Raw genomic sequence first — 72089 nt, forward strand, 5'->3', positions numbered from 1 at the left:
TAATGATACCTAGTTTGGTAGCACACACCCTCTGTATTTCTCTTGTGCAGTTCAATATTCATGCTTTTGTTTTTGCCATAATAATTTTCAACACTTAATTATTAATTTTTTGTCACAGATACCGATACACTATTTTACATTTCGGTTCACTTTCACCGAACCTGAAAAAAGTAATTTATCATGTCTGACTATATAACTTCAAAGCCACGATTCATTAAACTCACTTCTTGAGTTTCCTTGTCAGTCAAATAACTTTTTCAGCCCCCAGCAAGTTAAAAAAAGTACTTCAAGTAAGTTGTCTCAAATTAATTTAAGTTTGGTATTACTTTTATTGCCTATTTTATTTTTTTACAACGTATTAACTTTCTCATTGCTGAAAAGGCATTTTATAGATGAGGTAAGAATGCATTCTCTGTGAGAAATCTCAGGAAAAAATACTAATGAATCACTGCCTAAGTAGGCTGATCATATTTAACTTAATACTTACCTTTATCTATACGTTTTAATGCCAACCTAACTTATTTACCTAACAATAACATCCACCCAACTCCTTTGCCTAACTTAACCCTCTCTTTAACCACTGGCTGTGTTTGCAGCAGTACTGTATATCAACGCCCTGTGGAAAGACTGTTCCCATTCCAGAGATGTAGATATTCTTCTATTGATTTTGAAGTGCTGGTGCTTAATGACCACTGGCATATCAATGAGGTGCTATGGTCATTGATAAAACGAAAGTAATATTTACACGCACTACTTTCTGTTTGCGTACTAACAGTGCACACAGGAAGATATAGTGGGGGGACATTTTGTGGCCAAACAGTAAAAATTACACCTACATACACTTTTTAAATAAAAATCCATACATATACCATATTAAAATGAACCCCTTACCTCCCCCACTTTCCCATAGTTACGAAAGTTACCAAAAAAAAAACATCTGCATTTATAAAAAACATAAAAATGACATTTAAAAATAAATACATAAACAGTCACCTTACCTTTATGCAAATAGGGGCTTGTAATTAGTGACGGACTCAAAACGGAAAAAATACACCTTTATTTCCAAATAAAATATTGTCGCCATTTATTGTACTAGGGAAATATTTTAAAGGTTGTAATAACTGGGACAAATGGGCAAATAAAATAGGTGGGTTTTAATTACAGTAGCATGTATTAATTTAAAACCATAATGGCTGAAAACTGAGAAATAATGAATTTTTTCCCATGTTTTTCTTATTATTTCTATTAAAATGCATTTAGCATCAAATAATTCTTAGCGAAACGTACCACCTAAAGAAAGCCTAATTGGTGGCAAAAAAACCCCAAGGTATAGATCTTTTAGTTGGGATTAGTAGTGATAAAGTTATTGGTGAATGAAAGGGAGGTGCACCAAAAGGTGAAAATTGCTCTGGTCCACAAGGGGAAAAACTTCTCAGTGGTGACCTGGTTAAATCTTACCCTTCCAATATATATTCTCAATTACCAGCCATGTCATGAGGTGTCACCCGTTTGAGCCCACAGGTGAAAGCTGACAGGTTGGCAGAGTACAAAATCTGGATAGTTAAGTGCCGGAACTGCTGCAGGCAGGGTAAGAGTGGGCCGGGGTGCTCACACATTTTTGGCACAGCTCAAATTAACTGATGGGACTGATCCAGGAAGGGTGCGGCTCATCAAGTAGAACATATTTCTCCATTTCTCATTCCATTCTAAACACTGGAATGAGAAATGGTCCTCGAGGACCGGAATTCAACACCCCTGACGTAGATGGAACATTGGTCTATATTTGGTTGTAGGCAATAAGCTTGGGAAACACCTGCACATATGATCAGCCCTCAGCCGAGATGGCCAAATTCGGCCAAGTTCGGCCAACTTGGCCAAATTCGGCCAAGTGTGTGTACGCATCTTAAAGTGAACCTGAACTGAGTAAAATTATTTAAAATAAACACATGATGTGCCTGCAAATGAATATTATATACTGTACTTACCTCACCATCAATTCCTCTCAGAAGATTTTCGTTTCAAGGGTGTTTATTAAGAAAAGAAGGTCACAAGGAAAACAATAAAGAATAAGCATATGAATCCCCATGCAGGGGGTGTTGGTGCTATAACATCATAACAGCAAAATCAGCCTTCATAACAAGAGAGATGGCGTAATGGAGTAATTTTTATATAGATATTTGTGGGGTAAGGGAAATCAAGGAAACAAGGAAGGGAGAGAAATAAAGGCATGAAGGGAGGGAGGGAACTGGGTTACAAGGGAGATTCATGGATGGGGATACCACATCATGCCAATGGAATCTTCCAGGGGAAAAGGGAAGGAAAATTTGGGAATGGAATAGGTGGGAAAGGGGAAATAAGGGGAGGGAAGGGGAAGTGGTGAGACAACTAGTGATTTACATAATGTTAATGATAACAAAAGCGTAAGCACATCTTCCATGAAAAATATGATATCATTAATATACTACAAGTGGGTCATTCCATAGAGACACAACAATAGTGATTAATTATCGATTGTAATTGATTGTAAAGTAATGCCACGGGGCATCAAAAAGCATGAAGAGTATAGGAAAGGCCTTCATTTTCTTGCCAGTCTATCCATGGGGACCATGTCTTGAAGAAAAATTCTACATAGTCAGAAATGTTTCACAAGAATATGCTCTGAGAGCATTACATTGTTCAAGCTTTTAAATGCCGTATCTGAGGACAAGAAGTGCCTCTTAGCTAGGGCCATTACATGTTGTATTAAACTACTGGTGGAGAAAGGTGACGTTGTAGGTCTATTTCCTAGAAGAGCCAATGTTGGATCTAGTGGAGTGTTTATATTCAATTTAAGAGTGAGTCTTATCCATATGTTGTCCCTAAAAATTTAAGCCTTGGAGCAGGACCATTATATGTGCCAAATATCGTCTTTTGATTAACAGCCTCAAAAGTATAAATCAGAGTGTGGTGGATAAAAAATATGCATCTTAGATGGGGTATAATAAGCTCTGTGTAGTAGCTTGAGTGAGGTTTCGATTGATGAAAAGAAAAGGCAATTTTTTATAAAAAAAAATTATAGTGCATAATAATTCCTCATTAGACATACCTCCTGATAATATGGCTGGTGGGTGAGGAGATGATTGTGGTGGAGTGAGAGGAGGGTTCTTGTTGTCTCTGGCATTGTCTTTCCATGGAGAACCTCTGCTGGAGGAGGCCTCAGCAGCCACCTTGGATAACCTTCTATTGATGCTACAAAAGGACAACATTTTGAAGAACTGATCAGTTTTGCATCAGTTTTTAGAAAAACTAATCAGTTTGAAATGGAACTGCAACTGGACAAGTGTGGACCGAGCCTAACACCAACAGATAACCTCACACTCACCTTTTGTCTTTTTCAACCCTACACTAAATCAAACCATCGATGGCCTATATCTTAACATAGGCAATTATATTGCAGAGCACTGGCACTCAAACCAAACACCCTAATTGCTTTCACAGAAGCTCCTCACTAAACCCTATGCATCTGGCTGTACTCTATGTATCTGACCACTCATCACCGGTATCGGCTATGCAGCACCAGTGCACAAGCAAACAGCAGCACAACAAGCGTGATCCCTCTAAGCACTTTTCTGTAAAGGAAAAAATGGTTGCTTACTATCTGAAAGAGAACTTCAATTACCAAACAGCAGCATTATCATACAACCTAGCAAGAAAACACACAAGATCCTATCAGCTCAGCCAGATGTACAAGCTGATTTTAGAAGGCAGAGGAAGATGCATTTGCTGTATAATGAGGCAAGAAATGGTTCCAGGAAGGATAAACATTTATTTCCTGTTAATGACAACTCCAAAGATTGTGGCTGGGAGGACCTCTGTGGATTGTGAATTGTCCTTAGAAATTGGGATACCATGTCATCTCATTTGTTTCCCCAATAACCTGTATGAAGAGAAAAGAGTAACACGTCACGCTTCTCGGGGGAGGTTTCCGGGGAGCCAGTGCTGGAATCCCCGAAACTACAGGGGAGGTGGAAGCCTCATTGGGACCCTGAGGCTTCCCCCTCACAAGGTAAGTATCCCCCAGAGGGCTTTTTTTTAAATACAGAGTCTCTTTAAGAGCTATGATATTCAGTAACACATGGCAAGTTGGTTGATCTCTCTTCAGCTATGGTGGTGCTGGCCTAAAAGGAGAATGGATCAGTAAGCATAACGTTTACATACCAAGAACATCCAGTGAAGATGAGTCTGGAATCAATTGAGTTCAAACAATGGAATGGGGAAAAATAAATATAACTCCGTAAGAGTTCACGGAGCATCCCGTGAGACAGACCTGGGCTGCCTAGGTTAAAAGTCTAACATGCACCCAAAACCACCCATAGTGCAGCTAATACAGAGTTCATGCACAAAAAATGATGTGTGCTTGTTAACAGTGCAGTACAACAGAGTTTCAACGAAGGATCGGCACCACACCAAAGTATTATAAGCTCTGATACTTTATTATGTCATAAAATGACAGGCAACGACAACCCGCTGTTTCGCCCACTTCTGGCCTTTCTCAAGTTGCCATGAAAGTCAAATGCAACACACAAACTGAAACATCACAATAATATACATAAGAGCCCACCCCTTGGGGCGGGACATCCATACCATAGGAACTGAGAAGGGAGGGAAGACGGACCTGATGGGGAACATAAGACCAAAAATGGACCAATGCACAAAGAGCATTTCAAATTCACACTCACCAATCAGCCTCCAGCATCACGCTCTCCAGCCCGTGCCGCTCATCTAGCGGCAAGAAGCACTGTTGGTCACGTGACAAGTCACGTGAACGGCGTTGAGCCAATCATCTGCCTCTATCCCTCACCCAATAAGAAAACAGCCTGCCCCGGCATCTAGAGCAGAGGGGATGTGCAGGTAACAAAGCACTTCCCCATACTCACACGCTCCACCGGGTTAAAGGAATCTGCATATCACCCAGGAGACAGCTTCCACCTCTCTACTCAGTCATCTGTAATGAAACAAACAAAATAATTAATAATTATTAAGTGCACATCCCCTCCGCTCTAGATTCCGGGGCAGGCTGTTTTCCTATTGGGTGAGGGATGGAGGCAGATGATTGGCTCAACGCCGTTCACGTGACTTGTCACGTGACCAACAGTGCTTCTCGCCGCTAGATGAGCGGCGCAGGCTGGAGAGCGTGATGCTGCATTCACTTGGAGGCTGATTGGTGAGTGTGAATTTGAAATGCTCTTTGTGCATTGGTCCATTTTTGGTCTTAAGTTCCCCATCAGGTCCGTCTTCCCTCCCTCCTCAGTTCCTATGGTATGGGTGTCCCGCCCCAAGGGGTGGGCTCTTATGTATATAATTGTGATGTTTCAGTTTGTGTGTTGACTTTTATGGCAACTTGAGAAAGGCCAGAAGTGGCTGAAACAGCGGGCTGTCGTTGCCTGTCATTTTATGACATAATAAAATATCAGAGCTTATAATACTTTGGTGTGGTGCTGATCCTTCATTGAAACTCTGGATTGTGACCCCTTGGTACAGGGGTGAGGGTCGTGGCACACACTTAAAAACATGGTCGGCGCCCTTTGACCCAGTCGTGCTGTATGCTGGGTCAGCTCCGTGACCCCGCTCCCCTCTCGTCATAATCAATGTGTGCACAAGTGTGTTGATGCATCCCCAGCGCACATTGATTATGAGGAGAGGTGAGTGAACATATTTCACTAATTTTAGCAAAAATATTTTTTTTTGTAATGGAAATAAAACTCTACTTATAAATGAAACAAAGATTGCATCCACCATATTTATCTCAGGGTTCCTCTAATTGTATTCCTGTTGAAATGATTTGTAATCAGAAGCATGTAAGTATTGGCGTCTCCCCAGCCTATCATTCAATAAATCATCTTGCTTAATAGTTGCGCACATCTTTTCACTAATTTTTAAATAGAAACCTATTATTAAACTTTGAATTACTTCTGGGAAAGGTCATGCATAGAGCAAAAGACATTCTACCATTATGTGAAAATGCTGCCCCCTAGACTTAACGGAGGGAATTTTATACAGTATTTTATTGGCTTTAAAATAGAAATATGTTGCTGTGCTATTTAGAGAAAAATCTGGATTTTCTTTTCTAGGGTCGTAAAAGATAATGATACTTAATAGCATTTTTCTTCAAAGAAAGATGTACATATAGACCCACCCAGTATTGCAAATATATCTATGTATGTACAGTATCTATCTATACAGATGAAACTTGAAAATTTGGAATATCTTGCAAAAGTCCATTTATTTCAGTAATTCAACTTAAAAGATGAAACTAATATATGAAATAGGAACCCTTTGCAGATGTTTTGGATAAATTAGCTGATTAGAGTCTGACACTTTGGGCTTGCTTCATAACGCACACTATGCACTACTACCGCTACATAGCATGCGCTTAGCTTGCTCGCCTCTCATTAAGCTGCGCTGCTTTAGCAGTGTTGCTTGATAAATCAAGCCCTTTAAGCCTAAAATATTCAACGTTTTCACAATATTCTAATGGTCTGAGATTTTAATTTGGGGGTTCTCATAAGCTGTAAGCCATAATCATCAAAATTATAACAAATAAAGGCTTGAAATATCTTCCATTGCATGTAATGAGTCTATTTCATATAGTAGTTTCACCTTTTTAAGTTGAATGACTGAAATAAATGGACTTTTGCACGATATTCTAATTTTTCCAGTTTCACCTGTATATACTGTAGATATCGTAAAGTTTACTTATCACCCGGAAAATGTTGTGGTATATTGATGAAATGTTATCAGTGTCATCATTGGTCCCCAAGTTATGATGTTGAGAAAATCAGCTCGGTGCATCCTTTATTTCTTTTACAGAGTGTGCCTATAGTAACTAGAATGTGAGATGGAAAAGTTTGAGGCTCACAGCATGATAAAGTTCCTGCATTTGAAGGCTAAAGGTGGCCATACACTTATAGATTTGCAGCAGATTCAACCATCAGATAGATTTATGTCAGATGCTTGTCAAGTCGCATCTGACAGATATCTATCAGATGTGTGCCACACACTAGGCACAGATTTACAATAGATTTCAGAATGCAATCTATTGGAAATCAATCTAAATGCATTATTGGACCATTAGATCCCAAATGCAACTCTATGGGCCCTCGATCCGCTGCTAGCAGCAGATCAACCTCGATTTTCCACCCAGTCAGATAGATCAAATTGGCCGCAAATCGGTCAAAATGGCCAAAAATCCATCGATCGGCTAATTTGATAGAATCGATTTCCAATCCATGGCTGAAATCGACCAGTGCATGGGCCCCTTAATAGTGCCCAACCAAATAAATCTTCTTCATCCTGTTCCAACTGCGTCAACATCTGCCTTGAAAGGTCACGCCATGTTTGTTTCTGGAAAGGGGTTAGCAAATGTGGAGCCCAACGTGCTGACACTTTGAGACAACATTCCAAGTTGCACAAGGGAATTAGTATACAGTCTGTATGGCCGATCTAAGTATTATGTTTTTGAGTTCTTTTACAGTACATTGTGCTCATATGACTCACAAAATCTGCCTCCAAGCTCTGCTATAGCAGTCCACATCTTGATTTCACAGTAAAATTGTGTCCCCATCAACAAAGCAGCTTATTCTGAGTTCCTGGTGTAAAGACAGAACATGAAAGATGAACAGCAGTATTTCCCAAACCTGTCCTTACAATCTAACAACATCTCAGTGTTTTCACCTCGCATATGTACAGAGGGAATAATTATTGTCTCAGTTGTGTGGATTTCTACTAGACATGAACTGTTGCTGGGTCACAAGGACAGATCAGTACGTAAGCTTAGCATATAGTCACTCTCCCATTAGCTCTAGCAGAGTGATTCAAGCCTGACCTCTGGTGTAAAGTAAAAAATAAATACAGTACATACCTATCGGTATCAAGTTAAAATGTCTGGGCAAATTCTGTTAGGTAGAAGTCTTACCCAAGCCCTGAATCACCCAGGTTCCAGCACATAACTCCAGCCTATAGGACAGGCAAAGTGGCGTAAGACATGGCACCCCGACCCCCAGAAAACCAAATTATCCCAGGCCCTCCTGCACATGGCCAGAAACAGAGAGGCCCCCTGAGTGTTATCGCAGCAGAGCTATGTGACTACATTTGCCTGATACTGACGCTTTGCATCTACTCTTCATCCCAGCAGCCACTCACTCCCTTCTGCATACATGGCTCCCGGTGTCACATGATCAGGAGTCGTGTATGCAGCGCACAGCAAGTGGCTTCCCGCGAGGAAGAGGAGATGTGGGGCAGGGGGATCAGGTAAATGCTGTGCCAATACTCTGCAAGGAGCATGAATGGAGGAAAGAGCCTCCATAGCCCCGCCCCCTGCTGTGGCAGGTGTCTAAGGGGCTATTGTTATGCCCCTGGGCCAAGGCCTTTTTTAAAGGGGCGGAGCCACACAGACATTATAACTTTAAAATACTCCAAATATATAGGTATGTATTTGGTTTTTTTTTACATTACACCAGAGGTTGCGCTTTAAAAAGTTATGAGGAGAACAAGCAGGACTGGCAAGGCTCACTCAGGAAATAGATTTGCAATACCAATCAGAACATTACCTTTAAAGATTTTGTAAAAATGAATTAAAATTACAATATTTTTAGTGATGCATAAAACAGATGCCTGGTAAGTCAAAAAGCAAAGCAAAAAAAGACAAGACCCGAAAAAGATAGTTAAGTGTAGTAATTTAAATGTAAGTCCCGTTGAACGGTTAATGTAGGCCGGTGCTGTGAGCGGATTATTTGCGCCTGCTCCGCTGGGAATCTTTCTCAATAGAGGCACACTGTAGATCTCTCGCGTTTTCATAAAAGAATCATGTTGTAGTGAATTATACAGCTTTTTATCCAGCACTTTATTCTCCAGAGCCTTCTCAATTACAGACCTGTGCGCATTCATCCTGTTTTGCTTGTTTGGCAGAATTACCTCGACTGAAGGTAAACAGCAGATCAGTGTATGGCACAGCCCACCGCGCACATCTCACAGGTTTTCAGGTCGCTTTTCACATCTCAATAGGGAATCCTTTGTCTTCTATTTCAGCAAACATAATGTTTATTTCATCCCTCATGGAAATGAAAGTGCACCTGTTATGATAACAATACAAACTACTACTAGTTCCAGAGCAGTTATGCTCATCCTGTGGCTTCTCTATTCAGTAGGCTTGATTTACTGCGTGAGGCATCTCCAGAGGGAGACAGTTGGATCCAGTGCTAAGATGTTTGGCTCTGGGTTTTTATACATTAAAGCTCCAGCAAAAGCCTCTTTGTAACTCCCACCGGGGCTCCCCATTATCCACTAGGTGGAATCTTCCTATTGTTATTGGTCCACCTAGTGGATGAATGTTGAGCCCGAGCGCCAGCTTCAAAGATGTATATTCTGGGAATCTAGGAAAGGCGGAAAAGGAAGCAGCGGTGCCAATCCGTGGGGATGGGGATCCGCAGGCAGTGAGTGACTGGGAGCAACGTGAAGAGTTTTCCCCTCCTAATAAAGTTTAATCTTCTATTAAATTACATTAAATAGGTATAGGGTCAAATTGACAATCTATACCTATTGATCTGGAGGAGGTAGGACATCTGGGATATCCTTATTAAAGGGGGCCTTCAAGGTTCCACATAAGCCTCCCAGGATATATGCACTCCCACCTCCTGGACAAGGGCTCTGTGGGAGAGGAGGGGGGGGGGGGGCCTTTGTTGCTCTTCTATTACAAAGCCCCCCCCCCCCCCATATCATGTACCATATGGGCTGGTATGGCTAGTATGGCAGGGATCCATGCAGGTTGACTCAGCCATCCTGGCTATACCAACCTGCGGGGGTGACAAGGGGTGTATAAAAAATGTTTGCCTGACACACGCTGTACCTTCTTCTGCTAAACTGTTTGTGGGGCCACAGAAACTCCTGCCAGGGCTCTGCATTAGTCTTAAATTTTGACTAATGAGAAGCGGATTTCCCATGAGAAATCTTTACCTTTTCTCAAATAGATCATCAGAGGGCTCTGTATGGCTGATATTGTGGTGAAATCCCTCCCACAGTGTGATGTCAGGACCAGGATTCTGACATCACACTGTGGGAGCCTTGTTGCATTGTGGGAAATAAAGGCTATTTACAGCTCCAAAAATACATCATCTCTTCCACATCACCTAGCAGCAGTAAAAGTGTCACCATCAGAATGTAAATCAGGCAGATGCAAGATTTCACAATGGGCAAACACTGGGTTAATCATTTACACATAATTATTGTAAAAATGAAGCCCTTTTTTTTCATTACGTTATTTTCATTGCAGTTCCCCTTTAAATAAGCGGCTGCAATCAAAAGCTGTGGAAATATACGGAAAGGTATAATTAGGTGTTTAGTCGTCCACACCTGCACATGGAATAGTTTCTCCACCCTAAAGAGATATATAACTGCATGACATCATGTAATAACATAGGATAGGGTATATGGATAGCTAGCACAGCTTAAGGAACAGTATCTTGGTAGGAGTCATGCTGAGATCTCTGTGCTCAGCACCCTTTGCACGGGCAGTATTTGCTGAATTTTTAGGCACGCTTTTATTTGTATTCTTTGGCTTAGGCAGTGCCTTACCATGGCCCTCAGCGCTGCCCAGTGTCCTGCAGATCGCACTGACCTTTGGTCTAGCCATAGCAACTCTTGTGCAAACAATTGGGCACATCAGTGGGGCTCACATCAACCCCGCAGTAACATTAGCCATGCTAGTGGGATCACAAATCTCCGTCCTCAAGTGCTTTTTCTACATCCTAGCTCAGATGCTGGGAGCTGTGGCTGGAGCTGGCTTGCTCCATGAGTTTACCCCATCCCAAGTGCGAGGAAGCTTCGGTGTCAACTCGGTGAGTGCATAGTGAGAGGAGCTTTAAATGTTCAATAATTGTATGGACCTGGCGAGTTAGCCATCTTCCTGCCTACAGCAATATAAATGTGCAGTAAATAGTTTTGAGGAGTGCAGTTGATATTAAAGTAAGTCTACCATTGTTTAAACCTAGCTAAACTAGTGTCATGGGGCTACAATGACAAAGGGATGGTAAACTTTGCATGAGCAAACAGCATACGTTAAAGTGTACCCAAGGCGACATGTGACATGATGAGCTAAACATGTGTTTGTGCAGTGCAAAACATATTCATAACCAAGCTCTTTTATGTGTTTTATTTTGCTGCCTGTAAGAGTTAATTTTTAGGCATGGAAGTGACAGCTTCTGTCTTGTCGGTAGCTTGTCGGGAACATAGTAAGCCCAACTGATACGCAAACTACAGCCATAAAAGTTTTCCTGGCAGAATACAACTTCTGAGAGCAGAAGGAGATAAAATACATGAACTATTGATCTTTGTCTAATTCAGGGACACTTATTACGCTGGCACTAAACAGGCAACAAAACATTCAATCTAGTTTGTAAATGTTTTAATACAAAATAAAACCATGAGATATCTAAAAAAAAAGTCACATTTAGGAGTTGGAGCATAGATACAATTGTTTATCTCATCAGTTTATTTTCACCTCGGGTTCACTTTATGTTTACCAGGATTTATGTCATTGCATAACGTACTCGTATATGAATGCATCACTTGCACAAGCACCGGAAGTGTTGCATATAGAAACTATGTAACCTGCTATGTAAATTGCATAAAACCTTATATACTTTATGTGCACTGACTGCAATCATAGAATGTTTTGGTCTTTTGTGAATAGAGCCCATGGCCTTTTACAGGGGCACTATGATGAAAAACTGTAAGGCACCTTTTTACACTAGCAGGATAAACCTGCGTTGCGTTACCCTATTTTGCCACAAGGGGCCGCAAAAGCAATGAAAGTCTATGGAGACTTTAACACTTATTGCGGTCCCTTGCGTTGTGCAGGAAGTCTCTGAGCTGATACAAGATCAACAGCGCGTTACCGCAAGCACTGCGCTTAACGCACGGTGTTTGGTGTAATGTAAGTCTATGGGCGATGAAAGTAGTGTAAACCAGTGTTCCCCAACCCTGTCCTCAAATACCACCAACAGTGCATGTTTTGTGGTTTCTTGCACTGTTGGTGGGCCTTGAGGACAGGGTTGGGGAGCACTGGTGTAAACGATGGAGGAGGGTGGATTACAGCATACTCCCTGCTGGGCAGGAAGTACTTCCTGGAATCCCAGGAACGTACTTCCTGCCCGGCAGGAAGTATGTCACTGTGCGGGGACCGGCACTATGCATATGACCCTATTGGTGCACTGTGCCGCAGTGTCATATGTTTGTCATTTTTTGCGTTGCAGTAGGATGCGGTAGAAGCATCGCATCCCCACTGCACCATTAAAAATAGGTGTAAAATTTCAGTTTCAACAAACAGAGAAAAATGACCTTTAGAACTTTCCATTTACTATTTTGTTATAGCAAGTATTTGTTCAGTCAGATAGTCTTTTGGCTTTCAATTACCTTTCAGGAGATCCGTGTGGCTATTGGTCTGCAATACAACTTTTCTGCCTGCATAAATAAAGCACTGGTTTATTGAGCCTTGCAGTGAAAAAATAGAAAATTAGAAAGGGAGCACAGACAAGTTCTTAGTGGGAGTAGTATGTACCGGTACTCACGATCTTGTCATGCAACATGTCATTTCAGGTGCTTTTTAAATCCTGTTGGTGTCCCTTGAATACTAATTTTACAACACTCCATAGATGTCAGTACATTTCAGCTTTCAAAAAACTGAAATCTTGTTTTATCTTAACAGAATTTTATTGAGTTTCTGGAAACAGTAATCAAAACCAAATTAACCAATCATCTTTAGCATGAGATAGTGTAATCATTTTATAAGTGCTTTGAGTCTCTTCCTGCAAAGCAACTTCGGGTAAGAACAGCAGGGGTTACTCTAACATCTCATAGCTGTAGCAAAAAAAGAATCAACTTCCAGATATCATGTATATATCATTCTTTAAAACTTGCCACTCTTCCTAATTATCCTGTAAAGTATAAAAGCAACACTTATCCACTGCTGAGGCAGCTCTGCAACAAGCGACATGCTTCATGAGATACAGAAAAAGGACTGTGTGCCTCTTCAGTATTATCATTGCTCTTGCAGCAGAAGAAAAAAGTACAGATTTTTTCGGACTATTAAGACCCACGTTTTCTCCCCCAAAGGTGGAGAAAAAAAGTCACTGGCCCATATGCAATTCACTTTTTCACCTGAGTTTTCTCCTATGTAAAAATTTTAAAATGCCTTTTAGGCCACCAGAAAGCAAGAACATACTGAAAATAATTTTAATAGTACTTTTTACCTACTTTTTGGTACTTTTTAAATTGAAAAGTGCTGGAAAGTTATTTTAAGTCGAAGATGAAAAATGATCTCCTAGGAGAAAAGTCAGGTAAAAAAAGTGAATTGCATATGGCCCAGTGGTTTCTCCAAGGTGGTATTTTCACAACTTCTCATAAAATGCCTTTTAAGCTACCAGCAAGCAAGAAAATACTCAATATGAATTTGATAGTACTATTTCACCAACATTTGGGTACTTTTTCAATTGTAAAATGCTGAAAAGTTAGTTTAAAGAGAAAATGAAAATTATCTCCTAGGAATAAGTGAATTGCATATGGGCCACTGTGTCTTATAGTCCAAATGCAGGGAGTTCCCGACTTGTGACCGCCTGCCGATACCAACCTACAACCCGCCGCAATGTCCCTGTAATGTGCCCATGAAGAGGAGGACACAGGGGGCAAACGGAGAACACGGGGACACAAATGGGCATAGAGGACACAAGGGCACACATAGGGGTACAGAGGAGGACACAAGGACAGAAGCAGACACAAGGGGGACACAGGGAGACACAAGAGGTACAAGGGGGACACAAGGGGTCCAAAGGGGGCATAATCCAGAAGATGCCCCTTCACCATGGATGCACCAGGTTTAGTATATATTTATTTTCCTCTGGTTTTTGTCCTCTAAACCTAGGTGCATCTTATCCACTTAAGCCTAACTGGATGAATATATTTGTCCAGTGTATTTGTGGAGAGCGCACCACCAGTTTGTTATTAAATGATGCATATGTAGTATCATTTTAACCATGAAGAGTTGTAGAATACATTTAAGGCCCCATTCACACTAGAGCGCTTTTCAGTTGATTTCAGCATCGCTGGAAATCACTAGCAATTTGAAAAGCCCTTGGTCAATGTTAAGTATATGTGGCTGTTCTCACTTAAGTGTTTTGTGTTTTTCAGCGATCAGCTGAAACGCAAACTCGTAACCTGCACCATTTCAGAGCGATTTTGAGCAATTAGCGCTTCAATGTTAAAGATAGGGGCGCTTCAAAATCGCCCAAAAGCGCTGGGCTGTTCACAATAATCAGCATTTTTCCATCGCTTTTACTCAGTAAATATAGCAGATTAGCCACAAGACAGAGCAGATTACCCATAAAACACCTCTGTTTCCTGGCTAGTGGCCATTTCCTGGCTAGCAGCCATCTCCTGTAAAACGCTGGAAAACGCTGAAAACAGCTATCCCATATAGTGAAAAAACGCTAAAAATCCTATTGAGAAAAACGTCAGAAAACGCTCAGCGTTTGCTTTTGCGTTTAGCGATTTGTAGTGTGAACAAAGCCTTAGTGTGTCTTAAAGATTGGGTAGGGACAAACTCAAACTCAATCCAACATAAAAAAAAGTAATTTTCAAAAATATGATCAAACTTGGGAAAGTCTTAGAAAAACTACAAGAGACATATGTGGTAACATTTTAACCCTGATAAGTTGTAGAATGGAGTTTAGAGAGTTGTAGGGTTGAGGCCCATGTCTTGTGTATTCTTTTTAGTCACAAACTGAATCAAAAGCAATTACATTTTCGCATAATCTGTTTCAAAATAAAAGACCTATAAAATGAAAAAAAAGTGACAGAATATAAGAGAAAATACATGTATTTTTACCTTAGGAACTTGGCTTTTTAAATATGTATGCCATGAGGGCATATTACTATTATTTTTGCAAATAAGCTCTCATAATCATCGATAGTGTACAATGAGAAAGCAAAAGACACAAAACAGAAAAATGATGCCTTTTTTCCAAATACAATAATGTCACCATACTTTGTGCTAGGGACATAATCTAAATGTTGTAATAACCAGGATGGATGAGCAAATAAAATGTGTGGGTTAAACTTATACTAAGCACTGTTTATTGCAAAGCTATATTGGATGTACATGGAGAAATAGTGTGTTTTTTCTATTTTTTACCTTCATTTCCCTTTAAAATGCACTATCATCGATAGTGTACAATGTGAAAGCGAAAGACACAAAACAGAAAAATGACGCCTTTTTTCCAAATACAATAATGTCACCATACTTTGTGTCAACCTTTTCCTATACTCCTGAAGAGACCTTTAGAATCATGTCACAAGTATCTACTGAAGTGTCATTTCTGACAGTAGCGGATGAGAGGAATATTCGTAAGAACATTATAAAAGTGGCTAAACTATATACTACTTTGGAGTTACACGCTAAAACTCTGGCAGAGTACCATCGTGTGAAGCGCATACCGAGGGGGATGCGATCGAATATAGCACCAATCATGTTTCCATCTGACAAACCGTTCTGTCATAAATGGTCATTAATCTGGAATAAAGCGTCATTTGATGCTATGACGCTGACTATCGAGAAAATCCAAGAGGAACTCCTCAAATTAACATCACAACGCATAGCGCTGAAGGAGAGATTGAAATCTTTAACCTCTGTTGAGGTATATGAACAATTTTCCTCTGAACTGATGACGGTTATAGATGCACATGAAAAACAGATTGAGTCTATCAAACGAGACAAGTTTCTACGCGATGAAAATGATTATAATCTGGGATACGTGTACTCATGGCAGAGACCTTCATACAGACCAAGACCCCCACGGAGACCAAAACAAGGGGGGCCATTGGAAAAAAAGCCACGGGGTGATCGATCGTTAGAGTCTTCGGATGTTTATACAAGCTCATCCCAGGAGGGTTTTTCGGACCCCGGCACAGGTCTGGGAGGACAAGGAGGGGCGGTAGGAAGAGGCGAGGAAGGAGGAGGCATCAGAGATCGATTGAGATCTCGACAGCCGAGACAGTCCAAAAACTGACTGTAATTAATATTTCCTCTGTGGTCCTGACTCCACCTCAACTATCAGCACTTAATTATGGCCTGTCGTTTTCTCCAACCAACTTTCCAGATCCACTTGAATTAGATATTGAATTACAACGTTTTTTTCGTGCAATTAAGTTAAAATATTTTTTTGCAATTCCTCCTCCATCCTCATTTGCACATCCTATGGACTCTGACACGGATATGCTGGCATTGAAAGATACAGGCTTACGTATTAAGAGCAAATTCCAACCGACATCATGTCAGATAATAGATATATTCATTAAAAAAGTCCAAGATGAAATTGATGCACTGATCAGAAAATCTAACCTGACGGGATGGAAAGTTCGATCTAATATAAACAGAGCTGAAAGGGATGCAATTAAGGAACTGTCATCAAATCCAGCTATCACCATAAAACCCGCCGATAAAGGCGGAGCGGTGGTAGTAATGGACACAATTATGTATTGCAATGAAATTCGACGGCAACTGGCGGATAACACAACGTACTTACCAATACCATCTGACCCATTGGTGGACATACAGGCTAAGATCAATCAAGTCATAATACAAGCTAGAACTGAGAATCTCATTGATGAGAAACTTGCTCAATTTTTGGTTTAGTCTCATCCTATGACACCAGTTATCTATGTGTGTCCTAAAATACACAAGGACTTAAATAATCCTCCAGGTCGGCCGATAGTGGCGGGGATAGATTCTGTCCTCGCCCCTATAGCCAAATATCTTGATCAAATCTTGAGACCATACGTAATATCACTTAAATCTTATTTGAAAGATACACAGATGTTTTTGAACATTGTGCATAATATGCCTCGGATCACTGCTGACTGCATTTTGGTCACAATGGACGTTGAAAGTTTGTACACCTCCATCCCGCATGAGGGCGGGATGGAGGCTGTACGGTATATGTTGGAAACTGCTTCAGATATGTCCTTACAGCAGATTGGTTTTATCTGTAGATTGTTAGAGATAGTACTCAAATGCAATTATTTCAGATTTGAGGATCGATACTATATGCAGATTCGGGGCACAGCTATGGGGTCGAATGTGGCCCCTTCCTACGCAAATATTTATATGGGAGTGTACGAGGAGATGTTTATTTATTCTAATTCCACCTTTCAAAGACATGCACTCCAGTGGTTCCGGTATATTGACGATATATTTTGCGTGTGGGAGGGGCCACATTCGACTCTGCTTGAATTTACGGAAGAGGTTATGTCTAGATGTACTGATATTAGGCTGACACTACATACTTCTACGGAGCAAGTTAATTTTTTAGACACCATGGTCAAAAATCAGGATGGTAGGCTGGTAACGGATCTTTATGTTAAGCCCATGGATGTGAACTCCCCATTACATTTTGGGAGTTTCCATCCGTGGGCTACTAGAAGGTCCGTCCCAGTGGGACAATTTCAGAGGGTGCAGAGGATAGTTGAGGATGAGGTAGTCAGGACTCAGAGACTTGATGAAATGCACACTAAATTTATTGATAGGGGTTATCCAGAGGAAATAGTGGAGGTGGCTAGGAATAGAGCACAGAGAGACAATCATGGAGGTAAAACTAGAAGGGATAATAGTCAGAGAATTCCGTTTGTTACTAGGTACAATACACAAAGTGAAAATGTAGCAAAAATATTTAGGAGACATTGGCATCTATTATCGGACAGTTTTCCCAATATTAAGCAATTTAAACAACCACCAATTATAGCATATAAAAGAGCGCCTAACTTGAGAGACCGTTTGGTCCGCGCTGATATGGGAAGTGGCAACCTGAATCGATCAAGGTCCAGTCGCATTGGTACTTTTCCCTGTATGAACTGTGTACATTGCAGTTCAGTTATTAAGGGTGACACTATCACCCACCCACACAGAGGTATTAAATTCAAGTTACAAGGTTGTTTTACATGTGATTCTACATATGTTGTTTATGCGCTTAAATGCCCATGTGGTTTATTATATATTGGTCAAACGACCCAGAAGATCAAAAAAAGATTATCTTAACATAAGCATGCGATTAGGGAATCCTTGGTCGATCAGGCTGTTGCTTTCCATTTTAAAGAAGCTAACCATCAAGTTAGTCAGTTAAGATATATGATAATTGAGCAGGTGGGTGTGCTTAATAGAGGAGGAGATAGAATAAAAAGATTACTCTATAGAGAGGCCTATTGGATCAAAAAATTAGATACAATGGAACCCCGGGGTTTAAACCGGGAGTTAGATCTATTACCATTCATATAAATGTATTTTTGTCCAGTATGCCTCTCTAGTGAGAGAAGATTGTGTGCTTGTAGACTGATTATTATAGTGCTCATTAATGCTTTTCATGTAGTCACTATCCCCTTAAGAGGCTTTAAACCACTGGGCATAAGGTAATTCCCCCGTAAGATCACAACAATTAAACTATCATCTGAGTGATATTTCAGTGATAAATATCTGGCGATATTGTATGATGTATAGCCTTTTCCTAACCTGACTTTCCTCCTAGGTCTTGTGACCAAGTGGTCCATGTATAGATGCATTGTATAGTTACTGTTTACCATTTCTGGGTCTCCCATTGGCCAGGCGGATCATGACGGGTCTGCTGTCATCTGCAGCGCAGAGCGGCGGTGTTCGCCGCATGCGTCTGCTGTTGCCTGGGAAACGTGGGCGGGGACGGCGGCCGCCGCCTCCGCACACGTCACGCGTGCAGGTTCCCCATCAGGTCCGCCGGTTCGGCGGCCTGGTGGGAGTAACAGCAAAGCGTCCCCGGCAACCTGACCTGCCGTTTTCCTTCTGACTGATGGTGAGTGTGGGAGGGAGGTGGGAACATGTTCAAACGGACCTATTGGAGCCGATTAATTTAGTTCCCCATCAGGTCCGCTATGAGGATGGACCACATGATTGGTGTAAACAGTGTTTGAATTTGATTGGCTGATGTATAACATGTTGTGTATATAAGGCGTATCTGTATTGGTAAAATTTGTTCTACTGCAAGACAGCTTAGCTTGATAAAGGGGCGGCTGCCCTGAAACGTCGCTATAATGGCTGTCATTGAATAAAAGAGCAAATACTTACCTGATGGTGCCAGTCCTATCTGTTGGAACTACTACAACGCTGGTTTATGGCGGGCTGGACTGTGGCACATCGCATTGAAATTATAGAGGAGTGCTACACCATAACTACTAACATACTTTGTGCTAGGGACATAATCTAAATGTTGTAATAACCAGGATGGATGAGCAAATAAAATGTATGGGTTTAACTTATACTTAGCACTGTTTATTGCAAAGCTATATTGGATGTACATGGAGAAATAGTGTGATTTTTTCTATTTTTTTACCTTAATTTCCCTTTAAAATGCATAGAAAATAAGGTAATAACTAAACAAAAATATAACTCACTAAAAGCCTAATTTGTCCTGAAAAAAACAATGTGTGATTAGTAGTAATTAAGTTATTGACGAATGAAAGGGAGCAGTGCTGATAAGTGAAAATTGCTCTAGTCCTGAAGTGGTTATGGTCAGGAGCGTCTTACAGTCCCAAAAATACGGTAACCTATAGTATGATTAGTTACTATATGGACAAGTGAAATGGGAATTCTGTATCTTCATCACAGGAAATATTCTCCTGATAGACTTTTGTAAGGTGTATAGTAAAATTGAGAATGCTGTGAAATAATAATAAGGTGCATGTAATGATATCGTTTACGAAGTACGTCCCAGTTGAAAGCACTGTAATTAGGTTAGGTGTGAACACTTGTTATCAAGCAATGTAACCTAATGCTATAGTATTTTAATTAGAGTCAGGATGGTGGCCACACACGTATCCTGTTTTTTCTAATCAGTTCAATCACATTATTTATTATTATAATTTAGTATTTATATAGCGCTGACATCTTCCACAGCGCTGTACACAGTATACCGTCTTGTCACTTAACTGCCCCTCTACCACAGTCACATGTCTATGTATGTATTGTGTAGTGCATGTATCGTAGTCTAGGGACAATTTGGGGGAAGCAGATTATCACATCTGTATGTTTTTGTAATGTGGGAGGAAACCGGAGTGCCCAGAGAAAACTCAAACAGACACGGGGAGAACATACAAACTCTGTGCAGATAGTCCCCTTGCTGGAATACAAAACGGGGACCCAGTGCTGAAAAGCGAGAACAGCAATCTATTGCCCCAATTATGCCTGGCCATTCAACTTTCAATAAAGTTTCAGTAGTTAATCAATTGAAAGGGTGATTGGGCGTGTTGGAAGTCTCCATCAGAGGAGCAGGTTGAGGAGCAGCAGTGGGCTGACCATTACAATGTTCCACTGCATCAAGCTATACAACCCTAGTGGTGTCATTAATTCTCAATTGTGGAAGTGGTAGAATAAACCACTATTGCCAAATCAAATTGAGATTATGAAGTTATTGATTGCTTGTCATATCAGGTCATAAACAACCTGTGTATGTGTCTAGCTTAATAAAGACCAAAAATGACCAGACTAAACCTAACATTGACCTGACACTTAACACCAAGGATCCCTAACTCTGACCATCCTCACTCCCATTACTATGGATACTTAATGGGATGGAGGATCCTGATATTTGGGTATAGCTCTGTCCAGATGAAAGATAAGATACCCATTTACAGTACCATTTTTTTTCATCAGATGCGATCTTTAGACACAATTTTTATGATCGAATCGTACAGAAAATTGTGCAGTGTGTAGCGAAATGTAAAACAATTCTATGGTCGATTGGAACAGAACATTTAGTCGATCCAAATTTTGTATCTTACGATCAAATCAACACGTTTATTGGAACAATCAGTAATTACCTTCCGAATGTAAATATCGCGTCTTAAGATTACATCTGATGAAAAAATTGTATCTTTAACGGGCACCTATAGATAGATAATCATTGATAAATATACACAGGTACTGTATGAATGAAAACAAAAATGCAAATTAAAGACAAAAGCGTTGGTTATTGTTAAAGTAGAATTACAGTCAAGATTTCCCCTTTATAAAAATGGACTAGGTTTACTACAATGATTTCTAAGAAAGGACTCTGTTAAGAAAGAGAAAAACCAGAAAAGGTTAATAGGTTTATTTTTACTATCCCCTGCATCCATATAAGTACATAACATAGCATCCCCCAGGCCCCCAAAGAAAATTGTCAGTTGGCATGGGGTCCAATCATACATACCTCCCCCACCTTCTGCATCCTCCCCCTTCTTTGAGAAGTATACACAGCAAAGCAGTGTAACCCTACCTCCAAACTTTTTGAGATAAGAAAGAGGGACACATACACTTATAGGTGGCCATACACTTATAGATTTGCAGCAGATTCAACCATCAGATAGATTTCTGTCAGATGCCTGTCAAGTTGAATCTGACAGGAATCTATCTGATGTGTGCCACACACTAGGAACAGATTTCCAATAGATTTCAGTTTAGTTACCAAAAGAGGGTCAGTTTGGAGCTATGGTGTAACATTTACAATACCTTTTCCTCTCCCTTCTAGTAATCACTTAAGGTGGCCATACACTGGCCCGATTTGCGGCAGTTTCGACAGCAGATTCGATCACTGGGATCGAATCTGCTGCCAATCGTTCGCGCAACACGCACCCGCCGATCCGATTTCCTCCCGAAATCGGATCGGTCCGTCGATCGCGCCGTGCGGGAAATTACCCTCGATCGCCCGCGGGTAGGGAGCGCGTCGCTAGCGGCGGCCGATCCGATCAGGTATACATTACCTGAGGCTGGCTCCCGGGCATCCCGTCCGTCACTGCTCCCGTCATGGCGCCTCCGGCATCCTCGTATAACTTCCGCTGTCATGCCAGTGACAGCGGAAGTACAACTAGAGGGCGCTCTATTTGAACTTCCGCTGTCACTGGTGTGATAGCTTAAGTTCTATGCGGATGCCGGAGCCGGAGGTGCCACATGACGGGGACATCACGCCCGGGAGCCAGCCTCAGGTAATGTATACCGGCGGGGGGAGCGGCGGCAGCACCACCACAACAGATTGTGATCGGTTTCAGGCTGAAATCGATTCACAATCTGTTTGCAGGAAAGGCAGCCATACGATCCCTCTCTGATCAGATTCGATCAGATAGGGATCTGTCAGCTGGTCGATCTGATGGCACATCGACCAGTGTATGGCTGCCTTTATTCTATGCTACATACTTGTCACGTGACACACATTGGAAGCTGGGCAGTATACATTTTACACTGCCCCACTGCAATTAATCTGCAGGAGGAGGAGGAGTGGGCAACCTGTAGCCCCACAGTTTGATGGTGCTATTATTACACCACTGGTCACTGAGTAGATGGGTAGCTGCAATATTCTGAATGCTCAGCTGCCTGCAGGCTGTTGTTTGATCTATAGGAGGGAGAAAGAATAAGGTTTTTGTCAATTAAACACACTAGCAAGCTTTAGTGTGCAAGCTACACTGATTGTAAGCAGAACAATGATTTCTGACTGTGTATTGCATATGTATGCATGGCTGTTGACATTACTTTGGGATAAAGCCAGGCATAACTATATCATGAATAAGGAGTTGAGAGAAAGTTGTTTAGTCGTGTTAATGCTGTATTTTTCCTATATCCCCAGATCGCTAATGGTACATCTGCTGGCCAGGCTGTTGCAGTGGAACTCTTCCTTACCATGCAGCTTGTCTTGTGTGTTTTTGGGACTACAGACATTAGACGAACAGACAATGTAGGAATCCCAGCGATATCCATCGGTCTTTCAGTTGTTTTGGGACATTTACTTGGGGTATGTAACACAAATCAACACATTTTGAAGACTATGTACCAGAGCAGAAAAATTATTTCCAATATATGTATATATACCGTATATATACTTGCATATAAGCCGACCCGTGTATAAGCCGAGGTACCCTCTTTACACTCAGAAACCTGGAAAAAGTGATTGACTCGCATATAAGCCCCCCCCCCCCCCCCAGTATAGCCTCCTCCACAGTAGCCAGATGTACTTCAATACAAGTCATCCCCTCTCCTCTTAGCCAGATGTGCCCCAAGGATGGTACAGCTGTGTCGCAGGGCTCCACTAGATGGCGTCATAGATATGAGACACAGTGATTGCCACACAGGAAGAATCCCTGATCACTGCACCGTTGACACGTTGCTTGCACGCTCTGCTCCACAAGCCAGGGGACACAGGTAGGGTGCAGTGGGAAGCTGAAAGACAGCTTACCCTGCTGTAGCTATTCTCCTGCTTATGTTAAAAACTATTCCCCTTCTTACTACCTAATATTTATTCTGACTGTGTAATTGCCGGCGGCAGAATTACCCCATTTAATCTGTAAGTTGGGCTGCTGCTCAAATTAGTTAGTGAGCGCTGTGAGGCTTTGTACACATCTAAAATCGCAATCGCTGAGACCAGCGTTTTGCGATTTTGTTAGTGTTTTTTAAGTGCCTACCAACGCTTACCTGCGCGTTGCTATTTTTTTAAACTGCTTTTCTAAGCGCTTTTGCAGAGCAATTTGTTTGTTCACGTCCTGACGCAAGTCAGGAAGTGAACTCTTTGACCCAGAAAAGAATAAATACAATATATTTATTCTTAAAAGCACTGGGGAAATCACTATACCAAGCGCTTTTTTAAGCATTTTGCGATTTTCCTATACCTACCATTATAGGCAAATCGCCCCAAAAATGCTACAGGCAGCGCTTTGTTCAGAAAGCAGACGAAACGCGCTGCTATGAAACCCTCCCATAAAGATTTATTGCACAAGCGCTTTCAAGGTGTGAACAGGCCCTTATAGCCATAATTCTCATTGTAGCTTATGGCAGAGTCCAAATACAGGTCTCAGCACTGTACCGAAATTAGCTGTCTCACTGAGAGCTGATATTCAAATCCTGGACCCAAAATCTATTTCACAGCTTATATCCTCACGTTTGGCTGTCCTCCCCTAAGGGCCTGTTTCCACTGCTGTGAATTCACTGTGTTTTCCCATATGTGAATCGGACAGGAAAACGCAGCCTATTGAAAACAATAGGCTGCTGTACAATTCCCATGCGGGCAAAAACTGGACGGCATGCTGCATTTGTTTGCATTACGCATCCAAATCCTTATAGCTGTGCATGGCATGGCTAGAGGGAATCGGAGGCATCTCGCGTCACAGCTGTGCCGGCACTGTGTCTCGCAAGATGCATGCTGGCACTGTGTGGAAACGGGCCCTGAATCTGCCAATAACTAACCTGTATCCATGACGGTGTCACATCTGTTTCCATGGTCACAGACAGTCAGTTCAACCAAGATAGGATGCCTTGTAGGTGTGAGGTTCACCTTGAGATCCATGGCACAGATGTCTGCCCCTGGGCTGTGCAGGTTATACTGGGCTTTGCTGTCTGCACTTCTGGCTCCCATCTGCTGTCTCTTCATGTTAATCCACTTTATACATCTGTGTTTCAGATGACAGAATACAGCATCATGCACAATACTGGATACTAGCATTAGAAAACTGTCGCTAGGCAGTTGTAACAAAAGCAAAGTATACCATGGAAACTGCTTTCTTGTCACAGTGATTATATTTGTATAATCTCTAAGTGTCAAAGCTCTTGCAGTAATCAACAATATGTTCGGCCTTATGTACGTGCCAGAAGCGCGCCATAGGTGACCTATGACATTGTTTAGAGATCCGACACGCCAGAAGTGACACCGATGAACAAGTGACGTATGAGCACAATGTTCTAGCTCATACCCCACCTGCTGGATGTCGGTCTATTATGCACTTCCTCATTGTCCCTCCGCCCCTCTCCATTTGACCACTACATGCAATAGTTGAGCGACATGTCTATATAGCACTTGTTTCCCACAGTGATGATCAAAACATGATTGTTAAGAGTGATGTGGTTTGGATGAGTGTACCTTACAACTTTCATAGCTAGGCAGTCTTGCGTTTCCTCTCACAGAGACTGTACTCTCTTCTGAAATCCACATGTTAGAAAAGTGCAGTCTCACCCCTCCCACTTTTATGCTGGTCTGATTCTCCTCCATCCCTTGTCGAGTCTAAACATGTGTCTAGGTCAGTCCTACCCACAGATCACTGGATATGTTTGTATTGTCTATGCAAATCTGCATGCAGGAAATGCATGCAGATTCGTTCTAGTGGAAATGGGCCCTAAAAGTTCTGCTGCAAGAAGGGATTGTGTGACCTGTAATTCTAGCCAAAATACCCAGTCATAAGAGAAATCACTTGCAGATGTTAATGGTAAATTCTGGCATAGGTCATTAAGTATAATTGTTAGGCAGCTCTGAATTCAACTTTAAAAATATTAACTGCTGTTCTGTTCTACTGTCCAAACTTTCAGGCTGCCAATGTGTGGGGTAACTTAAAAGTAATATATATATATATATATATAACTTTTTACTGTGTTCAAGTATATGGAGCTGTGTGCCCCCCCCCCCTGTTTTCCCTCCGATATAAAGTAGGTACGTCTATGTTCCTCCGGGGGTTAGGGTCCCGGTCCTGGCCTGCAGACCTTCTTTTTTGACCTACTTACTTCACTCTTCTTCCTTCCTTTCTCTTTTCTTCTACTATCCTTAGGCTGTCCTCCTTTCTGGGGTGAGGTCAGGATTATATCCAAAGACCTCCTTGAATGTAGGTGCTGAGTCTTAAAGAGAATCTGTACTCTAAAATTCTTACGATAAAAAGCATACCATTCTATTCATTATGTTCTCCTGTGCCCCTCTGTGCTGTTTCTGCCCCTCCCTGCTGCAATCCTGGCTTGTAATTGCCAGTTTTAGGCAGTGTTTACAAACAAAAGACATGGCATGTGATAGGCTGAGAGAAGCTTAGTCTGTGACTCACACAGAGCCTGCAGGGGGCGTGGAGAGGGTGTGTATAGCTTCTATCCTATCACAAGCAGACCAGCACATTCCTGCCTGAGTGTCTGAGCCCGACAAAGCTGTCAGAGGAAAGAAGATTAGATTAGATAACAGAGATAATACAGCCACTGTGCAACTAGAAAAGGCTGCAGTAATCCAGACCACATTAGAACAGGTATAGGAACTTATAGGATAGAAGAAATAAGGCTGAAATTGTTGTTACAGAGTCTCTTTAAATTGACACTGAAGCAAATGAATTGTATGTGTAGTACAGATAATTAATAGAGCATTAGTAGCAAAGAAAAGACTATCATATTTTTATTTTCAGTTATATATATGTTTTTTCTATAACATTGCATCATTCTCTAATTTGCAGTTTTCAAACTACACTCTGCATTTTAAAATATGAAACAGAGCAGAGCTAATGACCCTTTAAACCTCCTGGCAAAAAAAACCTTAAAGGGAAGATCCACGGAGATAAAAAAAATAAAAATACTAACCCACTTACCTGGGGCTTCCTCCAGCCCGTGGCAGGCAGGATGTGCCCTCGACGCCGCTCCGGAGGCTCCCGGTCTTCTCCAGTGGCTCACCCGACCTGGCCAGGTCGGCTTCCAGGTCGGGCTCTTGTGCACTCCAACATGCGTCTCACGCGGTCGCTCTAACGTCATCGGACGTCCTACGGACTGTACTGCACAGGCGCGGTAGTTCTGGACGCACGTTGGAGTGCACAAGAGCCCGACCTGGAAGCCGGCCTGACCAGGTCGGGTGAGCCACCGGAGAAGACCGGGAGCCTCCGGAGCGGCGTCGAGGGCACGTCCTGCCTGCCACGGGCTGGAGGAAGCCCCAGGTAAGTGGATTAGTATTTTTATTTTCCGTGAACCCTACCTTTAAATAAACAAAAAACAGTAAGAGACAGGTTGAGATAAGTTTCAGAAAATAGAATTGCTCAGAGAAGCTCTTTTGCATAGATAACAAGTGAAATTTCTTAATTCTTCCTGTACTCGGAACAATATAAGACTCATATCTATGCTACTAATGTTCTATTTCTTAGCTGTACTATACATACAATTCATTGTCTCATAAGTTTATTTTCACTTTACTTTAATAGCACTTGGTTAGGCATGAGGCAAGAGTCTCTGTGCCCCCAGAAAACCAGATCAATCATCCAACCAATTAGAAAACAGAGAATCCAGGCACCATGCAAGCTTCAATAGCATTTCACCACTTTATTTCATGCCAGCATAAACAGACAAACAGCAAGGTGTGGACGGCCTGACAGCCATTTCTCGAGTAACACTTGCTTCTTCAGATGCCACAGACAAAGTCCTCTGAAGAAGCAAGTGTTACCTGCGAAACAGCTGTCAGGCCGTCCACACCTTGCTGTATGTCTTTTTATGCTAGGGATGAAGTAAAGTGGTGAATTGCTAGTAAGCTAACCTGGTGCCCAGATTCTGTGTTTTCTAAATGGTTGGATAGTATAGCCATGATGGAAATTTGTGATCTGTCTTTCAGTCGCCCTTCTAGAAGGGCAATTCCCAGATAGCTAGGGACTGCTTGTTTCCCTTGATAACTATGTTAGAGTTGCCTGGCTACGTAATTTAAGCCTGCAAAATCTGCAACGTTATGTGTAATCGTTTTGTACAAATTTTCATGTTGTTCTTGTTTAAAGAAAAAAAAAAGTTATTGAAACAGAAGAGGTGCCCTTGGAGAGTAGCAAACTTTAGAAATAAATCCAATGCTTAATTTACTGGTTTGTACATGAGAGAAATGTAATGAATCTTATTATGTTCTTCTGTGGTTTCTTTTCAGATTTATTTTACTGGTTGCTCCATGAATCCAGCAAGGTCTTTCGGCCCCGCTATAATTACGGGAAGTTTTGAATCACACTGGGTAAGAATATTTGAAGCCGTTTCAACATTAGGGTTTGAAAAGAACTGTTCTTAAGATTATTTTCTCTGGTAACGCAGCAAAATCATTAGGCAATTTTAGAATAAAAATTGTTTCTTTGGAAAAATACGTATTGTTTAGCTGCCTAGCATTGCATTAAGGACCTATGTGGCCATTTGCCCACTGCGGAATTGCAATAGGCTGCATCTGAATTGCGTGTCACATGCTGCAGTTTTCTGCATGCCCCAACCTTTCTGCCCCAGCCATTTAAAGTGGACCCAAATTAAAAATACAAGATTTCAGAAATAAAATCTATTTTCTAAATTATAATAATAAATAGCAGCCTTTTTTCAGCTGCATGATGACAAATATAAAATATTTTACACTTATTAGAGGAACCCCTCCCTTCCTTTCATATTGCCGGGACAGAATCCGGCAAACTGGTGAAGTAGAAGGTGTCCGGCAAAGGAGGAATTGCTAATGGCTGCCCCCTGTATAACCCTAGTAATGAAAAGAGAAGGGTGAAAAGCAGTCACTGAAATGCTCATAGGCTTGAAGGAGTGTTTATTTATCTTTGTATGTGTCAGAGTGGTGCAAATAAATACTTTGAATTAAGAAAATGTTTGGTTTGGGTCCGCTTTAATATGAAAAGGGAGCATTAACTTGATTAGGTGTGGTTAAAGGTGTGCAGGGATGTAGCGGGTGATGATGTGGTTGGATGTTCTTTTAAAGGGGTAAAGCAGACTTGCAGTCAGATCACTAATGTCCCAGAAGTTGCCGCTGGTCCTGGCCAAGGGTGGAGTTCTGCTGTTTCCATCCCGTTCCCAAGAGTCCAATACTCCTGTATTCACTGTGGACTGATATTGGTGCATTGTATTCACGTATTTCAGCTGTGTTAAAGGTTTTATCTGCTGAATAGTGTGCTTTGTTCCTTTTATGTATTTTATGTCCTTTTTTGAACTATGCTGTGCAATGTATAGTCAAACTCCTTTAAATGAAGGGGAGCAGTAACACGCAAAATGCAAAAGCAGAACTTTCTTTTTAATCATTCCAAACTCTCAGTCACTGTAAAAGCAAAGCACAGTCCAGCAAATATGAGGCTATTCAACTATGCTTTTGAAGTCCATGAACAATCTCATAAGTAAAACTATCAGTGCCGCCAGAAACCATAGGAACGTTTTAACACAAAAAGAGCAAAGAACAGAGGCGTTCCAAAAAATTAATTTAACAAATATAAAAGAGCATTGCTCTTGTGTAGTAAGGAAAAGGGAAAGCATGGCCTGAAAAATGGCAGGACTCATTCCATGCCCACTGGTGATGTGTTCAACCTTGGGGACATGGTGTCTCTAAGTTCAAGCTCATTACCCTTTGATATTATTATTAAATACATTTCAACTAGGTAGTGTTCCTCTGTTGTTGTTTTTTTAATAGAACTTTCTATTGCACTGGTGTAATGCCCTCTAGAGCAGGGCTTCCCAACCCTGCCCACCAACAGAACTTGTTTAGCAGAAAACCACAAACATTCACAAGCAAGATAATCAGTGTCTCAGCAGAGCTGATAATTAACCAGTTGAGCTGCACGGGTGTGATAACTCTCACATGAACCCTCCGCTAACTATGCCTAACCCTAACCACCCTTCAACTACTCCACAATAGTAGAATATTGGTAATTTAACCGATATTCTATCACCCACTGTGCCCTAACTCTCACCTAAACCGTTCACTAACTATGCCTAACCCTAACCACCCATCACCTACTCGTATAACTAGCCAGCCCCTATCTGAACTAAGAGCAAGAAAGCCAGAGGCGCACCTTGAGAATAACAGATTGCTGTGCATCCAGTTTGATATTAAAATGACGTATATGTGACCTCATTTTAATCATAATGAGTTGTAGAATACATTTTGATGCATCTTATAGCTTGGACACCTGTCACATAAAATTTAATTATGGACAAACTCAATCCATTATTTAAAAAAAATAATTTGTCAAAGTAATAAGTGGTATTATTTTATCTGAGATAAGTTGTAGAATAGGTTTTAGGGTGTTTAAGGGTTGAGGCCTATGTCTTGTGAATTCTTTTTTGTGACAAACTGTGACAAACTAAATCAAACTCAATACAATGTTTATCTTCATACAGTATATTCTGTACCAAAATAAAAATCTTGTAAAAAGAAAACAAAGTGACAGTGTAAGTATCCCTCCTGTAGCGTGTTCTGTCCATTGCAGTGGAGCTGCAAACGGACAGTTCTGGCTTATCTGCTTGCATTCGGTTGTTCATTCGAAATAAGTCTCATTGTCATTTGCAATCGCTCTGCAGTTCTGGGCAGCTCAGGATGCTGTCATCATTCCACCAATTGCTTGTTGCAGCTGAGCTGCGGCCAGATAGCCCTGGATTTCCTGCATGCATGTTGTTACATAATACTGCATGTATTTCTTATGGGGGTCCTTTGCATTCACAGCCAGCTAGCAAATGGTAATCAAGCCAGCTCAGGATTGAATGATTACCATTCAGCTGTGTGGTAATTTGCATAACTGCATCCATTGGCTGATGCCAGCATAAAAGTCTGCCTCCCATTTCATACCCCGCCCGACATAGTGTTCAGCTCTCTGAGTTGTCATTGGGTCTATGTTGTGAAAGTTGTTATTGTAAATTTATAATGCCTTGCTCTGTATTGTCATGTCTGCTGGATGTTTGCTGACCTGCGGGGGTCAGTGAAGTCCTTCTAATCCTGATAGTTAGATTCTGCCAGCACCACGTTGGTGACTGGTAGTATTCCTTCTAGCCTTGTTCTTGAGGACGAACTATAGCAGCGGTTGCCATTAGTTCGCTCCTACCTATTAGTCTTGTCTATCTCAGTGTGAATGTTGCCGTCACTGAAACAGCGACTAGATTGGCTGAGCATTCCGTCTGTCTGTCTGTTGTCTGTCTTGTTAACTGTCATTACTTGTGCTTTAGCTAGTGAGTTATTTGAGAGCTACATTTCATATATTGCGCAACAGCACGCTATATATGTACTCTAGTCAGTCAGTATTATATTATTGTAATATTGTATTGTGTACCGACCTTTGCCTGCTTCTCGACTACGAATCTGCCTAATCCTTCCAATATGACTGACATCTGATTTAACAAGTATGACCCAAGCGTGTTACTGACTACATCTGTTGTGTATTGGATCACATAGCATCTAGCCTGATAGGTGGCCCAGAGCTGCAGTTGCTCCCTTGTTTATTACTCCTGTGTCCATCTGTGGAGCCTCTTCCATTATCCAGCTATTTAGCCTTGTTTCGCTGGGTGGTCAGAAAGTATGACCCCCCAGCATTACAGACAGAATTTAAAATAGAATACATAAATTGTTAACTTAGGGACTCAGCTTCTTAAATATATATGCCATGAGGGTATATAAATGTTATTTTTTTGCAAATAATGGCTTGCAATTATTGCTAGGGTACAATGAGAAAACAAAACTCACAATATAGAAAATATACCTTTATTTCCAAATAATATATTATCCCCATACATTGTACTAGGGAGATAATTTAAATGTTGGGATAACCAGGATAAATGGGCAAATATAAGTGTGGGTCTTATCTATGGTAGCATTGTTTATTTTGAAACTGTTGTGGATGGAAAGGGAGAAATAGTGTATTTTTTCTCATTTTCCATTTAAAATGCATAAAGGATAAAATTAATAATAAAAAAAAAAATCAGCAAAACATTACCCAATACTACTGAGGCATGGAGAGTCGATAGGGAGCCCAAAAGTTACCTGCTATTACTAACTGGGGTAAGTGCCCCATCAGAAAAGCTACCTAAAACTACTATATAGGGGAAGTGATGAGGGAACACAAAGGTTGGAGGGATTGATGAGGGGGCACAAAGGCCATCTAATACTACTATTCTGAGAAGGAACCAAAGAGGTGGCTCAAAATGTAATACTACTATCAGGGGGGATAAAGATTACCTAACATCACTATCAGAGGGAAAGGGGGGCAGAAAATGTACCTTATACTACTATGGGGGAGGGGTACCAAGGCAACCAAAATACTGATATTTGGGGGGGGGGGGGGCAACAAAAATTATGCTAAGGGGCCAGTGATTTCTAGCAACCCTTCTGATTAAATATCTGTCAAAACTATTTTGTGAAAGGTGCCAGCTCAGACAGTGGTTTTGGTTGCATACAGAGTCTGTGGGCAAAAAACTGTGTAGTCCAGACAGAGCCCAGATCATCCACAAGACAAACCAGAGCAGTTGCCTAGGGCCCATGCCACATCTTATTAAAAAAGCCAGGTGACCATCAGCAGTGGGTAAAAACAGAAGCAGGAGCCAGCTGGAAATAATGTATCTTCACACAACAAGATAACATTCTATGGTGTCTCCCAGTAGCCACTGTGTGTAAACAGTGCTCTTCTGCAGTCTGGTGACATCTCTTCCCCACTCCATCATTAATAATGCTTACATTTCTATTATTGATCAAGGAGCATGTTATGGCATTTTAAGCCCTATCCACCTATAAGAATTTTAATGCTTCAAAGACATCATATGCTCATTTTAACTCTTCAATATGGTGCTGTTTGATATTATAGCAAAACAAAAAAACCAGTTATACAGAACTCAGTTAAAGTGGACCTGAACTCTTGCACAGGACACAAGGAAAACATAACAGAAATGCACCCTGTATGTATTTAAGAGTTTAGCCTGTGTAATTCCCCTCAGTTGTGTCTAATCACTAGTTGTAATTTGATCCCTTCCCTGTGTCACATGACTGCCTATGGCAGATAAGCCCATTTGAAAGCACAGGCTGTAAACAATATGTCTGCTTGCATAACTCAGGAAGTTGAAACTGTGCACATTTATTTTAGAATTTGTATCAGCTGTAACAAATACATGTTTTTTTGTATAAAGGGCAAATGAAGTGACAGGTATGGTGGCTGCCATTTTTATTTACATTGTATACAATGAACAGAGGCGCCAAAAGTATAAGATTAGATTAAATGAGCTTAAAAACCAACTTAAATGGCAAAATTGAAGGAGGAAGTGGTGGTCTTACCTCCCTCAAGCAGACACGACAACGACTGCGATTCAGACAGTCAAACACATTTATTAGGAACTCCAAAAAGAAATGCAAAGCGTTTTGCAGGTTCAACCCCGCTTCATCAGGCAATATAGGGAGGAGTATCAAACAATCTGCACAAGGATTCAAATTAAGCGCCTCTGTCGATAAGCGCCTCTGTCTTATTTAGTTTAAGAATTACCAATTGCCTGTCTATCCTGCTGATCCTCTGCCTCTATTACTTTTAGCCATAGACCCCGAACAGGCATGCAGCAGATCACGTGTTTCTGACATTATTGTCTGATCTGACAAGATTAGCTGCATGCTAGTTCCTGGAGTCAGACACTACTACAGCCAAATAGATTAGCAGGGCTGTCAGGCAACTGACATTGTTTAAAAGGAAAACAATATGGTAGCCTCCATATACCTCTCACTTTTGTTGTCCTTTAAAGGTTACTATGCTGTGTATCTTTTAGAACAGAGAGGATTTCTCAGTTCAGGTCCACTTTAACCAGAAGTCTCAGGAAACCAGAAAAAAAATTCCGTCCTTGCAGCATGTAAAAATCTACTTTTACACGTCTTTTATACAGTAATAAACCTCTGTTACATTAAGTTAAAGTGATTCAGAGGTGGGAATTTTACCTAAAACAAAACATGCTACCTGATCCGGGGGAAAGGGGGGGTTGGCTGGATCAGGTTGCCGCAATCCTCTCTGTTCTCATTTCCGTGACCCCTGGGGTCATGAAGCTGGAAGCACCAATCTGTATGTCTCACACAGAGAAGCATGCAGGAGGCGGGGAGCAGCTGGGGTGAGACAGAGCTGCCCAATGACAGCAGGGGATGGTTTTCAGGAATGCCCCCAGTGCAGCGCTGGGGGTTAGAGAGCGGTGCGGGGGAGACACAGAGGCATGTCATGCAGCAGGGAACATACCTCTCTGTCCCTTCCCCCCATCATCGTTTTGGGGTTAACTTTAAGTCTGTCCTTTGTACCGGATTTGTGTTAATTAGTGGCATTTCAACATGAATACAGAGTTTATGGTAAGTATACAATGTGAGGTATTGTACTGTTTTAGCAAGCCTATTTTTAACATTGACTCTCAAGCAACCAGAAACTACACTTGTCCGGCATCAGCCAATTCCCATTGAAGCCGGATAATGGGGGTTTTACTGTATTAATTGAAAAAATTTAGCAAATAGTTAAAAGTGGAATCCTCAAATTTAAACTCAATACAGTAACCTGATGGCATGAAATTCAGTTAACTTTATTTTCCAGATCAAGAGGAAAGAGCTATAAAGCTTAAGTTACGAGAAATTAATTTCTTTTTTTCTGCTTTTCCACAGGTCTTCTGGGTCGGTCCCATGTGCGGAGCAATCTTTAGCGCCTTGATCTATAATTACCTTCTCATGCCACCTGAAAAAAATCTCTTGGACAGACTGTCTATTCTGAATAACAGCTTCGACCCCGAACATGAGCAAGAGAGAGAGGAGCACCGCAAGTACTCAGTGGAACTTAATTCCATTAACAATTTCTCAAATAGTACAGAAAAATCATAACAGCAATGCAGCAAGCATAAACCAATACACTGACAATCTAAATCAACAGAATATGTTACTGTATCAAGGCTGTATTTCCAGGTGTGGCAGCCATATTATGAGTTGAACCTTTTAGGGAATTGCTGTAGGACCTGGACTTGTAAATACATCTTGAACCTTGTTGGGCAGCCCCCAGCCCTCGCTGAGATATTTAGGGGAAAGTATACTTTATATGCCTGTCATCTATGATGCGTACCATCTACCTAGTGATGGTATGGGAGGCTGGGACCAGAATGATAACATCCTGTTAATACAATCTGAGCTTAAAGTGAACCTTAAGTGTAAAAAACAAATTGAGTTTTACTCACCTGGGGCTTACCTCAGCCCCCTGCAGCTGATAGGTGCCCACGACGAGTCGCTCTGATGCTCCGGGTCCCGCCGGCGGCCACTTCCGGTTTCGCCTTCAGGACCCGTCAGACTGGGGAACGCGGCTGATACTACACATTCCCAGCCAAAATAGCACCCCTATGCGGCCATATGGCCATATGGCCACATAGGGGTGCTATTTTGGCTGGGAATGCGTAGTATCAGCCGTGTTCCCCAGCCTGTCGGGTCCTGACGGCGAAACCGGAAGTGGCCGCCAGCGGGACCCGGAGCATCAGAGCGACTCGTCGTGGGCACCTATCAGCTGCAGGGGGCTGAGGTAAGCCCCAGGTGAGTAAAACTCAATTTATTTTTACACTTAAGTGCATCTTTAATGATGTGAAAGTCCACTTCTGGTTTATTAATAGGAAGGCAGCATGCCTATTCACTGGTATACAGCAAGTATAGTTACCAGGACATAAGAATGATTTCAGTAGCAGATAACAGCCTGAAATGAACGCTAACAATTGTTTCAGGCCACAATAATTAAAATAACTGCATTTTAATAATTTAAAGAGACACTGAAGCGGGAAAAAAATGATGATATAATGATTTGTATATGTAGTACAGCTAAGAAATAAAACATTAGGAGCAGAGACATAAGTCTAATATTGTTTCCAGTACAGGAAGAGTTAAAAAACTCCAGTTGTTATCTATGCAAAAGAGCCATTGAGCTCCACGACTTTCAAAGTTGCAGAGAGCTCTATTTTCTGAAGCGTATTATCTCAAGTGTCTGTCACTGTATTTTTTTTTCTGCAGAGGACAGTTCAAAAGTTCACTGGCGGCTCTGTAAAATCATTTAGAATGCCGAGTAGTGTGTAAACTGCAAATATTAAAGAATGATGCAATGTTATAAAAAAGAAAAACAACTATAAAACTGAAAATAAAAATATTTTCTTTGCTACTAATGTTCTAGTATTTATCCATACTACACAACCAATTCATTATATCATATTTTTTTTTTTTGCTTCAGTGTCTCTTTAAAGTCTGTATGTAGCTCTACATATATATGGATGGATGGAGCTGGGTGAAATCTTTAACGCAGCCGAAAATCTCAGTGTGTACAGGGCTTACCATGCCCAGTTTGATTTTCTTTATATCCTTCTTATGTATACTTTTCATCAAATCATTTTTAATCTTAAGTGCCAGTCTGCTGAAAAAATGATATCTCAGTTATTGGTGGAGAGGCCCATTGCGTTCATATATCTATTAAGTATTCCAGCAAAAAGCAAGGTGAACTCCCTCCCATAATATCAGACCATGTTGTCACCCACCTTGAATCCTCACCTCTCATTGGCAAAATGCCTCTGATGAAACCAGGGTGATTCTTGGGAAACGCGTCAGGCCACTGCATGCATTTTATTCTTTTTTTTTCTTTCCAACAAATGTTCGTTACTTGTAATTTGTTTGTTACCAATTAGTGGGAATAGCCTGTAATTTACCAATATCCTGATCCAGCCAAGGGCTTATCTAGAGAGCTTTAACGGCTTCCATATTGGATCACTGGACGGTGCTTCTACACAGATGGGATGATCGAGGACTAATCAACAGTGGTTTATCCACTAATACGCTCGTATGCTAAACTGTCAATATCGGAATTTTCAGCCATGTCATAAGGTGAGCCGCTCTCTCCACTGAGAGGCGAGGATCTATTTTATACTTTTAAACACAAGCCGTATGCAATTCACTTTTCCTCCACAGTTTTCTCCTAGGTGATATTTTCCCAACTTGTCAATAAAATGACTTTGAAACCACAGCAAGCAAGAAAATGCTCAAAATAATTTCCATAGTACTTTTTCACCTATTTTTGGTGCCTTCTCATTTGCAAAATGCTCAAATTTTTTTTAAAAGAGAAGACAAAAAGTTATCCCGTAGGAGAAAACTTAGGAGAAAAATTTAATTGCATATGGACCTAGGTGTGCTTCCTTCTTATCTTTTTTACAGTTTCCCAGCCGTATTGTGGTACTCTACGAATGAACAGCTGCATATTAGTATTTTAACTATTTAGAGTGTGCCCTACGTGAGCTCCCCAAGGACTAGGGGGTTTGCTGTACAATTTCACTCTACAACCGGGTCAATATCATGTGTTGCTATCTGCCAATGCATTCTCCATAATTAACCTAGATTAAAGCATTATTCAGTGCTAAATTAAAGTAGAAAACAGTATGTTCTCTCACCTTTTTTGAGACATGAGCTCACCTCGCTAATTTTTTTTTTTTTTATAAATCCAGTACGGCTTCTCTGAGCAATGCCTGTCATATATAATTTCTGCATTCCCTGCTTCCAATCTCAGCTTCTCTTACTGAGGTGAGAAGGAAATCCTGTCACTTGGTGGCAGCCATTTTTCCTATATCGGGCTACGCCTTACATTGGACCTGTACTGGAAAAGGCCAATATCGGACATAGTCAAACTTGGGATTGGAAAGGGTTAGTAGATCATTGATAGATCTCAGAGAGGAGCAGCACTGCATGAAGCTCAATCACTTGTGCTCTGCCATATACAAGGTGAATGGAAACGTTTTTATTTTTTAATAACGTTTTTTTAAAGTGTACTTTTTTAAAAATATATTTATATACAGTCTTCCCATTCTCTGAGCATTTGAGATGCATAAAAATTTGTTAGGTGGACAGACTTACAATTAATGTGATACATGTGATATTTAAAGGAATGGATGTTGTGCTTGTGTGAGTGTTTTTGTGTTATTTTTTTCATACCATACAAATTTTCTATTGAATGACTAATACGGAATCTCCTCTGATATAGGAGAGAAGTGTATTCATCCAATCTAATCCTGTAGATACTGTATAGTTAACTGTGTACATGTAAAAAGAGCACTGCAGGAAACACGCTAGTCTACTACTGGGCAGTGGGTAATTCCAATAGTAATATATCAGTAAGTGTTTTACTATCACCTAACCTAACCCTCTTCTTACATGAGCGCTCCCTTTGCTGATGGCTAACCCTAACTGAGCCCCTCCACCGCAATCTCTTCTAATATTTATGGCCTAACCCTACCTTATTCCCCTGCTTACCCTCCCACTACTAATTCCTAACCCTAACTGACCCCCCACCCCCCAGCTGCAATCTCTGCCGATATTTAGGGTCTAACGCTTACCCTCCCTCTGCTGAGGCCTAATCCTGACACCTTCCTCTCCGCCACAATCCCTGCCGATATTTATGGCCTAACCCTACCCTATTCTCACGCTTTCTCTCTTCTGATGCCCCCCACCGACACCAGTGCCGCCTTTCACTGATAAACACTCCCTCCGCAATATCTGCACTGCCAATAAACATTATTTATTGGGCGCCAATGTGCCACTGACACCGTGGACACCGCTATAGCCGCAATTAACATTGTGGTCTATGCGGAGCCCATTTTATCAAATAGACACCCAAATGACCTGCTTCAAATGAACCAGCCACCAGCTCATTGATTGGTAGCTGGTGGTTCTGACAGGATACATTTCTATCTCATCTTGAGTGTAAATTTGACTGTTAAAGGAGTTTTTATTTATTTTCTCTTTTGCAATGCTCATCAATAACCAATGAGATTCAAGCAAGCACTGATAACAAATAGAAGCTTGAAAGAGGTTGCGTGCTATTGTCCATTACAGACAACATTTATTTTAGGTATAAGATTCTGAAATTGGTGACAAGCCTTTTTACAGTACAGACTCCGTATATGAAGACGTTAAAGAAAATCATCATGCATCTATTAACCTTTCTTCCCTTTACTTCCATGTCACAGGGGCTTTTGTTGTGGCTCTCTTGTTGTGTCATGTTTTAATGATTGTTACTGTTTTGTATGTAATCTTAACCCCTTATCTTATGCCCAGCTCTGTAAAATATGTTGGTGCTTTATAAATAAATGTTATAATAAAATGACAGGCACTGTGTTTTTACTGGTAACTGATACATTTGGGGGGCGCTGGTAAATATAACTCGTATATATCCAGATCAGCCACCAGCCATCCCAGCTCAAAACTGCATGCTAATTTTATGCAGTTGCATATTTGATTGGTCCACTTCCAATCTGCATACATTTACATAAAGTTTGTATTGACTCAGAAGCCGGAGTGTGAGCAGACCTGCATCTGCTCACATTACACGCCGACTTGCATGCACGGATGCCAGAAGCCGCTAGGAGCCCACGAGGTGATGGACATCGCTGGAGGCTCGGTAAGTATTTAGTGGCCAAGAACACCCCAGAACACCTCAAAAAAGGGTCCCCGTTATCTATCAGGCATGTCGGTTAGTTGAGACTTCCGGTTGCCTGAATTCCGGATAACGGGAACTCTGCTGTATATGTCATTACAGCTCCTCTTTTAGTTGCTTCACCATTCTTTGCTTTTGTTTCAGAGAAAGAAGAGGTGAACAGCACAGTAGAATCATTGATCTCTATCAGAAAGGCCTTATATTGCTGCAGCTGGAAAAACAGGTTTTCCCACAGAGATGAGGAGAAGTAGGACATGTCCTACTTTCCTCTGTCTTTGATAGAGGCATCTACTTCTCATGGGTGACTGTTAAAAAAAATACCTTTTGATTAGAATTTTGCAGATTGTTACAAATTTCCAAAACTTATCCTAAGCACAAATGGCCCTTCTTTTCAAGTCTGGATTAGAAACATTAAGGTGAATGAACCCAACAATACAATTCACCACAGATGGCTCCATACAATGTAGTAAGATAAGAGGCACCTACACTCTATTCCCTATGCTATGTTATCAAGACATTTTGTATTAACCTGAGGAAGCGGGCCATGACCAGTGAAACGCGTTGTCAGATTGCTTTTAAATTGTAATTTTTCCAATTGAACTAGTGTCTATATATCCTGGAGATGTAAGTGATTACCTCTCTTTTTTATTTTTATTTTAAAACACTAAAATCGAACACACAGAGGGCACCACCATCCTACCCATTATGTGTCAGACCTCTTTTGGAGGTAATAGCTCTGCAGTTGTTCTGGAAAGTCTATCGTACTACAGGAGAGCGACTGTCCAGTATCCAGCAGGACCTGGAGTACCGAGCAGGGATGGTTAATTCCCTGCAGGCCTATACAGTGGTTGCAAGAACTGCAATCCACCTTTGTGAGCATATACATACTTTCATTCTTCCTATACCTGACAATACTGCACCATTGGGCTCCTAGTCTCTCACTACTTCTCACCTAGGTAATCTTGGTCCCTACAAGAATCACCAAAGAACCCCTCCCCCCCCCCAAAGGCATGTAAGAGGCTTCCATACATCAGAAGGACAAGCATTCCATGCTTCCTTCAAAACCATGCGCCACATGGTGTACCAATAAGTATGTGGGAAACTGCTGCTAAGTGCAAAATGGTTGCTTATCTTTGTAGCCATGCGCTTGTCACATGACTTCACATGACATGCAGGATACACAATGTCACAACCCCTCCAATCTTGCCAGTAAGTTAATGAACTAATATTTTTGAACTAGACAGGAAGCTCAATATAATAACAGGTGTTAGAACACTTGGCAGCAACATCACCCCTCTGTTTGCCCGTATAACGTAAAAACAGCACCAGAGATTTCAGCACAGCCGGTGCCGCCATAGGCCGCAATGAGCATTACGGCTAAAGCGGCACTCGGACAGTAATTTGACACAGTAATTCAAAAGACCGAGACGGAGCACAAATAAGTATGAGCACAGTGTAATTCGGACTCCAGCAACGGCTGGCAGCTGTATTATGTCTTTCCTCACTATCCACAGCGGCCTGGAGGGGGAATAGTAATTAATGCCACCGGGACTTTTGCAGGAGCAGGGTGAGCCACGTTTCAGCTTTACCCTGCGCCCAAATTGCCTGGCGGCTTAATTATAGGTACGCCCATTTGCTCTCCACTCCTCTTCCCCACAGTCTGCTCTCCATCCCTGATCTACCAGGCTGTTGTAAGATAATTACAACTTAAAACTTTGCAACTTATGAAGTTCACCATAGTTTCAAACATAATTTCATATTTCAGGCACAAAATGGAGATGATTAGCTGCTGTGAGAAACACAATTTACCTTGAGATACTGATAAATGAGAGTGCATTGCTACAAAAAATGCTATAATAAACCATAAGCATATGACTGCATACTGCTATTTTGTTCAGTATCTTTGGAATGTAGAGGTGTTGACACAATCAACAAAGAACAAAATCATTAGGAGCTTAATTAGCACATTAATAGAACCTGTCACACTTTTGTTATGCTAATCGGGTCACTGTTGTTATAGTAATCAGCGGTAGCAATTTAGGTGTTAGATTACTGGTTTTGGTGTTATTGAACATTCTGTGACTTTTTATTTATGCTCCATATAATATAATATAATATACAGTAATATAATATACAGCATAGACTAGTTCTAACCTGTCCCTTCTATCATATGAATAAGTACTCAGAACACACTTTGCTGTCACACTACATATTTTGGGCAGCAGCCATTCTACAAGTATAAATCAGCACTAAGGAGCACATACTTTTATAATTAGGACCCCCTGCCACAGGGTGTTTTTTAAAAGGAATCTGAAGTGAAAATAAACTTATGATATAATAAATTGTATGCGTAGTACAGCTAAGAAATAGAACATTCGTAGCACAGAAACCAGTCCCATATTGTTTTCAGTACAGGAAGAGTTAAGGAACCTCACTTGTTATCTATGCAAAAGAGCTTCTCTGAGCTCTCTGACTAATTTAGTCAGAGAGTAGTACTATTTTCTAAAGCATTTATACTTCAAATAATCAATGAAAGACAACTTTAGATAAGGCTTTACTGCAGAGAAATTGAAAGGGTCATGAGCTGTGCTCTTTTTCGTAGTTTAAAATACAAAGTGTAGTTTGTAAACTGTGAATATCAGAGAATTATGCAATGTTAGAAAAAAAAAAAGCATTATACATATACGTTCCTGCCGCCGATTTGCATGTTAAGTATGCAAAATCGACGGCAGGAACGATCGAAGCCCGAATCGAGCATGTCGGAAATAGTCGAATCGATCCCGATCGACCCATGGATTGAGCTGGAAAACTCATGGTGTGTACCCAGCATAACACCTGCAGATTGTAGCATTTCCTGTGTGGACCCTTTACGGATGCATGGAGACAATCTTATATCGAAGGAGAGTCTTTTTTTAAATAAAAAAAACAGATGGCATGGGCCCATCGTCCAGGAAATACAGGATCAGAATAACAATGGACCCCTGCAGAGAGCAGGAACTCCTGATGATGATGATGTTGCCGATGCCTTGACAAAGGGGACCCTCCAAGGACTCGAAACAAATCATTGGTGCTTGAATGGCATAATGTCACGATTTCTTGGATAAATGTGGAATTGACCACATCAGAGTGTGCGGACCTATTGCATTTTTGCTTTGATAGGATTAAGGAGACATCTTAAGACAAAGACAGGGCTAGATATTGATTCAGCTAGCTAAGATTTATTACCTGCATTTTATACACAATTAGCCAAAGCATAGGACAATAGAGGAGGACCTTTAACTTGTAACATTTGCTTCTACTTTGTTATATTTTTTCTTTATCATTGCTACCAATAATTAGCTTTACTTCAACGGATAAACACTGATGTTGTATTTGTAACAAGTAGAATAGGAAACTAAAGCACAGATACATCAGAGCCGATCAGGCTTTTTACGTCAAGCCTTAGCGTGCTCTGTGCTGCTGCACAGGTGTGATGTGTCCTGCACCTGCACAGTGCGTGGTTCCGAACTTCAAGGGGGTCCCAGCGTTGGATCTGTAGTCAGGAGGAGGATGTTGGAAGCCTCTGGAGGACCAAGGTAACCTCTTACCAAGGTAAGTATATAATTTGATATTTTTTTTTACATTGCAGGTTTAGTTTTTGAGTTTAAGACAGGGCCGGATTTGTACTTTCCAGAGCCCTAGGCCTGCTGTCACCAAGCGCCCCCCCCCCCCCCCCCGCAAAAAAAAAATGTCCAACACTCTGACCAGCGATCATTGGTTTGAATGGGCCCATCTCAGTTGTGCTGCTCTGCCTCCCATTCAACAAATAATTCCTGTAATTTGCGCTCCTGCCCGAATGTGCACAGCAGCCGATAGTGTTCTGGGCTTGCATACTTGAGAAATGACGCTGATGTATGATCGGTACTTGTCAAGAATGCATAACACTGTACCGGCCTCGGTTGCTGTGCACATCTGGGCAGGAGCGAGAAATTACAGGGAGCGCGAGTGGCCAGAACATGCGCTGCTTCTTTGTCCTCTGTGCGACTGGCTGCAGTCAGAGCCACAAACAGGTGACAGGGAGCGTGAGTGGCCAGAGCATGCGCTGCTTCTTTGTCCTCTGTGCGACTGGCTGCAGTCAGAGCCACAAACAGGTGACAGGGAGCGTGAGTGACCAGAGCATGCGCTGCTTCTTTGTCCTCTGTGCGACTGGCTGCAGTTGGAGCCACAGACAGGTGACAGGGAGCGCGAGTGACCAGAGCATGTGCTGCTTCTTTGTCCTCTGTGCGACTGGCTGCAGTCGGAGCCACAAACAGGTGGCAGGGCAGTGCAATGGAGAGAAGCCCATCCAGAACAGAGAACAGGTAAGCAGCAAACATCCTGTCAAGACCCACTTTGGATGTTCTGTTGTAATTACAGTGGACCTGAACTCAGAACTTCCTCTCTGCTCTAAAAGATACGCAACAACATAACCTTTCAATAAAAACATTTTTGTTACAGCTGATACAAATCCTGCAATAAATCTGCAGTGTGTCTACTTCCTGCTTTTATGGAAGCAGACATATTTTTTAGCATCCTGTGCTTTCAAATGAGCTTAGCTGTTGTGGCAGTCGGGTGACACAGTGTAGAGATCAAATTACAACTTGTGACACAGAGGCGGGGGAATTAGACAGGCTCTCGAAATACATACAGGGTACAGTTCTCTGTTTTCCTTCTGTCCTGTGCAAGAGTTCAGCTCCACTTTAAAGCATCTGAATGACATATATTTATATTTGCTGAAAAATCTATGCATCTCTTTTGAATGCTGAATGTACATATGGTGGTGTGCGCTAACATATTGGCAGTATACGGGAACAAAGTCTGAAGAAGGCTTATTTAAATTGCCTTTAAAACTTTTTTTAGGGTAAATGAGGCATGTAGCATCATGTTTTTTAATGATGTGGGGACTTACAATCCCTCTCTCTCTCTCTCAGATGGGAAATCCGAGTTTGCTCGGATAGTGCTATTCAGATTTTAAAAAATATCCGAATTGCTATTCAAAGTTCGGATAGTGGAAAAAGTTCAGGTTATCTGGGTAGTTCGGATACCCAAATATTGGATGAGCACCACTGCTCAGGTGTATTTAAAATAACAGTTTAGCAATGAAAGGGAAGAAAACAGCATTTTTTATCCTGCAGTCTCATAGATGGTAGGAGCTGCAGGACAGAAAATGAGTCAGGAAAGAGTTAACTAAGGAAGAGAAGTGACCAGTGCTACTAGGAAAAAAAAAAAGAAAGACCGTCATAAATTACGATTAGATAAATTAACAGCTGCTGGGGTCAAAGCTGTAAAAGAGGTGAAGAAACTGCAGAGCTCTCTGATGTTTGGGAATGCCTACATTAAAACTCAGCGGAACTTAGTTCTATCTGCTTTGTAATGTAATTCTCTGGTATTTCTCACATCGATCTGTAAGTCTATCATACAAAGAAAGGAATGGATTATCAGGAGACCGTTATGATTGATCCTGATTGTTTTAACACATCAGGAAGTGAGAGAGAGATGCAGGGATTGGGGAACTCTGGAAATCAGCTATTAGTGCAGAGCAGGGCGCTGGATGGCTGCGCTGCGGGACCAGAAGAGATGATTTACTTTGACATATGACCTCTTCTCTCTCCAAGTCATTCCGCCCTTCTTATCTTATCTAATTTTATCGCCCTAGGCCGTGGCCTTTCTGGCCTTTCCAGAAATCCGGCCCTGGTTTAAGATGTTACCGTAACTTTATGTACCACTGATTTTCTTCTATGTGCCCTATTGAAATAAAATTTGTGGGACATTTTGGCCAACATATTTGTGAAAACTATAAAATTCTTAGTGTCGAGCCTTTGCAAAAACACATCACAGTTATTACATTCTAAATTACTGCCTGCGTGACTCATATTGGTAAACAGAAAGCTTTTAAGGGAGCGAAAGTTATTTTTTCAAAATGATATAAAAATACGTTTCTGTTCAAGTTTATGCAGCCCAAGTGCTGAGGTGAAGAGGTTCTGACAGTCCTCTTAGAAGTCTGTTTATTAAAGAAAAAAATGCAGTCTGTTCTTTAAAATAAGGGTATTTTTCAAACTGCCAGATGTTAAACTTCAACGTTCCCTGCTTTTAAACATGATCATCACTTTCTTACAATCATCACTTTGCCGCTATTAACCTCCCTAGCGGTGTGATTACTTGCAGATTTTAGGGTCAAAAAGCAGTGCAAATTTTTTCACAAGCTTTCAGGGAAAAATAATGCAGCTAGATAGATCTATAGCAGCCCTGCACATTACTCACCTTGCCTGGATCTAGTGCTGGGATCCGGCACCCCCCCCTCCATAGTGAGATTGCCGTCTGTCGTCATGACAAAAGACGGTGATCTCACCAGAAGGATGGAGAGCCTCCGAGGACAAAAAGAAGAATGGCTGCCAGTGTCTGGATCCTGAGGGGAGGTGAGCTGCGAACACCTGCTGCCCACAGGCTCTGCATACTGTATACCTCCCGGCAGCTACCCCAAGTCAGTCTCGGGATTACAGCTCTTAGCTTCTTTTTTCCACCTCGAGCCTGACTCGGGGTTCCTGCTAAGGAAGTTAAACAGCAGTTAGATATTTAGTTGAAATCAGACTGATGCAAACTTACAGATTGCCAAATAGTGTTTGCCATTGTCAGGACACTAAAACAGGGGTGGAGGCACCCAGTGCATAAAAGATAGGCTAATACAGCTGTTGATCTTATAAACACAAAGGTAATCTTACCTCTCTTGAAGAATTTAGACCAGTCTATTGAAAAAAAAGGTCTTTAGTTAAGCACATAAAATTAAGAACTCGTTTTGCGGATGCTTGCACGCCTCCTCAGGTCAGTGAAAAACTGTTATGGCTGTGTATTAAGCATGAGCACCACTAGGTAAATTTTCAATGTGTACTGTTACTTTACATTTTAAAAGTTTCACCGGTTGACCAGGAAAAAAACTATTGAAGACTGAAGCACAAAAAACGATGTAATCCAACCTTGATCTAATTTTAAAAATGCATCTTTAGGTTTTTTAAAAAAAATTTTTTTTAACATGTTATCACAACTTATCCTGACATATAAATAGCAAATTTGGTGAAGAAAGCATGCTTGACGTCTTTCCAATTAAGACAGAAAATCAGCGCCCTAGGCTTAAATGCGTTTCATAAAGCCACAAGCTGAACCGAAACTCAGAAATTGTTCAAGCATGCTGGAAAGGCATCCAAAACCAAGTTTCACCCATGTCTCCTAAAAAAACATAATTAACCAAGACACAAAACATTTGTATCATGCTTTTCTCTTGGCGGAACCAAATCGCTTCAGCTCTGCAGCCAAAAGGTGACCAGGAGCATTAGGGAGCCTTGCCCAAGGACTCCTTACTGTTTCATTTACTGGCATGAGCTGGGATTTCAACCCTGGTCAAAGGCTCAACATCAAAGGAAACAGTCTCACCAGTACTCTATCCAACTGACAATAATTAACCACTTGAGGACCCTGGGCTTACACCCCCCTAGTAACCAGGCTATTTTTTACAATTAAGGCCACTACAGCTTTAAAGGGAACCTAAACTGAGAAAGATATGGATTTTTCCTTTTAAAATAATACCAGTTGCCTGACTCTCCTGCTGATCCTGTGTCTCTAATACTTTTAGCCACAGCCCCTCAACAAGCATGCAGATCAGGTGCTCTGACTGAGGTCAGACTGGATTAGCTGCATGCTTGTTTCAGGTGTGTGATTCAGCCACTAGTGCAACCGCAGAGATCAGCAGAGTAGTCAGGCAACTGGTATTGCTTAAAAGGAAACATCCATATCCCGCTCAGTTAAGGCTTCCTTCAAGGCCTTGCTGCAGGGCTGTACAACTCAGCACACAAGTGATTCCCCCTCCCCCTTTTCTGCCCACCCACAGAGCTTTCTGTTGGTGGACTGTGATCGCTCCCAGGATGTTTATTTATTTTTATATAAAATATATATATATATGTATATATATATATATATATATATATATATATATATATATATATATATATTATAAATATGCCTATTTATTTATTTATTTTTTTAAATCCCAGCCCTCCCTCACCCCTGCACGCCAAACAGCGCAATTGCCTGTCATAGGCTTTAGCCTATGACAGCGGATCGCTTCCCTGCTTCCATGGGGACAGCCGTGTCAAATGGCTGTCCCCAGTACAGCGCTCCGTAGATCGCAGTGCTGTACGGTGTAAATAGACGGCGCCGTCTAACAGTCCCTAGCTGCGATCGCCGCTGGGAGCTCCGTCATTCAAGCGGAGATTTTATTTATTTATTATTTATTTGTTGTATTTATAAAGCGCCAACATATTACGCAGCACTGGACAATAAATAGGGATACATACAATATTTAGGGGTGACATACAGCAAAATGACAATACCTGAATACAAGAAAGATCAGATCATGCAGCACAGTATGAGTACAAGGTAATGCTTAGTCAGTTACTGGATGGAGCATGGAGATTAGGCAAGTTAGGTTCACTCAGATGCATAGCATGGGTGTACAGTAATGGAGGTGCATGATCAGGTTGGACACAAAAGGAGGAGGACCCTGCCCAAAGGCTTACAATCTAAAGGGAGAGGTAGGGACACGAGAGGTAGGAGACCAGAGTTCAGCTGTGGGTTTAGAGCACTTGTTAGGGGTAGTAGGCCAGATTGAAAAGGTGAGTTTTGAGGGCTTTCTTGAAGATGTTGAAGGAGGGGGCTGCCCTAATGGGTGAAGGTAGGGAGTTCCATAGTGTTGGAGCAGCTCTTGAGAAGTCCTGGAGGCGTGCATGGGACTGGGTGATGCGGGGGGGGGGGGGTGGTTAGGCGAAGTTCATTGGAAGAGCGGAGTGAGCGGCTAGGTGTGTACCTCTGAGTAAGATCGTAAATGTAGGTTGGACAGGTTTTGTGGACAGATTTGTAGGTCAGACACAGTATCTTGAATCTGATTCTGGACTGGATAGGAAGCCAGTGGAGGGATTCAAGGAGGGGATCCGCCATGGTGGAGCGATGGGAGCAGTGGATAATTCTGGCTGCTGCATTCATGATGGACTGCAGTGGGGCTGTTCGGGTCATAGGGAGACCAGACAGCAGGGCATTGCAGTAGCCAAGGTGGGAAATTATGAGGGCATGGATGAGGAGTTTGGTGGTGGCAGAGGTCAGGAAAGGGCGAATCTTACAGATGTTACGAAGGTGGAAGTTGCAGGACTTTGTGAGGTTTTGGATGTGGGGAGTGAAGGAGAGTGCAGAGTCCAGGGTGACACCCAGACAGTGGGCTTGAGAGGTAGGGTGAATGGTAGTGTGGTTAACAGTGACATGCACATCTGGGAGGTTTATGGATGTCCGGGGTGGGAAGATCATAAATTCCGTTTTGTCTAGGTTTAGTTTCAGGAACCTAGCGGACGTCCAGGAAGAGATGGCTGATAGACAGGAGGAGACCTTGTCCATGGTAGTGGTGGATATGTCAGGGGTGTGGAGGTAGATCTGGGTGTCATCTGCATACAGATGATAGTTAAAACCCATGGAGGAGATAACCTTGCCAATGGAGGATGTGTATAGGGTGAACAGTAGGGGGCCAAGGACCGAACCTTGTGGGACTCCCACCGAGAGGTGGTTGGGGGTGGATGAGGACTCATTGAAGGCGGTCGTGAAGGAGCGGTTGGAGAGGTAGGATGAAAGCCTGGACAGGGCAAGATCGTGAATGCCCATGGACTGGAGGGACTGGAGGAGTAGGGGATGATCTACTGTGTCAAAAGCTGGTGAAAGGTCAAGAAGGAGGAGAATGGAGTATTTACCTTCAGCTTTAGCTAAGGCAAGGTCATTGACCACTTTGGTGAGAGCAGTTTCGGTTGAGTGGGCAGGCCGAAATCCAGATTGCAGTGGGTCTAGCAGTGAGTTGGCATTGAGGAACTGGGTCAGGCGTTTGTGAACCAGACGCTCAAGGAGTTTTGAGGCAAAGGGGAGGAGGGAGATAGGACGGTAGTTGGAGGCTAGCGAGGGGTCGAGGGAGGGTTTCTTGAGCAGGGGTAGTACAGTGGCCTGCTTGAAGTCTGAGGGGAAGGTGCCTGTGGATAGGGAGAGGTTGAACAGGGTAGTGAGGACTGGGGCCAATTCCGTGAAGTGAGGCTGGAGTAAATCAGAAGGGATGAGGTCAAGGGGGGAAGTAGTGGTATGGGAAGTCTGCAGTAGGTGGATGACTTCCTCGGTGGTAGTAGGAGTGAAGGATGTGAGGAGAGGATAGGGTGGAGGAGGAGCTGGTTGGGAGGGGGTGGGAGGTGAAGATTTGAGATTGGATATTTCCTGGCGGATAGAGACAATTTTGTTGGTGAAGTGGGTGGCTAAATCTGTGGCAGAGAGGGAGGAAAAGGAGGGTGGGGGGTGGGTTTAAGCAGGGAGTTGAAAGTGGCAAAGAGACGCCGGGGGTTGGAAGCTTGTGCTCCGATGAGCTTGGTAAAGTATTCCTGCTTCGCATGAGCAAGGGCAGTGTGGAACTGCAGCAGGTTGGTCTTGTACTGTAGGAAATCCTGGTTAAGTCTAGATTTCCTCCATTTCCGTTCAGTGGCGCGTGTTTCCCTCTGGAGGTTGCGAGTATGGGTAGTGCGCCAGGGCTGGGGGTTAGGGGGTCGGTTGTGGCGAAATATTGTTGGAGCAGCTTTCTCTAGGGCTGATGAGAGAGTTTGGCGATACTGAGCTGCAGCAAGATTAGGACAGGTTAGGGTGGGGAGAGTGGAGGAGAGGGCATGGAGGGGGTCAGCAAGGACGCTAGGGTTGAGCTTGCGTAGGTCTCGCTGCCATCGACCAGGTGGGCGGGCGGGTAGTTTGGAGGTGCCTTCCGTGAGGAGGTTGAAGGTGAGAAGGTGATGGTCTGAGGGTGGAAAGGGTGCGATGTCAAGGTCTGCAATAGCGGTGGATTTAGTGAATATAAGGTCGAGAGTGTGACCTGCAGTGTGAGTGGGGGCGTTGGTGTGTTGTACTAGTCCAAGTGAGTTGGCAAGGGTGAGTAGCCGGGTCACAGCGGAGTTCTGGGCTTCTTCGATGGGAATATTGAAATCCCCAAGGATGATAGTAGGGAGGTCAGAGGAGAGGATGTGAGGGAGCCAGGAAGCAAGGTCATCGAGAAATTGTGGGGTGGAGCCTGGAGGACGGTATAAGACGGCAACAATGGCAGGGAGGGGGTGGTAGAGGCGGATGGTGTGGGCCTCGAATGATGTGAATTGTAGGGAGGTAGGTGGGGTGAGGACACGGAAGGTGCTGCACATCAGCGCGCGTGATCTCCTGCAAAACACGCCCCCAGGACTGCACGATAATTGGTGTTAGGTGGTCCTGGGGCTCACGCCGCGCTCACGCCAGGAGTGAAGGAACGAAAGTTCCACCATTTCGTTCTCTTCTAGTAGTACTCCCTTATATAGTGATTTCTCCATATTGCAATCTCTCCTTGGTGCTCCCATTAAAACTGCTTCCCTCATAAACCTCACCTGTTTGAAGTGTTCTTCCCCTCTGTAGTCTCCCTGACACAGTGCCCCCTGAGTAATGCTTTATCTACTGACCCACCCCTGCAGAATTATCTCATTTAGTGCTCCCCCAGTAGTGTTTTCTTAATATGGTACGTCTCCCAGTAATGCTCTCCGCAAGTAGTATTCCTCTGATATGGTGCTCCCTCTCAATAGTGCTCCCTTCATATAGTGATCTCTTAGTATTATTCATCCCCCATTTGTGTTATTTGAAACTTCATTTATAAAACGTTAACATATTATGCAGCGCTGTACACTAGATGGGAGACTTGACAACATTAAACAATGTTACGCAGGGACATTACAATGTTAAATAATGGTACACAAAATAGTGATGCAACATTAAACAATTGTCTGCAGATTATTTTAATAGAAAAGTCCATATGGTGGTAGAGAAGAGCACATGGGGTGGAGGGCCCTGACGAATAGGCTTAAAATCTAAGGAGTGGGAAGCATAAGTGAGGGCGGAGTGTATGTCCAAGGGAGGGATTTCAAGCTATGAAGATGATGGTGAAAATGGTTAACATGGTTGTTAAGGCCTGCTTGGATGAGTTGAAGGTAGGGGTGAGCCTTCCAGGATGGGGTAGTGAGTTCCATAGAGTAGGGGCTTCTCTGGAGAAGTCCTGGAGCCTCGTGAATGAGCAAGTAATGGGAGGGGTGGACATCTTTAGAGTGCTGGAGGAGCAGTGGTTACAGGAACCATATGCTAGGGAGAGCAGTTTAAATTTAATTCTGAGGGGGACAGGGAGCCAGTGTAGTGACTTGCAAAGAGGGGCAGCTGAAGAGGAGCGTCCGGAGGAGTGAATGACCCTGGCAGCTGCATTTAGATCAGATTGCAGGGGTTCGGAGTCTGTCACATGGCAGCAAGGGTTGATCCCTGCCTGAATATATATAGAAGACACCACTGGCACACTGGGCAGCCTTTAGAATCCATAATATGGGGACGTTTTCAGTAACAAGAGTGTAGAGACCCTGGATGGCTTGCACTCTGACCTGACCTAATCAAAAGTGGAACATGTGTTTAACAAAAAAAAAAGTATAAATAAAAAGAAGAAAGAAAGCAAACTGTGAAAATAAGAATTTGCAGTTGCAACTGAATCTTCATACAGTATAGTTCCAGTTGTTGGACCTCCAACCAGCACAAATCACAGGCAGTACTCACAGTGGGTAAGGCCAACTTCTTAGGCTGTTTGTGGGCTCTGCTGTTTTTAAAGACAGGGTTCCACGGCTCCCCCAAAGTTAATATACTTTCAAATACTGTATTTTAACATTAAATACAGAGTTGATGGTACATATATAGAGTACAGTATAGCACTTTGTGAAGCTGATTTTTAACATTGAGCCTCAAGCAACCAGAAAGCACGCTTATCTGGCATCAGTTGATGCCCGTCAGTACATATAAATTAGGCTGTTCTATTCCTGATTGGGCAGGAATGAATCCCCATGTTGCTGCCACGCAAATGTCAGGGCTGTTTTATTTTCACCTCAGTTTCCATTGGAGAGACTCACACAGCAACAGGAAGTTTATGATTTTCTCTAAAGAGGATACAGCAGGGGCGTAAAAATAGCCCCTGCAAGGGATGCAGCACAGGAGGGCCCATAGGGGAGGAGGCTGAGGGGGTCTGGAGCCTTCCAGGGTAATTTTTAGGGGCAAATGAGGGGGCAGCACAGGAAGGGGGAGCAGGAGGCACTCTATCACCACTCTCCTCCAGCCCTTGCTATGTGCTTTGTGTGTGAAAATAGGACTAGAGGTCTTACCTGGCTTCATGTTGTCCAGATGTTGCTTAAGATCATGCAGTAATTATCCAGATTTGACTTTATATGTGGAGGCCTGATGAAGGGTCTATCCCGAAACAAGTTGACGTTGTCGCCTCAATACTTACAATTACACTAATCTTGATGTTAATCTGTATGTTCGGATTAACATCTGTATGTTCGGCATCCTCGGCTATGGAATATGCTGCTTCTACGCATTCCTTTCATTAATATTTTGCACGACTTTTGTCTTCAATAAAGACTTTTTGTATTTTTGCATATATAAAACTTTTTGAGTTTCTTCAATAACTTTTATACTTATCTTTGTTTTGGTATACATTTTACATGGGTGTTGTGGCACACCTCTAAGGATAGTGTCCCTCATATCTCTCTCTATGCAGAATATGGAGCAGAAGGCACAAACACCTCACCTCAGGCTACCATCAGTGCTCCCACTCCAGCAATGACAGCTGGGGGGGTGGGGGCATCCAAAGCTTTACTGAGGGGCCCTGTGATTGCTAGTTACGCCCCTTGAATACAGACAGTAAAACAAACGCAATACAAGTTTTAGTTCATCCCTTCACTATGTAAGTTTTATTTTTATAAATGAGTATTTTTCCTTGAAGCAGACCAGAATCTTGTTTACAATATTTTTAGTTGTTTTAATTATACAGCAGATGAGAGAATGTTAAATAGAATAATAATAGTAAGTCATAATTTGAATATAGTCTAATTATAACAATATCATATACCGGAGATTATCACTGTGTAATTTATTAATTGTTCATTATGAAGCAAGAATGCAAGTCTGATTAGTTCTTAGCAGCTTGGGACACCGACTTTCTTCCAAATGCCAAAAGGAAAAAGAAAAGACAATTAAACTGGAGGAGAGGGAACGAGTTGTGTTAATAAAACAGTGCGTGATACAGCAGCACAAGCAAAAGGGGCTGACTACTGTAGTTAACTTGTTAGTTTGTTGCTGACATGATGAATTCTGATTTATGTTAAGAGCCAGCAAGCAATTTAAGAAGCTGTCGGTGATCCACTTGTTAGGCAGAGAATGTAAATTGTCTCTTCCTCACTTTGGGGTTTGAGTGCCAATTAGAGACTCCCTGTAGCGTGTGCTGGGAAAAAAAAAAAAACATGTGATGCAATAAAAAATCATGATGCTGTAAAAGCAAAAACATACATACTGCATAGGTGATAATCTGAATGCAAAAACAACAAATTAAACAGCAACTGATATTATCATCTGTACAAACAATGATTACTAATGAGCAGGGCTGCTCAAATCCGATCCGGGAGAAATCCGGATAGTTGCTATCCGGATATATCCAAGTAAACCTGTGCGGGGTGGGTGGGGGGTCAATCTTACCTGCCTGATGTCTTCTTCGTCCGTCCCTCGACGCCTCCCACGATGTGGTCCAAGCGGCGGTCACGTGATTACAAACACTTCCTCCTTCCGGGTTGAAGGAGGAAGTGTTTATAATCACGTGACGTGCGTGGAGCGCATAGTGGGAGGCGCCGAGGGACGGACGAAGAAGACGTCAGACAGGTAAGATTGACCCCCCCGCCCAAGTTTACTGGGAGATATCCGGATAGCAACTATCCGGATAACTCCCGGATCGGATTTGAGCAGCCCTACTAATGAGGTTTAGAGAAATACCCATGTCATTTAAAAATAGGGGAACTGTCTTAACTGTTTCCAATCTGATGTTGGATATTGGCATTTTTTAGTATAGGCCCAATGTTGGACATAGTCTGTCATAGGAAAACATGGCTGCCACTAGGGGCACTGTAGCCAGAAAATCCGGCACAGCTTCAGCCCATTTAGTTCAAAGTGTCGGACTAAGTTTGTCACTTTCATAGCTGCTGGCCCCACCCTCAGCCGCTGCGCCACATAATTGAAATATAAAGTTGGTGCATTTCGGCTCGCTGTAGGGGCGCCATTGATAGGTCTAGTCTGGCACGGCATCAGCCTATGTGGATCAAGGTATCAGACAAAATCCGCTGCCCCTCGCCGGTGCGTTATTGCCTCAGCACTCCAGTGTGAGGCGGTAGAGACCCAGCCAGATGCCCGCTGCTCTGCACTCCTGCAATCACCCAGTGGAGGAGCAAATATACTAGTGTGCATATTGAACTAATCAGACTGATGGACTGCACGAAAAGTATCTGGTCTAATGCCTTGTACCAGTAGATGTAAGACAAGATTTCAATAGAAATCTTCACTAATATTGTTTCACCACGGCCATTGCAAATTTGTATAGCCCGATACTGTATAAAGCTATGTAGTTTTCATTTGCATTCCTGGGTTTTTACTCCTTAAGATTCCTGAAAATTTTGGCATTTCAGCAATGTCGTTCCAGTGTGTATTTTTTTTTTCTTTGAAATTTTCAAAGTAGTTTTTCTCAAAAACATTTATAGGCTGTTTGTATCAGCAGGTGTTTCATAAGTCAGGTGTTCGTAAATCCGGGACTACATGTATATCTGTTATGTTGCATTCAAACCCTGCGGTGAAAGATCATAGCAAGCGTCCCAATCTAGCTGATTGCATACACAAGTATCCTTGTGACTGAACTATACACAGGTTGATGTAGTATCAGGTTTTTGTTATTTAGGAGAAATTGTGAGACCCTGGATTATAGAAATTTGGCGATATCACCTATAATAATTAAAGGGGAACTCCATGACTGTTTGAGGTATGGTGACTAAAGTTTTTTTTTATATACGGTATGTTTTTTTGCATTATTCATTTGTTGTGCTAATCATTTTTTATAATAAATATTTGTAAGAGCTTCCACTTGGATTATTTTTTTTGGCTTGTTTTATGCAGATTTTTAAGGGTGGACAGCTGCCGCATTATTAATCTAATTGTGTAACTATCGAGCTACGTCCAATCAAGGTTTCCATTTTTTTTAGAATAGGCCAGTATGATTATATATCCTGGCACTGATCTTCTCATGTATAATTAATAGGTTTACCTCAATGGTAACAAGTGATATAGCATTCTTGACCAGTGAACTGTATATGCTAGGGAAGGGTGCAGTAGACACCAGTGAACTGTATATGGGAGGGAAGGGTGCAGTAGACACCAGTGAACTGTATATGGGAGGGAAGGGTGCAGTAGACAACAGTAAACATTAAGGAGGGAAGGGTGCAGTAGACAACAGTAAACATAAGGGAGGGAAGGGGGCAGTAGACACCAGGGAACTGTATATGGGAGGGAAGGGTGCAGTAGATAACAGTAAACATAAGGGAGGGAGGTGGCAACTAAACATTGTGGTTGGCCCGCAAATTAAAGAGTTCAGTTTAGGCCCACTTTGTATTTGAGTTGGGCACCCCTACTCTATGGTATGAAGAACCTTACTTCTACTTAGGTACTTAAGTATGAAACCTGAAGTGAGTTTCCTCACTTCAGCACCCTCTCAGAATCCCTATAAACTCGAAGTTAAACCCCCTAAAATTGTATGTTGTTCTTTTAGACATGTATCAGAAGGAAGTAGTAGTAGAATTTACTCATTACACGGCCTCCATCAGCCCTATTTCCAACATGGGAACTGAACAATCTAAAGAACATCAACATATAAACAACAGTCTCATTAGACTTAAAGTCAATCTACTTGTAAGCAATGTGAATTCCCTCTCAAGGGTTTGAATCCACATGGTTCACTAATTTGGAGCAGCAAACAGACTCGACTCTACAGCCAATCTAATCAGATACTAAAACCTGTGGAGGGAAAAGGAGGAACGTAAGATTGGGGGAAATAAATCTGTAGGAATTAGGAGCCATACAGATGTTTGGGCCAGTTTATTTCCACGCATTTGTTTCCTGGAATCGGAGAAAGGCCCCTTAGGAGCCCCCATTTGTTTTTTCTTGATGTGCCCTCAATTAATGCTTATAGGTGTAATGAGATACTCCAGAAAGCTTTGGGAGTGTTCTGGGACTTAATAGGCGAGTCTCGTAGTAGTAAGGCATTCTTCTTATAAAAGTTAAACAGAAATATAAAGCTTCTCAATAATACTTAAAACAGGAGTGGAGGTGCCAGATGCATAAAAGATAGGCTAATAAGCTGTTAACCTTATAAACAGAGAGGTAATCTTACTGCTCTTGAAGAATTTGTACCAGTTTATTGAAAAAGGTCTTTTAATCGAGCACATAAAATTTACAAGCACGTGTTTTTTCACTGACCTGAGGAAGCGGGCAAGCACCCGCGAAACACGTTAACAAAATTTATATACTCAAATAAAAGACATTTTTCAATAAACTGGTTCAAATTCTTCAAGAGAGGTAAGATTACCTCTCTGTTTATAAGGTTAACAGCTTATTAGCCTATCTTTTATGCATTGGGCGCCTCCACCCGTTTTAAGTGTCTTGTCATAACTCTTTTAGAGGTTATAGTTTTTAGTTGTCCTAAAGAACTTCTGGAGTGCGACCACTAAGTTCCTGGAAAGCCACATTAATAAAATGTGGCTACATGTGTGGGCAGAGCATCAATAGGTCCATCTGAAGTGAGCTGTTTATGTAGTCAGGCTAATGGGGGTTTATTTAAGTATGTTTAATTTGTTTGTATAAAATGTTCCTCTGCCGTGGTTCTGCCGCTTTCTCTATGTCATTACAGGTACTGCTGTGAGGAGAAGAAAAGGAAAAAAAAATGTAATAGCTGTGGTACCTGTTACCTGGACTTGGTATTCTGCCCTCAGAGTTGATTGGCTGCGGGCCAGAATGTGCGGGAAGCAGCTAGCCAATCACTAGAGACATTGTGTCTAATAAAAAGACTGTAAAGGGGGCTGTCCTGTCACTCACCTCAGGACAGCCTGAAGATCGTGTCTCTCTCAGTTGTCAGCATGGATTGTCTGGCCGAACAGATCATGGCTTTGGCTGCTTCTGAATGTGGCCCAGAGCTGATTCAAGACTGTTTGGCTAGGGCTGCTGCCGGGCGCTCGGTAGCCGTTTCTGCCAGTGGAAGTTCTGGAGCTGCTGCCCATCAGATTTCCTCTCCCCCTCCTAGCTTGGTTACCGGACCCCCTTCTGGAGTGGAGCCTGCCAGATCCATGAGGAGCAAGCCCCCGAAGAAGAATAAGGAGGGCTCGGGCGCAGCATCTCGGTCTGGCAACCGTTCCCCGCATGTCTCGCGTGAAGACGCCTTGAGCGAGACTTTGCCTGCCAAGAGGGTTCGGCGAGAGAAGAGGCCTTACACGCCGCCCCCTGCTACTGGGGTTTCGCACATGCGCACTAGTGTGGCGGATGTTACGTCGGTGGACCAGGATGTGACGTCTGCGCCTCACTTTCAGGAAGTGATCCCCGGATGGAGCGCAGTCGGCGCTTCGGGAACCCGCATCGGTCTGGGGTCTGTCCGCATCGAGTAGGGAGTCTCTTCCGCAGCTGGACCAGGAGAGCTGCTCTTAGGATGCGTGGGTGCCAGCCAGGGAGGAGGATCCGGTGATGTGCCCAGCCACGGGGACGACAGGCCAGGCACCAGCCAGCAAGCCAGGAGAGATCTGCAGCAGCATATTGCTGCTGCAGCGGCGCATGGTACCCCTATGGGTGACCAGGATCCAAACTCTTGGAATGCACGGAGGGATCCGGAGGACCTTCACACCGTGATGGGTGAGCAAAGGGGAGTCAGGGGGGGGGGGTGTTATTTTAGATAGGATGTCAATGTTATTTGACTGCATGAAGGATTTGTTAGCTAGGATGCCAGCTGCTCCTTCTTCCTCTCATGGTGCAATGGTTTTTCCCTCTCCTGCTGCAGTCCCCCCTCCCCTCTCCTGCCACAGTTGCTCCCCCCTCTCCTGCTATAGTTGTTTCACCCTTTCCTGCCACAGCTGCTTCTCCTGCTGTTACTAATCTTGCTTCTCCAGCTGCCTCTTTTCCTGTTATGTCGCCAGCTGCAGTCTGGAATCCCTCTGCAGTGGCTGTCACTGCTTCTAATGCATCCTTGGCGAGTAATCTTGTATCAGATAGTAATTTGGCAGCTCCTATTATTAGACAGGGTGTCTCCGAACACTCTTATAAAGAGGCCTTGACATGCAAGCTGTCTCCTCTTGGTTACCATCTGCCGATGGCAGTGAAAGAAAAAATTTGGATAAAAGAATTTGTGGACATTCTTTCCTTATTGTCTTTTAAAAAGGAGTATTTGCAAAAAGAGAAGAAAGACAAGGGTGCTGAGGAAGACAGGCACAGGCCAGTTTCTAAAACCATTAACAACTGGTTGCAAGCGTTTGGCATTTTCGCCAGTGTTTTGTGTGAGAAATTCCCAGAGTTGGCGGTAGGTCTGTTTCGCTATCAGGACACCATCCTTGAAGCTCACAGACAGTTTGGCGGTTACGCCTGGTGTAATTACGACGAAGAATTTCGTCAGAAGTTATCAGTTTATCCATCTTTAAAATGGAGCTCCAAGGATGTGGGTCTCTGGTTAGCTTTGATCTTACCCCAAAAGGTTCAGTCCGCTAGACCACAGTCAGGCACCTCACAGGCATCAGTGCCTTTCAGGAAGGGCATTTGTTTTGCATACAACGAATCAACCTGTAAATTCCTCGCGAACTGTCGTTACAAACATGAGTGCTCCTTTTGCTCAGGCACGCACTCCGCATCCCGTTGTTTCAAAAAAGCTAGTTCCTAGGTTCAGTTGTCCACCTGAGAGATTTTTCTTAAAGGCACGGACGCCAGTGAGGCTGCAAAACATGCGGCCATGGCTAGACCTTTTGCCAAGGCCGGAGATCAGGGACTTGCTAATTGAAGGTTTTGTTAATGGCTTTTATATCCCCCCATTTGAAGGGGAGGGTTGCAACTGGGTCGATAACCTAAGATCGGTTTCACTTTTACCAGGTGTGGCTGAACAGAAGATCTTGAAAGAGGTTGCTGCAGGCAGGGTCGAGGGCCCCTTTTCGCTCCCCCCCCCCCCCTTAGAGAACCAAACGAGTATAGATTAATCCATCACCTCTCCTTCCCCAAGGGAGGTTCTCTGAACGAATCGATTAATGCTGATCTGAGCTCAGTTAAGTATCTGACATTTGATCAGGCGTTGAAAATGATCAGATTGTGCGGACGGGGCGCCCTGTTGGCGAAGTCTGATATTAAAGCGGCGTTTCGTCTATTGCCGGTAACCCCAGCGGGTTTCAACTCATTGGGTTTTCAATTTGGGAGTTCTTATTATTTTGACAAGGCTTTACCGATGGGTTTTGCTTTGTCTTGTTTTTACTTTAAAACATTTGCGTCCTTCCTCGAATGGGCCACCAGATCCGTGTGCCCGGTAGGTATGGTGGGTCACTATCTAGATGATTTTTTATTTATAGGTAAGCCTGATACCTCTGAGTGTGCAACCATTTTAGGGTCTTTTGTTCAGTTAATGGGGCATTTTGGTGTCCCTCTGGCACCGGAGAAGACGGTTGCCCCTTGCACATCACTGACCTTCTTGGGCATAGAAATCGATTCCTTAGCAATGGAATTTCGACTTCCGCGAGACAAAATTGTTAAAGAGAACCTGTACTGAGTAAAATTATTTAAAATAAACACATGAGGTAACTTCAAATGAACATTACATAGTTACCTTGCCATCAGTTCATCTCAGAAGCTCACCATTTTCTTCTTACAGTGATCCCTTCTAGTTCTGACAATATTTTGTCAGAACTGAAATATATCAGTTGCTGCCAGTTATATATCAGTTGCTCTCAGTTACAGCTGAGAGGAGAACTGATGTGTCCATGTTTCCCTATGGCTCAAGTGGGCGATGTTACAGTTTAACAGTGTGCTGACCAGGAAGCTGTTATGGGGTAATAGCCATTTTCAAAATGGAGGACGGAGAATTCTATTGATCACAGTGGACAAACAGGACGCAGGAGAGGAAAAATAGATTGAGGAGTAGACTGCACAGGAGGTAAGTATGTATGTTTATGTTTATTTTGACTTTTAAATTTTCAGTATAGGTTTTCTTTAAGCTAAAGTATTCCTTGAACAAATTATTAGGTAAGGTGAAAGCGACGGTGCGTGAGATTCAGTCCCTGCTAGGCTTACTGGCCTTTGCAGGTCATATTATGCCAATGGGTCGCGTGTTCTCTAGGCGAATAGCCATGACGATTGCAGGTAAACCAGCTCCTAGGTTACATATACGCATCACTAGGGAGATGAAGGAGGATTTGCTGGTATGGTATCGTTTCCTGCAGGTTTATAATGGTCGTTCGCTTTGGCAATCTGATTTTATTGCTTCATCCGATTTACAATTTTTCACGGATGCTTCGGGTTCTATCAGTTTCGGTGCCTATTTTAATGGTCAGTGGTCAGGGGTTTGGCCGTCGTCCTGGGTTCTTAATGGTCTGACCAAGAACATCGTCCTGCTGGAGCTGTTTCCAGTTCTCGTTGCGGTGGTCTTGTGGGGCGACGGTTTTAGAAACAAACGGATACTGCTCCAGATGGATAACAAAGGTGTTCTTTTCGCAGTCAATTGTTTGTCTTCAAAGTCGGTTTGGGTAGTGTCTTTATTGCGACATTTAGTGCTACATTGTTTGTGTTACAATATTTGGCTAAAAGCCGTGCATCTGCCGGGTGAACAAAACGTTATAGCGGATGCCTTGTCCCAACAGCGCTTCGACCTGTTCAGGGAGGCAGCGCCAGAGGCGGATGTTACGGGGCTGGATTGCCCAGAACACTTGTGGCAATTTATAACACTGTGATTACCAATTACATACAGCATTCTTTGTCGGCTAGAACGTGGGCCGACTACTCGGCTGCATGGGAGAGCTGGGTACATTTTACGTTGAAGCTGGGAGTCCCGGTGATCAACGAATCCGAGGAACTAGTGCTAATTTTTATTTGCGGCATGATCCAGAACGGCAAGTCGGCGTCTTCTGTCCAAAAAGTGCTGGCGGGGGTGTCGTTCTTCAAAAAGTTACATGGTGGTACTGCTTGCAGAAATTCTTTTTTAGTGAATCAGTTCATGAAGGGCTTATTAAAAAAATCACCTACTTGGGACCAGCGCAGACCGATTAGTTTTCACATGTTAGAGGATTTAGTCGCGGTTTTAGGTTGTATTTGTACTTCTGACTACGAACTCCGGTTATTCCGGGCTGCTTTCGCTCTGGCGTTCTATGGAGCGTTACGGATCTCAGAGTTGGCGTCGCAAAAAAGATCGGCGGATACTGGTTTATTGGACCAGGATGTTGTCCTCGGCGACGACGGGGTGTCTTTTTTGCTTCGCCATTCAAAAACTGATCGGTCCAGGAAGGGTGTGTGGGTTCACCTTTCTAGCCTGCCTGGTGCAGCTTCCTGCCCAGTTGTTAATGTACGCCAGTTTAAGCAATGTAGGTCCCACTCGATTTTTTTTATGCCATTTAGACGGTTCGGCGTTGTCGGTTTTTCAGTTCCAGGCGGTTTTGAAGCAATGTTTAGCGAAGCTGGGTTTACAGAGCCTCAGGATCACCTCACATGCCTTTCGTATTGGGGCGGCGACAGAAGCGGCTCGCCTGGGTCTGTCGCAAGATTTAATCAAACGGATTGGTAGATGGGATTCTGGGCGCTTTAAGCTATATGTTCGCCCAAACTTGTCTGTTTACTAACTTTCTTTTGTATGTATTCTAGGCCAGAAGAAAATTGTCTGGTTGATAGGACATTCCTTTATACACTGGGCCAAGCAAATGGCAGCCATCCGCCCTTATACTTTGAATCTGGGAATGGACGTGGAATTATTCTATGTGATCTGGCTAGGACAGAGGGGTATGTCTTGGTTTCATTTAATGGAGAAAGTTTCCAAAAGCCATTATTCCTGGCCGATCCCCGACATATTGATCCTGCATTTGGGGGGGAACGATATAGGGAAGCGTAACACCAGGTTCTTGATGCACCACATAAAGGAGGACATTATTCAGCTTCATCAAATCATGCCCAACGCGGTCATTATCTTTTCTGAGATTATCCCTCGTTTAGTGTGGCTGAGAAATGCGGAGTTGCGTTTCATGGAGTCTATCAGGAAGCGGGTGATTTTTGAAATCTCAAAATTCATGCACGTAGTGCAAGGGCTCTCTTTTCGCCATGTCGACATGGAGGGTGGCATTGATGGCTTATATAAAAGGGATTGGGTCCACTTGTCAGATATAGGTGTAGACATCTTTAACAACGGTCTGCAGTCAGCAATTGAATTAGGTTGCGGGTGGGGTGGGGCCGAGCTCCGCCCAGCTGTAGGGTAAAAGTCACCCACTAATGTGGGTGGGTTTGTGTTATGCTTATTGAAAATTATTATTATTCAATAAAGATTCTGCAGTTGGTTATTTATGAAAATTAGTTATTTATTATATTGAACGTTTAATTTAAATATTTAAATCCACCAATAAACCACCCACAGCCTATTTTATTCCAATAAAAGTGTCAGTGTCATATTTGTTCTTTGCTTTTGGGTTGAGGTTTAACCACAAATTGTATGCACTTGCCCTCCCATGGAAAGCCACATTAATAAAATGTGGCTACATGGGTGGGCAGAGCATCAATAGGTCCATCTAAAGTGAGCTGTTTATGTAGTCAGGCTAATGGGGGTTTATTTAAGTATGTTTAATTTGTTTGTATAAAATGTTCCTCTGCCGTGGTGCTGCCGCTTTCTCTATGTCATTACAGGTACTGCTGTGAGGAGAAGAAAAGGAAAAAAAATGTAATAGCTGTGGTACCTGTTACCTGGAGTTGGTATTCTGCCCTCAGAGTTGATTGGCTGCGGGCCAAAATGTGCGGGAAGCAGCTAGCCAATCACTAGAGACATTGTGTCTAATAAAAAGACTGTAAAGGGGGCTGTCCTGTCACTCACCTCAGGACAGCCTGAAGATCGTGTCTCTCCCGCCCATGGACGGATCTAGGGGGGGGGGGGCAAGCGGGTATCTTGCCCCAGGCGCAGTTTGCTGAATTCTTAAAAAGGCGGCAAAATGAATGGCAGTTTAGGCGCCAAAACCTGACCTTTAGGCGCCAAAACCTGAGCTTGCCCCAGGCGCAACTTGGTCTTGATCCGTCCCTGCTCCCGCCCCCTCGCCCCCACATTCGTAAGAGTTTTTGGTGGTTCTAAAAGGTCGGTGTTACCCGGGCCTGATTTTGTAAGTCATTCTGCGTTGTCTCTTTATTACTGTTTGTTCGGCATTTGTCTATGACCATGTCGTTTGGGTAAAAGTCAACCACTAATGTGGGTGGGCTTGTGTTATGCTTATTGAAAATTATTATTATTCAATAAAGATTCTGCATTTAGTTATTTATGCAAATTAGTTAATTATATTGAAGGTTTAATTTAAATATTTAAATCCGCCAATAAACCACCCGCGGCCTATTTTATTTCAATAAAAGTGTCAGTGTCTTATTTGTTCTTTGCATTTGGGTTGAGGTTTAACCACAAATTGTATGCATTTGCCCTCCCATGTCACAGAGCTTGAAAACCGAGCGGGCCGGTTAATTTCCCGCCTGTTCTGACGGTGGTTGCAAGGATTTGCAACCCACCTTAGTAAGTATATACATCCTTAGCAATCTGCTTTTCTGAATCTTACACGATTCTGCAACATTGGGCTCCTGGTCTAGATGAACCTGGGGTTGTTACAATCACAGGAGCCATCGACATAAGCTATCCCAATAATACTGATTGCCTTTGCTAGCCTTTCTGATTTCATAAGAAGAGGGTTCACTGTTAAGTGCTGTTAAAGGGAACCTGAGGCATATGGAGGCTGCCATAATACCTGTATACAATACTATTTGTCTGGCAGTCCTGCTGATCATTCTGGCATCTGGTGTGTCTGAATCACACACCTGAAAAAAGCATCCCGCTAAACCAGTCAGACTTCAATCAGAAACATCTGATCTGCAACTTCGTTTGGGGTCCATGGCTAAATATATTAGAGGCAGAGGATCCGCAGTACAGCCAGGCAATTTGCTTTCTCTAAAGACTGAACCGCACACGCAGGAGGCTTACGGCAATTGGTGTGATGAAGCGCTGCGTGGGGTTCACACACGTGCGACTTCACCTGAAGTCACCGGATTACCGGAGCCATCAGCAGGACCACGGAAGGGACCAAGAAGATGACGGGGGACCTCGAGGGCTACAAGGGGCTGGAGGAGGCCCCAGGTAAGTCCAGATTTTAAGTTTATGGCACTGTAAATTAAAGAATTTTTCATTTTTTATGACCTCTTTCATATCAATGTGGGAGGATTTCTGAGAAGCTCTAACTTATCTTGATGATGCAGTCACTTGTTGTAAACCCTGCAGGAGTCCTTGCCTATTGTCTATTTCTATCAATTTCTAGCCCAGGACTTGTCCTTGCAGTATGAAAAATCTTGCTTGGGACTTTTTTTTGTCATTTTGGCCCATATGTAATTAATTTTTTCTCCTGAGTTATTTTACAGTTGTAAAAATAAACCCAAATGTTGGTGAAAAGGTGTTATCAAATTTGCTTGCTGGTTGCTTAAAATGCATTTTATGACAAATTGTGAAAATGTGGAAAAAGGAGGAGGAGAAAATTCAGCAGAAAAATCATATGGGTCCTTGACTGTTACTCAATTCACTTTTTCTCCTAGGAGATAATGTTTCACCTTCTAACAACTAACATACTGAGGCCGCTACAATTTGTACTGAACTCGTATTTGTACTGGTATCGTTTCCTGCAGGTTTATAATGGTCGTTCGCTTTGGCAATCTGATTTTATTGCTTCATCCGATTTACAATTTTTCACGGATGCTTCGGGTTCTATCAGTTTCGGTGCCTATTTTAATGGTCAGTGGTCAGGGGTTTGGCCGTCGTCCTGGGTTCTTAATGGTCTGACCAAGAACATCGTCCTGCTGGAGCTGTTTCCAGTTCTCGTTGCGGTGGTCTTGTGGGGCGACGGTTTTAGAAACAAACGGATACTGCTCCAGATGGATAACAAAGGTGTTCTTTTCGCAGTCAATTGTTTGTCTTCAAAGTCGGTTTGGGTAGTGTCTTTATTGCGACATTTAGTGCTACATTGTTTGTGTTACAATATTTGGCTAAAAGCCGTGCATCTGCCGGGTGAACAAAACGTTATAGCGGATGCCTTGTCCCAACAGCGCTTCGACCTGTTCAGGGAGGCAGCGCCAGAGGCGGATGTTACGGGGCTGGATTGCCCAGAACACTTGTGGCAATTTATAACACTGTGATTACCAATTACATACAGCATTCTTTGTCGGCTAGAACGTGGGCCGACTACTCGGCTGCATGGGAGAGCTGGGTACATTTTACGTTGAAGCTGGGAGTCCCGGTGATCAACGAATCCGAGGAACTAGTGCTAATTTTTATTTGCGGCATGATCCAGAACGGCAAGTCGGCGTCTTCTGTCCAAAAAGTGCTGGCGGGGGTGTCGTTCTTCAAAAAGTTACATGGTGGTACTGCTTGCAGAAATTCTTTTTTAGTGAATCAGTTCATGAAGGGCTTATTAAAAAAATCACCTACTTGGGACCAGCGCAGACCGATTAGTTTTCACATGTTAGAGGATTTAGTCGCGGTTTTAGGTTGTATTTGTACTTCTGACTACGAACTCCGGTTATTCCGGGCTGCTTTCGCTCTGGCGTTCTATGGAGCGTTACGGATCTCAGAGTTGGCGTCGCAAAAAAGATCGGCGGATACTGGTTTATTGGACCAGGATGTTGTCCTCGGCGACGACGGGGTGTCTTTTTTGCTTCGCCATTCAAAAACTGATCGGTCCAGGAAGGGTGTGTGGGTTCACCTTTCTAGCCTGCCTGGTGCAGCTTCCTGCCCAGTTGTTAATGTACGCCAGTTTAAGCAATGTAGGTCCCACTCGATTTTTTTTATGCCATTTAGACGGTTCGGCGTTGTCGGTTTTTCAGTTCCAGGCGGTTTTGAAGCAATGTTTAGCGAAGCTGGGTTTACAGAGCCTCAGGATCACCTCACATGCCTTTCGTATTGGGGCGGCGACAGAAGCGGCTCGCCTGGGTCTGTCGCAAGATTTAATCAAACGGATTGGTAGATGGGATTCTGGGCGCTTTAAGCTATATGTTCGCCCAAACTTGTCTGTTTACTAACTTTCTTTTGTATGTATTCTAGGCCAGAAGAAAATTGTCTGGTTGATAGGACATTCCTTTATACACTGGGCCAAGCAAATGGCAGCCATCCGCCCTTATACTTTGAATCTGGGAATGGACGTGGAATTATTCTATGTGATCTGGCTAGGACAGAGGGGTATGTCTTGGTTTCATTTAATGGAGAAAGTTTCCAAAAGCCATTATTCCTGGCCGATCCCCGACATATTGATCCTGCATTTGGGGGGGAACGATATAGGGAAGCGTAACACCAGGTTCTTGATGCACCACATAAAGGAGGACATTATTCAGCTTCATCAAATCATGCCCAACGCGGTCATTATCTTTTCTGAGATTATCCCTCGTTTAGTGTGGCTGAGAAATGCGGAGTTGCGTTTCATGGAGTCTATCAGGAAGCGGGTGATTTTTGAAATCTCAAAATTCATGCACGTAGTGCAAGGGCTCTCTTTTCGCCATGTCGACATGGAGGGTGGCATTGATGGCTTATATAAAAGGGATTGGGTCCACTTGTCAGATATAGGTGTAGACATCTTTAACAACGGTCTGCAGTCAGCAATTGAATTAGGTTGCGGGTGGGGTGGGGCCGAGCTCCGCCCAGCTGTAGGGTAAAAGTCACCCACTAATGTGGGTGGGTTTGTGTTATGCTTATTGAAAATTATTATTATTCAATAAAGATTCTGCAGTTGGTTATTTATGAAAATTAGTTATTTATTATATTGAACGTTTAATTTAAATATTTAAATCCACCAATAAACCACCCACAGCCTATTTTATTCCAATAAAAGTGTCAGTGTCATATTTGTTCTTTGCTTTTGGGTTGAGGTTTAACCACAAATTGTATGCACTTGCCCTCCCATGGAAAGCCACATTAATAAAATGTGGCTACATGGGTGGGCAGAGCATCAATAGGTCCATCTAAAGTGAGCTGTTTATGTAGTCAGGCTAATGGGGGTTTATTTAAGTATGTTTAATTTGTTTGTATAAAATGTTCCTCTGCCGTGGTGCTGCCGCTTTCTCTATGTCATTACAGGTACTGCTGTGAGGAGAAGAAAAGGAAAAAAAATGTAATAGCTGTGGTACCTGTTACCTGGAGTTGGTATTCTGCCCTCAGAGTTGATTGGCTGCGGGCCAAAATGTGCGGGAAGCAGCTAGCCAATCACTAGAGACATTGTGTCTAATAAAAAGACTGTAAAGGGGGCTGTCCTGTCACTCACCTCAGGACAGCCTGAAGATCGTGTCTCTCCCGCCCATGGACGGATCTAGGGGGGGGGGGGCAAGCGGGTATCTTGCCCCAGGCGCAGTTTGCTGAATTCTTAAAAAGGCGGCAAAATGAATGGCAGTTTAGGCGCCAAAACCTGACCTTTAGGCGCCAAAACCTGAGCTTGCCCCAGGCGCAACTTGGTCTTGATCCGTCCCTGCTCCCGCCCCCTCGCCCCCACATTCGTAAGAGTTTTTGGTGGTTCTAAAAGGTCGGTGTTACCCGGGCCTGATTTTGTAAGTCATTCTGCGTTGTCTCTTTATTACTGTTTGTTCGGCATTTGTCTATGACCATGTCGTTTGGGTAAAAGTCAACCACTAATGTGGGTGGGCTTGTGTTATGCTTATTGAAAATTATTATTATTCAATAAAGATTCTGCATTTAGTTATTTATGCAAATTAGTTAATTATATTGAAGGTTTAATTTAAATATTTAAATCCGCCAATAAACCACCCGCGGCCTATTTTATTTCAATAAAAGTGTCAGTGTCTTATTTGTTCTTTGCATTTGGGTTGAGGTTTAACCACAAATTGTATGCATTTGCCCTCCCATGTCACAGAGCTTGAAAACCGAGCGGGCCGGTTAATTTCCCGCCTGTTCTGACGGTGGTTGCAAGGATTTGCAACCCACCTTAGTAAGTATATACATCCTTAGCAATCTGCTTTTCTGAATCTTACACGATTCTGCAACATTGGGCTCCTGGTCTAGATGAACCTGGGGTTGTTACAATCACAGGAGCCATCGACATAAGCTATCCCAATAATACTGATTGCCTTTGCTAGCCTTTCTGATTTCATAAGAAGAGGGTTCACTGTTAAGTGCTGTTAAAGGGAACCTGAGGCATATGGAGGCTGCCATAATACCTGTATACAATACTATTTGTCTGGCAGTCCTGCTGATCATTCTGGCATCTGGTGTGTCTGAATCACACACCTGAAAAAAGCATCCCGCTAAACCAGTCAGACTTCAATCAGAAACATCTGATCTGCAACTTCGTTTGGGGTCCATGGCTAAATATATTAGAGGCAGAGGATCCGCAGTACAGCCAGGCAATTTGCTTTCTCTAAAGACTGAACCGCACACGCAGGAGGCTTACGGCAATTGGTGTGATGAAGCGCTGCGTGGGGTTCACACACGTGCGACTTCACCTGAAGTCACCGGATTACCGGAGCCATCAGCAGGACCACGGAAGGGACCAAGAAGATGACGGGGGACCTCGAGGGCTACAAGGGGCTGGAGGAGGCCCCAGGTAAGTCCAGATTTTAAGTTTATGGCACTGTAAATTAAAGAATTTTTCATTTTTTATGACCTCTTTCATATCAATGTGGGAGGATTTCTGAGAAGCTCTAACTTATCTTGATGATGCAGTCACTTGTTGTAAACCCTGCAGGAGTCCTTGCCTATTGTCTATTTCTATCAATTTCTAGCCCAGGACTTGTCCTTGCAGTATGAAAAATCTTGCTTGGGACTTTTTTTTGTCATTTTGGCCCATATGTAATTAATTTTTTCTCCTGAGTTATTTTACAGTTGTAAAAATAAACCCAAATGTTGGTGAAAAGGTGTTATCAAATTTGCTTGCTGGTTGCTTAAAATGCATTTTATGACAAATTGTGAAAATGTGGAAAAAGGAGGAGGAGAAAATTCAGCAGAAAAATCATATGGGTCCTTGACTGTTACTCAATTCACTTTTTCTCCTAGGAGATAATGTTTCACCTTCTAACAACTAACATACTGAGGCCGCTACAATTTGTACTGAACTCGGCTGCTCGAGTCCAGTAAATTGCTCAGTGCTTTCATTGGCAGCCAATTAACAAGAGGAACCATTTTAAAGTCTTAGGCTACGTACACACATGCGACAACGATCGTTCGTTGAGAACGACGAACGAACTTTTAATTGATGAAAGAACGACCTAAGTAAAGTTAGTTTTAAAATGTGTGTAACGATCTGATCGTTAGAACGAACGTTACATCACGTAAAGCAACTATTGCGCTTGCGCATAAAAATGAGAAGTTTCATGGAGAAATAGCGAAATGCGCATGTCAAGCCTAGTACGAACGACCGTTTCCAACGATGTACTACTTTTGCAAACGATCGTCGTTGGTAAAAATCCGCCAAGCTAGATCGTTTGTTTTTAACGATCTAGCTCGTCCGTCATTAGGCTTAATGATCGTTGGTTGCTTTTTTTTTAAACGATCGTCGTTTGAAACGATCGGGGAACGATCGTTTCAAACGACTATAGTCGCATGTGTGTAAGTAGCATAAGGCTATGTTCACATTATCGCCAGCGCTATTGCAAGCACTGAGCAATTTATTAAGAGTGTTTAAGCACTTTTCCCTGCGCTTTGCGCTTAGAAAAGCGCTTTTCGAATCGCTTTTGCAGAGCGATTTGTTTTTTAACTTTCTGACGTCAGTTAGGAAGTAAACGCTTTCACCCGGAAATTCATACAAGTGCTTGGGAAATCGCTATACAAAGCGCTTTTTCAAGTGCTTTGCAATTTTCCTATACCTTCCATTGAGCCAAAGCGCTCAGAAAATGGTACATGTAGGGCGTTTGCGATTTCAATGAAACAAACACTCCGGCCTGGAACCCACTGAAATCAGCAAACGCAAAACGCAACCGCTAGCGTTTTGTCTGAGCGGTTTGCAAGCGGATTCATGCGCGTTTTTGGTCGTGTTTTGCAACATTGTATTTTTTTGCCCAGCGGGTGCGTAGCGTTTTGCGTTTTTATCCTGATTGGTCCTGTTAATTATTTTTAATTTTGTTACAGTGTGCTGAACCGCAAAACGCTAGCAAAACCGCTCAGTTTAGGTTTTGCTGAGCGTTTCTGCTAGCGTTTCAATACGTTACATTGAAGCGCTAACGCTCCCAAAATGCTGCAGGCCCCTTTCTGGGAAACGCAAACGCTCCTGTGGAAGTTGCCCCATCCATTAACATTAGCCCAGCGTTTTGGCAAACTGCTAGCGTATCGCAGTGCTGCCAAAACGCTGCCAAAAGCGCTCCTGTGGGTTCCAGCCCTCCGGGCCTGTTTCCACTACATGCAGATTGGATGCAGAAAAACTGACTGCAATGAATGTCTCTGGGCATGTTTCCACTAAACGCAATTTTTCAGATGCAGATTCTCCCATAGGCATTCATTGGAGTTTTTCTGCATCCAATCTGCGTGTAGTGGAAACGGGCCCTTACATGTGAACTCTGTCATAGGGAATCATTGCACAAGTGCTTTTGGGGTGTTTTCTAGAATCGCCAGCGCTTAAAAAACCCTGCAAACGCTCATAGTGTGAACAGACCCCGTTAACCCTTATCTACAAAGCTCTCCACAATCTCTCTCCCCTGTACATCTCCTCACTAGTTTCCCAATACCAACCCCTAAAACTACCAATAGAGTTGGTAAAAAAAGAACTCGGCTAGGGATGGCCAACGGGATGCAAATAAACCTGAGTGGATACCGCATTATAGACATTTTTATTGCAGCTTGAAAATGAACCAGACAAATCCCGTCTTGATTTCATTCTTTTGGTCCAATTTCAATCTCCATAGACTAATCACTGTGAAGCTAGCCTAATGCTGGGAATCCACGCTTCGTTTTTTAGCTGATAAGATGGTTCGATAGATCATTTCCAACATGTCCGATCTCACTTTCGATTCTTTGGCCGCTCGTTTTCTGATAGAAGTGAATGGAAAAAGATAAGAAAAAGGAGCGGAAGATAAAGAGAATCGAGAGCTGAAATCGAGCGGCAAAAACGACTGAGAGCAGAAATGCACGGCAGAAACGAACCATGTATTCCCCAGCATAAAGGACACCTGAACTGCAGAGGGATCTGGTGGCTGCCATATTTATTTCCTTTTAAACAATAACAGATGCCTGGCAGTCCTACTGATTTCTTTGGCTGCAGTAGTGGCTGAATCACATGCCTAATAAAAGCATGCGGCTAATTGAGTCAGAAACATCTGATGCTTGTTCAGGGTTTATGGCTAAAATTAACCACTTCACCACTGAGGGGTTTTACCCCTTGAGCACCAGAGCAATTTTCACCTTTCAGCGCTCCTTCCATTCATTCGTCTATAACTTTATCATTACTTATCGCAATGAAATGAACTATATCTTGTTTTTTCCGCCACCAATTAGGCTTTCTTTAGGTGGGACATTATGCCAAGAATTATTTTATTCTAAATGTGTTTTAATGGGAAAATAGGAAAAATGTGAGAAAAAAATGCATTATTTTTCAGTTTTCGGCCATTATAGTTTTTAAATAATGCATGCTACTGTAATTAAAACCCATGAAATTTATTTGCCCTTTTGTCCCGGTTATAAAACCGTTTAAATTATGTCCCTATCACAATGTTTGGCGCCAATATTTTATTTGGAAATAAAGGTGTATTTTTTTCAGTTTTGCGTCCATCCCTAATTACAAGCCCATAGTTTATAAAGTAACAGTGTTATACCCTCTTGACATAAATATTTAAAAAGTTCAGTCCCTAAGGTA

At 42.6% G+C, this 72089-nt stretch overlaps 1 protein-coding gene across 1 annotated transcript; it reads left to right on the plus strand.

The window, feature by feature from the left end:
* Positions 1–10508: 10508 nt before the first annotated feature.
* Positions 10509–34436, plus strand: LOC137544039 (aquaporin-2-like). The gene is made up of 4 exons (XM_068265108.1): positions 10509–10871; positions 22701–22865; positions 27750–27830; positions 34224–34436. Exons 1-4 carry the CDS (start codon positions 10509–10511, stop codon positions 34434–34436), a joined length of 822 nt encoding a protein of 273 aa, XP_068121209.1.
* The last annotated feature ends 37653 nt before the right edge of the window (positions 34437–72089 follow it).

The sequence above is a fragment of the Hyperolius riggenbachi genome, chromosome 2 (genome assembly GCF_040937935.1).
Source record: "Hyperolius riggenbachi isolate aHypRig1 chromosome 2, aHypRig1.pri, whole genome shotgun sequence".
NCBI classification, from domain to species: domain Eukaryota; kingdom Metazoa; phylum Chordata; class Amphibia; order Anura; family Hyperoliidae; genus Hyperolius; species Hyperolius riggenbachi.

Coding starts and splice junctions, on each gene's coding strand:
- LOC137544039 (XM_068265108.1), top strand. CDS start 10,509: ATGCTGAGATCTCTGTGCTCAGCACCCTTTGCACGGGCAGTATTTGCT. Junction 10,872..22,700: donor GAAGCTTCGGTGTCAACTCG/GTGAGTGCATAG, acceptor CTATATCCCCAG/ATCGCTAATGGTACATCTGC. Junction 22,866..27,749: donor TTTTGGGACATTTACTTGGG/GTATGTAACACA, acceptor GTTTCTTTTCAG/ATTTATTTTACTGGTTGCTC.